The 56,539-nt window shown below is 44.9% G+C and overlaps 4 protein-coding genes across 4 annotated transcripts; 1 reads left to right on the top strand and 3 right to left on the bottom strand.

Moving 5' to 3' along the window:
- Positions 1–616: 616 nt before the first annotated feature.
- On the bottom strand, positions 617–2,613 carry PSMB6 (proteasome 20S subunit beta 6). The gene is made up of 6 exons (XM_036268728.1): positions 2,481–2,613; positions 1,982–2,049; positions 1,522–1,653; positions 1,282–1,411; positions 954–1,098; positions 617–833 (listed from the first exon to the last, which is right to left on the bottom strand). Exons 1-6 carry the CDS (start codon positions 2,580–2,582, stop codon positions 676–678), a joined length of 735 nt encoding a protein of 244 aa, XP_036124621.1. The 5' UTR covers positions 2,583–2,613; the 3' UTR covers positions 617–675.
- A 7,192-nt stretch (positions 2,614–9,805) lies between these two features.
- Positions 9,806–11,153, bottom strand: GLTPD2 (glycolipid transfer protein domain containing 2). Its single transcript, XM_036269702.1, has 4 exons — positions 11,048–11,153; positions 10,875–10,939; positions 10,438–10,604; positions 9,806–10,343 (listed from the first exon to the last, which is right to left on the bottom strand). The coding sequence occupies exons 1-4, from the start codon at positions 11,151–11,153 to the stop codon at positions 9,806–9,808; spliced, it is 876 nt and encodes a 291-aa protein (XP_036125595.1).
- Positions 11,154–12,199: 1,046 nt separating this feature from the next.
- Positions 12,200–14,121, top strand: VMO1 (vitelline membrane outer layer 1 homolog). Its single transcript, XM_036269954.1, has 3 exons — positions 12,200–13,098; positions 13,369–13,484; positions 13,751–14,121. The coding sequence occupies exons 1-3, from the start codon at positions 12,916–12,918 to the stop codon at positions 14,046–14,048; spliced, it is 597 nt and encodes a 198-aa protein (XP_036125847.1). The 5' UTR covers positions 12,200–12,915; the 3' UTR covers positions 14,049–14,121.
- A 2,559-nt stretch (positions 14,122–16,680) lies between these two features.
- TM4SF5 (transmembrane 4 L six family member 5) lies at positions 16,681–24,070 on the bottom strand. Its single transcript, XM_036269955.1, has 5 exons — positions 23,751–24,070; positions 17,756–17,836; positions 17,244–17,380; positions 16,845–17,025; positions 16,681–16,769 (listed from the first exon to the last, which is right to left on the bottom strand). The coding sequence occupies exons 1-5, from the start codon at positions 23,925–23,927 to the stop codon at positions 16,755–16,757; spliced, it is 591 nt and encodes a 196-aa protein (XP_036125848.1). The 5' UTR covers positions 23,928–24,070; the 3' UTR covers positions 16,681–16,754.
- Positions 24,071–56,539: the final 32,469 nt, after the last annotated feature.

Consider the following 56,539-nt stretch of genomic DNA (forward strand, 5'->3'; position numbering starts at 1 on the left):
GCCAGAGTTCTCTGTGCCTCCCATCCAAGGGGCTGAAAACTCACTTCTTACACTCCCCATGGGAATGGTGGCTTCCAGAGCCGACCCACAGCACTCCCAGTGGCTGCCCTCTCCCACCCAATGTCCATCTTAAGCTCCAGTTGCAAACAAGGTCCACCTTTCTCCCAAAAGCCAAGGAAGTCATACTGCTGCTCCTGACAAGATGTGCCAGAGGTGAGGGGGGAGAGAGAGAGAGAGAACCATGAGCCTGAGTCAGAGGAGATCTGGAGTCCTTCTGGCTTTAGGGCCAGTAGCTACCCATGATGACAGGCAGGAGGCAGGCTAAGGGAAGGAGACCTCAGTCTCAGTCTGAGTTCAGGCTTGAACAGAGGTGGGGATAGAGTCATTTGTTGGTAGTTCCCATATCAACCACACTCTGGTGTCACAAGGAGCTGGACATAGTAAAGGAAAGGGAATGTGGAGGAAGGAGGCCTGAAGAAAGAGGTTTGAAAACCACCCTTATAAAGGCTCTTCTCCAATGCCCTTAGAGCTCAGAGTAGTGGTCTGTATAAACAGCAGTGGGCCAGACAAGTTTGGGCTTGAAATAAAAAAAAAACAAAACCCAAAGCACATAGACTCTCTTTGACAAACTGTTTATTAAATTCTGTATCACTATGGGATGTCTCTTATTGTATCCTAGAATCCCAAGATGCAGGGAGGTGGTAAAGTGGCAATAGTGAATTTGGGGATCTGGTCTCCCAAAAGTACCTGCCGCTCAACCCCTGATTCTGCTATGGATGCCAGGCGGATCACCCCGCCACTGGAGCCGTCCCTCTCCATGGCCAAAGCGAGAGCTGTGGATAAAAGAAAGTTGGGGGTCAGAGTCAGATGCTGGGATCACAAGGAATGATGAAATTTGGCCTGGCTTGGGTTAGGGGGTTGAAACTCAGAGGCCCAGAAGCCCAAGTTCTCACCATTAGCAGTGAATTGCAGACACTCTTCCTTGGTCATGCCTTCCCGGTAGGTAGCATCGACATAGCCATAGATATAAGAGCTCCCAGAGCCTCCAATGGCAAAGGACTGTCTTACCATCATACCCCCCATGGGCACTGAGTACACCTGCCAGGTGGAGGGAGAAGAGTCATCAGTTGTACCCTCCTCACAACACATGTATATTCACCTGTTCATTGTGGGTTTGATCTGGGAAGAGCTAATAGTGAGGTAGAGGTTAAAAACAGAAAATGGCTGGGGTGGGAAGAATCAAAGGCATTGCTCCAGTGCTCGGAGGGTGGAGTGTCTGACCTGCCCTCCTTCTTGGGAGTCCCAGCCTGCAATGATGATTCCTGCCATCAGGTCTTCCCGGTATCGGTAACACATCTCCTTAAAGAGACTGGCTGCAGTGTGTACCAGAGGAGGCTCATTCAGCTCAATGCTAGAGGGTAAGGGGTCATAGGGAAGGCATCATCAGAACCTAAGAGTCAGACCATTTAGCTCCTTGGGTCCCAACCTTCAAATATGTGTTTCTTTCCAGCCCACAAGCACCTGTGGAAACCAAGCTGATAGGTAACAGCATCAGCTACTGCCTGGGTATCAGCAGCAGAGCCTGAGCGGCAGCAGAAGATACGATCGTGAATAGGGGTAAGCTTGTCAGTCACTCGATTGGCGATGTAGGACCTGCAGAACGGCAGAACAGTGAGGGAAAGGACCTTGCTTATCTCCCACCTCCATCCTATTACTATCCACTCCTTCGGGGCTCAGGACTAGGTGCTCCTCTATTTCCTGTTCTCATCCAAACTGAAGCAGGCTGGAGAACAGACTTCTGCAAGAATTTCACCTAAGGGTGAGGGGAACAGCTAGGTTGTAGAAGCTGGAACAAATCCTTAACTCAAGGGAGAGGAGAAACCTCCCTTCCACAGCTGTCTGTGGAGAGTAAGGGCGGGCTGGCCGGCAAGGAGGGAGGAGAAAGATGGGCAGACCTTTCACATGTGTGTCGTGAGCTCACCCAGTGGTTGTTCTGGAATCGGCCCCCAGAACCACGCCCCCGTCAAACTGCACGGCCATGATTGTGGTCTGGGAAAAAGGAAAAAGGAGTGAATCTGGGCTTGTTCACATTCCCCAGCACACACAAAACTCAATGATCCCTCTATCCAGTCCCTAGAGTACTAAAGTCATGCAGCACTGACCCATTTTCAAATCTCATAGGGGCCTCAACACCCCCGCAAAATACCAAAATTCAGAATTCCAATCCTCAAATCCCCAAAGGCCCATTCCAGCCGTAAGCCTGCGTTTCTCAAGATTCCAGAATTCCACGCTTCTGCCTACTTTCCACATCCGATCACGAAAGCACCACACTGCACCCTGAGGATACCTCTCCACCAGCCTTCACCACATTGCAAACCACCTCCTACCCCCGACCCTCCGTTCTCCCAACGTACTCTGGCCTATTCTTCCATTGCATTAAGACTTGCGCACATCCCCTGAACCCCGAGTCCCTTCCTCACCCCTGTGGAGACTTCCCGGTTTTCCCAGTCGGGGGTAATGGCCTCTGGCCCCCAGGCTGGGGCTGGCCCCGTTCCTCTAGCAGCAACTAAGGTGGACGCCATCTTTCTCCTCCGGCACTGCCACAAAGCAACTGTCGTAAAGCGCACTGTCACACTCTTTAGTCGTGTTCTGAGGCCTTCTCGGGGCAACGCTCGGGCACGGTTGACGGCAGAAGGGAAAAGATGCTGTGTAAGGAAGGATTTTTTTGCGACAGTGAATGCTTGTTGGCAGCGTGGCCGGCAAATAAGCAAACAAAAATACCCTAATCTGCAATTGCTATACGTATTTCCGTTTGGACTGTGCAGTACTGATATATCTATCTGAGTTGCAATTCAAAAAGTTTTCAAGACAGACTTGAGCCTCTGACTTACAGTGCGCACACTGCTTTCATTTCTCTTAGGTATAGACCTAGTACTATATACAGTATCAGGGGTGAAATGGCTGGGTCATACAGTAACTGTTCAGCGTTCTGAAGAACTGACAGCTGTTTTCTACAACAGCTGCCCCATTTTACATCCCTACCCGTTTAGTATGAGAATTCCAATTTCCCCTCATCCTCACTAATTGTTATTGTGTATTTTTACTTTAGCCATCCTAGCGGGTATCTTGTGGGTTTTTTTCTTTTCTTTTATATTTCTCTAATAATTAGTGATGTTGAGCCTATTTGCATATGCTAATTGTTCATTTGTATATCTTTTCTTTTTTAATCCTCACGCTAGGATTTTTTTTTTTTTTTTTTTTGGTATGTGCCCCTAGCGGGAACCGAACCCAGGACTGTCTGGTCCACAGGCCAACGCTCCAAACGCTGAGCCAAAGGGGCCAGGGCTAGGATTTTTTTTTTTACATTTATCTTCAGACAGAGTAGGAGGGAGAGAGAAACATCAATGTGAGAGAGACACATGATTGGTTGCCAGCCACACAACCCCAACCAGGGCCAGGGACAAACTGCAACAGAGGTACCGGTGCTTGGCTGGAATCAAACCTGGGACTCTCTGGTTCGCAGGCCAATGCTCTAACCGCTGAGCCAAACCGGCCAGGGCCCATTTGTATATTTTATTTGGAGAAACATCGGTTAAAGTCCTTTGCCCATTTTAAAATTAGGTTATCTTTTGTTGAGTTTGTAAGAGTTATTTTTTATATCCTAGATACTAGACCTTTATCAGATACATAATTTGCAGGTATTTACTCCCATTCTGTGGATTATCTTTTCACTTTCTTCTTTGGTGTTCTTTGAAGCACAAAGTTTAAAATTTTGATGAAGTCCAATTTGTCTGTTTTTCCTTTGGTTGCTTGTGCTTTTGATGTCCAATAAACTGTTACCTAACCCCAGGCTACAAAGATTTACAGCTATGTTTTCATCTAAGTGTTATAATTTTAATTCTTATATTTTTAGGTCTATAATTCATTTTGAGTTAATTTTTGTGTATAATGTGAGGTAGAGGCCCAATATTCACTCTTTTGAATGTGGATATTAATTTGTTTCAGCATCATTTGTTGAAAAGACTGTTCTGACCCCTTTGAATAGTCTTGGCACCTTTGTTGAAAATCAATTTACTATGTGTGTAATACTTTTTATATATGGTTTGCTAGTATTTTGCTGCAGATATTTTGCACCTCTGTTCTTGCATTAAATCAATATATTGGTCTGTGTTGTTTTTATTTTTTATATCTTTGGTATCTGGGTAATACAGGCCTCATAGAATAAGTAGGAAAGAGTTTCCTCCTCATCTATCTTTGTAAGAGTTGGAAGGATTGGCATGAATTTTATTTGAACATTTAGTAGAGTTTATCAGTGAAAATGTCTGGACCTGGGTTTTTCTTTGTGGAAATGTTTTTGTTGTTGTTGTTAATCTTCACCTGAAGATATTTTTCCAATGATTTATTAGATAGAGTGGAAAGGCGAGAGAAACATCGCTGTAAGAGAGACACATAGATTGGTTGCCTCCTGCACAACCTCAACTGGGGTGGGGGATCAATCTTGCAACTCAGATACATGCCCTTGACTGGGAATCAAACCTGCGATCTTTTGATTTGAAGGTCAATGCTATAAGTGCTGAGCTACACCGGCCACGGCTGTGGGAAATTTTTTTTATTATCAATCAAAAAAATCTCTTTCTAGAGAATTTAACTCAAATTCAAAGTCTAGTCAGATTTTCTCTTTATTCTTGAGTCAGTTCTGGTAGTTTATGTCTTTCTAGGAATTTGTCCATTTCTTTTAGGTTATTTAATTTGTTAGTCTACAATTGTTTATAGTATTCCCTTATAATTCCTTCTATTTCTGTAAGATTCGTAGTGATTTCCCCTTTCATTCTTTTTTAAAATATGTTTTTATTGATTTTATTTTTATGTTGTTTTAAATATGTGTTATTGCCCTGGCTGGTTTGGCTCAGCGGTTGGAGTGTCCACCTGTGGACCAGAGAGTCCCGGGTTCGGTTCCTGCTAAGGGCACATACCAAAAAAAAAAAAAAAAGAAACTTAAATATGTGTTATTGCCATGGCTGGTTTGACTCAGTGGTTAGAGCATCGGCCCACAGATCAAAGAGTTATGGGTTTGATTCCGGTCATGGGCACATACCACAGTGGCAGTTTGGCACCTGGCCCTGGTTGAGGTCATGTGGGTACCAGCCAGTTGATGTGTCTCTCTCACTTTGATGTTTCTCTCTCTCTTTCCCCCTCTCTCCCTCCGATTTATCTGAAGATAAATGCAAAAAAATGTCCTTGGGTCAAGCTGGTGTGGCTAGTGGTTGAGTGTCGACCCATGTACCAAGAGGTCACTGGTTCGATTCCCAGTCAGGACACATACCTAGGTTGTGAGCCCGATCCCCAGTGGGGGGCATGAAGGAGGCAGCCAGTCGATGTTCTCTCTCATCGATGTTTCTATCTCTCTCTCCCTCTCCCTTCCTCTCTCTCTAAAATCAATAAAGGAAAAAAAAAGTTAAAAAAAGTGTCCTCAGGTGAAGATAACAAAAATTATTTTAAAATTTTTTTTTCTTTGTTGATTTTAGAGAGAGAGAAAGGTAGAGGGAGAGAGAGATAGAAACAGCGATGAGAGAGAACATTGATTAGTTGCCTCCTGCATGACCCCCACTGGGGATTTGGCCCACAACCTGGGCATTTGCCTTGACCGGAATCGAACTAGCAACCTCTTGGTGCATGGTTCGACACTCAACCACTAAGCCACACCAGCCAGACTGATTTGCTTTTCTTTTTCCAGTTTTTTAAAATTGTATTTTGTTTTTATTTTTTCATATTTTTATCCTCACCCGAGGACATTTTTTGTATTTATCTTGAGGGAGGGGGGCGGAGGAGAGAGAGAGAGAGAGGAGAGAGATATCAAATGGTTGCCACCCACACGACCCCAACCAGGGCCGGGGACAAACTGCAACCCAGGTATGTGCCCTTATCGGGAACCGAACCCAGGCCTCTCTGGTCTGCCGGCCAATGCTCTAACCGCTGAGCCAAACCAGCCAGGGCTTTCCAGTTCTTTTTTAAAATATGCTTTTATTGATTCTTTCTTTCTTTCTTTCTTTCTTTCTTTCTTTCTTTCTTTCTTTCTTTCTTTCTTTCTTTCTTTTTTAGAGAGAGATAGGAGGGGAGAGAGAGACATATCAATGTGAGAAACATCGATTGGCTGTCTCCCACATGCCTGCTACTGGGGATCAAGCCCAAAACCCAGGCATGTGCCCTAACAGGGAATTGAACTAGGACATCTCAGTCCATGGGAGGACACTCAGTCCACTGAGCCACACTGACTGGCCAGGTTCTTTTTCTAGTTTCTTGAGGTGGAAGGTTAACATGAAATTGTTTATTTATATATTAATTTTATCCTCACCCAAGGACATTTTTGCATTTATCTTCAGATAGAGCAGGAGGGGGGGGGAGAGAGGGAGAGAAACATCAATGTGAGAGAGACACATCGAGTGATTGCCACCCACACAACCCCAACCAGGGCTGGGGACAAAATGCCCTCAGTGGGAACCGAACACGGGTGGATGCTCTAACCACTTAGCAAACTGGCCAGAGCTGTTTATTTATTTTTAATATAAACATTTACCGCTAAAAATTTCCCTCTAAACCCTGCCTTTACTGCATCCCTAAGTTTTGGTGTATGTTGTTTTCACTTTCACTAATCTCAAAATATTTTCCCTGTGAATTTTTCTTTGATACTTTGTTGAGGGTTATTTTTTGTTGTTGTTAATTCTTGCCTTAGGATATTTTTCCCATTGGTGTTTAGAGAGAGTGAAAGGGGGGGTAGAGAGAGAAAGAGAAACATTAATGTGAGAGAGACACATCAATTGGTTGCCTCCCGCATTTACCCCGATTAGAGCCGGGCATTGAACCTGCAATCCAGGTATGTGCCCTTGACTGGCAATCAAACCCATGATTCTTCCATGTGTGGGCTGACGCTCTAACCACTGAACACACCAGCCAGGGCAGGAGTGTGTTATTTAATATTTACATATTTGTAGCTTTCCCAAATTCCCTTATATTATTGATCTCTAATTTCATTTCATTTTAGTTGGAGAATATTTTGTGACTTTGGTCTTTTTAAAGTTATTGAAACTTCTTTTGTGGCCTGGCATATGGTTTATCTTGGAGAATGTCACATGTGCAGTTGAGAAGAATGTGCATTTTGCTGTTATTGTGTGGAGTGGTCCTCCTATGAATCTGCCATACTCTTCCTCCATACTCCATCCAGCTGGAGCTGATTTTTTAAATTGAAACTATGATCTAGACAATCCCTTGCTTAAAATTAATGCTTGAGGCCAAGTCCCATCTCTGTAACATGGTTCATAAGGCACTTCATAAACTCGCTCCTGTTCACTTGTCCAGAATCACACCTCTTCTTTATTATTTCATTTTTTAATGTAGTAAAATATAAATAACATAAAATTTAGCATTTTTACCATCTTTGGTGTACAATCTAGTAACATCAGGTACATTTCCATTGCTGTGCAATCCCCTTCCTTTCTATTTGATTCTCTTGGATCCAGCAATCTGAACTAGTTTTAGTGTTCATACATTCATTCAACAAGAAACTATTAAATGTCTAGTAGGTACCAGGCACTGTTTGAGGCACCAATGGTACATCAGATAACAAAATAGAGAGTAATTTCAAGCCCCATGGAGCTTACATATATCGGGGGAGACAATAAAATAAAACAAATAATTACAATATATAGTATGTTAGAGCATCATCTGTATAAGAAGAAAAATAAAGTAGGGAAGGGAGATAGTGTGAGTGCGTTGACATTTTAAAAAGAATAATCAGGAGCCCTGGTCGGTTTGGCTCAGCGGTTAGAGCATCAACCTGCGGTCCTGAGAGACCTGGGTTCGGTTCCCGCTAAGGGCACGTACCTCGGTTGTAGTTTGTCCCCGGCCCTGGTTGGTCGTGTGGGTGGCAGCCACTCGATGTGTCCCTTTCACGTCGATGTTTCTCTCCCTCTCTCGGTTCCTCTCTCTCCCTCCCACTCTACCTGAACAAAAAAATGGGAAAATGTCCTCGGGTGAGGATAAAAAAAAAAAAAAAAGAATAATCAGGAAAGGTCTTACTGAGAAGATATTTGAATAAAGACCAGACGGAAGTAAGGAAGGAAATCATTTATCTGTTTGGGGAAAAAGCATTATGGACAGAGGGGAGAGCAAGTGCAAAGGTTCTGAGGCAGGATAAAATCTGATGCATTCAATGAATATTGAGGACATTAATTTAGCTAGTGCAAAGTCAGAGCAGGTAAGACCTTTTGAAGCTTTTCATCATTCTCAACTGAAAACATGATCCAGAAAATTTCCTGCTTAAATAAAATAATTTTTTTTTCATCTGAGTGCAATAGGAAACCATCGGAAGGTTTTGAGCAGGGAAGTGACATGCTATGAACTACATTTTAAAGAATAATTTTGGCTGCTCTATTGAACATACACTACAGGGAGGTGAAGTATGAGACAGAAAGACAATTAGAAAGCTATTGCAATAATATAAGTGATAAAGTTGGCTTCAGAAGTGTGGAAGCAGTGGAGATAGTGGGAAATGGTCAGATTCTGGCAGATTGGATGTGGGTACAATGAAAGAGAAGCAGAAGAGTCAGGATGACTATAAGGTTTTTGGCTTAAGGACCTGGAGGAATGGAATTGTCATTTATTGAGATAGCAAAGACTGTAAAGGGAGTATTTTGGGAAGAGAGGGTATTAGAAGCTTAGTTTGGGGCATGTTAAGTTTGCTATATCTTAGTTGAAATCCAAGTGGAGATATCGAATAAGGAGGTATATAGATAAGATTCTGGAGTCTAGGGCAAAGTGGGTTGAAGTTATAATTTGGGAGTTATCAGTGTATGAAATGACTAAGCTCTTTCATGTTAACTCTCATTGTGGGAGTGGCCAAAAAGTCATTTAATAAAGATAAATTATTGAGCTGAGATTCTGCTTGGCTTGGGTGGGTGACAGAAGAGGGTGCCATTTATTCTTAAAGACAAGGAACACAAGGGTGTAATTTTGGGAGGAGGCGATTGGATCCCAGTTGGACGTGTTGCATTTGCGACATCTATGGTGTTCAGCAAATATTTGGCTTTATGGGGGCTGGAGCTCAGGGGACAGATCTGGGCTGGAGACTTGGCATATAGTCGACAAGAGTAGCCATAGAAGTGGTTGAGATAGCCAAGGGGAACGTGAGTCTCTGGGCTGCTGGGAACAGGGATGACACATCTTCCCACATCCATTTCATTCTATTTCTTTCTTTTTTTTTTTTTATCCTCACCCAAGGACATTTTTCCATTTTTTGTACAGATAGAGTGGGAAGGAGAGAGAGGAAGGGAGAGAGAGAAACATCGACGTGAAGGGACACATCGAGTGGCTGCCACCCGCACGACCAACCAGGGCCGGGGACAAACTGCAACCAAAGCACGTGCCCTTAGCGGGAACCGAACCCGGGTCTCTCCGGACCGCAGGCCGACGCTCTAACCGCTGAGCCAAACTGGCCAGGGCTCATTCTATTTCTTTAAGTGCCTGCTGGCATTACAAACACACCCTAAATCGACGGCTACCAAAGAATACTTTTTATTTCTCTGCATCTACAGCTTTTGTCTTCTTCCGGGGACTTTGGATATTGGGAGGACCTAAAACCTCACCCCGACCGGGGGCGTGCCTACAAGGTAGTGACGCCAAAGAGGCGGGATATCAGGTGACCCGCACCCTGGCGCTGGAAGCGAGCGCCCCGGCTGGACCCTGATCTTTGTACTTCGCCGACCCCGCCGCAGGGCGCTCTCTTCCTAGTGGGTCCCGGCCGCTGCTGGCCTTAGGCCAGCTGGAGCAGGCCACGCTCGGCCAGCAAGCCCTGGGTCCGGTTGTAGACATCCTCCAGGGTGCCCGCGGCGTGGGCCAGGACGGCCCGCGCCTCCGACTCTGTGGTTCCGGGACACGCCAGCTCCAGCAAGCGGCCGCGACCCGGGAACGAAAGGAATGCGAGGCGGGCGGCCTGACGGATCAGCCACGGGTGGTGCGGGCCCAGGACTGTGCCGTAAGCGTCACTGCACTGCTCGCCGGGCTCTGGGCCTCCGACCGTCCCGGTCGCCACCCGGTGGAGGCAGAGCTGGGACCAGCGTAGCGCACGGTGCAGCAGGAGCGCTGTTTTTGAGCCGGAGGACCTGGCCGGGTTTCGAGGGGCGACCCCAGGCAGCTCCAGCAGCCCCTTCCGCCGCTCCCACGCCACCATGGCTGCCAGCGACTTGTAGTGCGCCGCATCTGGGCCGTGCACCCGAGCCTCGAGGGCTGTCACTTTGTCGAAGGCCTCGCTTGTGGCGAAGGTGAAAATGGAACCGAAGGGAGTTAAGAACCTGCGTGTTTGGTGGTGGGAAGAGTGGGAGGGTAAAGAGAGGGCGATGGAACCACTGGAGGCGGGGGCTGGATTAGGGGAGGGAGACCACTTACTTGATTAGCTCCCTCCATCCTGCCAAGTACGGCGACAACTCCACATCCCCCTCCAGGTTCAGACTGGCGCGGAACGGCCTCACCATGCGGCCCAGCATCCCATGGGGGCCCAGACACTGAGGCTCTTCCCAGTCCGGGGCCTCCAGGGATTGCGACTGTTGCTGGGCCTAGGGAAGTAGATATGAGCGGGGGTGGGGAGCGGGGTGGGAGCAGAACCCCAGGCCTCTTGGGCCTCCTTCTCCAAGCAGCCCAGTCGGGCTCTGAAAAAATTATTCCTAAGGTCTAGCTGGTGTCCCTCCTGCTGTACTCGCAGCTTCTTTCAGGAGAGGAGACACAGGAAGGAAGAACCGCTCTTCACCAGAGGGTCAGCCTTGCTCCTCTTCCCCCTGTTCAGGGTCCCACCCGGAGCTCCCCGCCCAGCCCTGCCCCGAGCTTACCTGAAAAGGCGGCGGTCCCTCAGTAATGCAGGACTGTGCTCCGGGTCGGCAGCCTGAGAGGGCGCCTGGGGAGAGGCAAGGCGAAGCGGTCAGAGCTCAAAGAGGGAGCTTAGATCCCAAGGAACTGGATTCCTGGGTTCCTCCCAGAGGAGGTGAGGGAAGAGGCCACTCACGTAGGCTCCGAGTACAAAGATAAAAAAGTAGCAGCGCGAAGATGACGAGAGAAGTAGTATGACGGAACCAGCGCCGGGAGACTTGTAGAGGCAGCGCGACCCCCATGGCTGCTGTTGGGACCACACCCCCTCACCAGCTCCTACCCTGTCCTTGTCCCTGCACCACCCCTCCGCCTCCGAAAGGAAGAGAAGCCCGCGGTGCAGTGAGGTGCAAGGGTTAATAGTTAATCTGAGGCCCCTTACCCTGAGCTCTTTGCCCCAGAGGGCAGCATCCCACAGGTGAGAAATCAGATTAAGAGCATCTGGGAAGTTCGGTGGCAATGACACCTCTCTATGTCCCTAATCCTGTAGGGTCAGGCTGTAGGAAGAGGCAGCCTGGGTATTGATTGGGAAGGGAGACTGGGGGTCAGAACCAACTCCCTCAGTAGGCAATGGTGTGGGCCCTAAATTAACTCTGGGCTTGAGTTCCTTCCACTGTAAATTGAGGATAATAATAGGTACTTTCCAAGAATTAAATGATAATGTATGTGTAAACACTGTAAGTGGAAAACCTTGCCACAATTGTTCCATAAATCTTACCTATAAAGTTCAAGCATGGGTCACCTGAGATCCAGGGAACACCCACTTCTAAATTCTCTAGCCTATCCACAGGGGACCTTGTGTTGATCTGATGAATCATCTTATGATTATATACTTTAGGTTTTATCCTTTTACATTTTTGTAGTTTAATTTTTTTAAACTCCAGGTTGGTTCCTCAATTATTTATCAAACTAAACTTTATTAACTACTTTCACATGGCAGGCCCCGATCAGGCCTCAAGAAGAAAAAAAAAATAAGTGACCTCATAGAACTCATGGTCCATTGGAGAATTTATTTATAATTTGTTTCCCCCACTGGAATGACAGGGGTCTTTTTTTTGTTAGTTGCAGCTCTATTTACAGCACTTAGTGTATTGCCTAAGCCAAAATACATTGTTGCTAAATAAATATATGTTGAATAAACAAAAGAATGTGTATGAAGGGCAGGCAAATCAAGGGTGGTGCCCCCAGGACAAATTTGAGCCAGTTTTTTGTTGTTTGGTTTTGGTTTTTGCAAATTAGGAGTCCACCAAGTGGCCCTGGGAGGTAGGTGGGGGAGGGGAGGCACATTTAGGGAAAGGATACAGAATGCAATCAAAGAAACAGCATCTTCTGTTCTTAGTCTCTGTCCATAAACTTCTTAGAATTGTTCCTGTCTCTGTGTATATTTTCTTGTTAGGGTGAGAAGGAGTATCCCATATTCTCAAGGAGTCAGGGCCCCAATTGTTAAGAAGACCCTTCCTAGCTCCCATAGTTCATGGATTCTTGCCCCATTTCTCACTCCAATGCTCCCTCACATCTTGAAGGTCCCTGAGTTTGCTCCTGATCAATGCTGTTCAATGTGCTTCTGGAGCCTTCACTTCCATCCTTGGACTCCTGATTTCCCAGTGTTGGAATGTTTCCCAGCTTGCTGACTGTGACCTTAGGCAAATTGCTTGCCATTTCTAAGCCTCAATTCCCTAATCTGCACAACAGGAAGAGTAATTCCCACCTCCTAAAATTGTGAGGATTAACTAGAACACCTCTGCAAAACACTAACCACAATTCGTGGCCTACAGTAAAAGTTCAGTAGGTGATGGTTATTTCAACTTGTCAGTGCCTGTTGCCCATCCTCCTCTGGTGCTGGGAGCAAAGGTCTCTCTGAGCAGAGAATCAGGTGTGCAGGATTCAGGAAGAGGATTAGTTTTTGGTGTCACTTAATCCTTGTGGCTCTTCCGCAATTGGAGCTCACATAGGGGCAGAAGAGGTATAAAACCTGCTTAAGTAGCCCCAGCTCACAAAGGCTGCAGGATGGAGCTCAGCTTTGGAGCTAAACTGCTGCTGCTGTGGGTGACATGCTGTGGACATGCCCTAGCAGATGATTCCAGTGGCCACAATAAAGTCATCGAGGTGACCAACGGGGGCCCCTGGGGTGACTGGGCCTGGCCAGAGATGTGTCCTGATGGATTCTTCACCAGCGGGTTCTCAGTCAAGGTGAGTGCCCAGACTTAGGTCTAAAGGGGACAGAGAAGTGCTAGACCCCAGAAAAGAGAATGGTAGTCGTCTTCTTTTTTTCATTGTTTAAAGGAATTATTTAATATTTTAAATGTGTTCATTAAAAGTATACAGTTCCATATCCTAGAGGCTTTAACCTCCCAATTTTATTTTTAAACAACTAATTCCAGTAATAATAAAGAAAAAAAAAAACTAAAATAGAGAATGGTAGTCTTCTGACTCGTCTTTACCCGTCTTCTCGCCGCCCAGGTGGAGCCCCCTCAAGGTATTCCTGGAGATGACACAGCAATGAACGGGATTCGGCTGCACTGCTCCCGTGGGAAAGTGGAGCGCGACTCTCACGTAGTGGAGTCCCAATCTGGAAGGTGAGGGGCAGGGGCTAATAATCCTCTAGAGCGGGGGTATGCCCCTGTCCTATTACAAATACCCCCTCCCAGCTGGCAGTTTCCTCCAGAGCTGTGGGGCACTTTAGACCTGGAGGTGGTAGACCTCCCCTCCACACCTCAGAGGATGTCGGATCCAGCACACCAGGTCACATGTAACACCTGGCTGGGAAGTCCCAAGGGCTAGGTTGGATTGGAGGTAGGTGGGGGATGTCTGCAGAGTCAATGAGTCTCCCCTTCCCTCGTAGGTGGGGCTCGTGGAGCGAGCCGCTGTGGTGTCCCCATGGCAGCTTCCTCATGGCTTTCTCACTTCGCGTGGAGGCACCCAATACCCTTGGGGACAACACGGCTGCGAACAACGTGCGCTTCCGCTGCTCTGACGGCACGGAGCTGGAGGGACCTGGCCTGAGCTGGGGAGACTTTGGAAACTGGAGTAAACCATGTCTTAAAGGCATATGCGGCTTGCAGATCAAGATCGAGTCGCCTAGAGGCCTCCGCGATGACACCGCGGTTAACGACGTGCGTTTTTACTGCTGCAGCAGTTAACATCTTTGCCTCCCTCTCCCTGGCCCCACCTCCAGCTTGGCCCACCTCCCGCTATTAAAGTTTCCCCATCTTGGCTTTGGTCTCACTAGTTTTAGGAATAGGAAACTGCGTCTCCTTGTCTTCTTCCTAACCCAGCAATGGGCCAGGCTGAAATTCAGGTTTGGTCTCGGGAGTCCGTGGCTGGCTACTGAAGGTTATGGACCGCAGAAAAACGCACTTAAACACAATTGTGCGTACAAGTTAAGGATGTCCCTGACTTTCTGCAGATAAAACATGCCCATTAAAAGCTCAGGTTGTGCCCTGGCCAGTTTGGCTCAGCGGTTAGAGCGTCGACCTGCGGTCCGGAGAGACCTGGGTTCGGTTCCCGCTAAGGGCACGTACTTCGGTTGCAGTTTGTCCCCGGCCCTGGTTGGTCGTGCGGGTGGTCCCCGGCCCTGGTTGGTCGTGCGGGTGGCAGCCACTCGATGTGTCCCTTCACGTCGATGTTTCTCACTCTCTCTCCCTCCCATTCTATCTGTACAAAAAATGGAAAAATATCCTCGGGTGAGGATAAAAAAAAAAAAAAAAAAAGCTCAGGTTGTTTCTTTTCCGAAATACCAGTGGCCTCAGATTAAGAAGTTTCTACCAAATTGGGAGGTAACATGTTACAACACTTTCAGGCTTCATTTTCTAGAGTTTAATTGGTTAATGTATTTTCCATAGTTGCCCCCCCCCTACAAAACTCAAACAGTGGCTTTTCTATCTTTCCTTTTTTAAAAAAAAAATATAATATATATATATTTTTTTGTCCAGAGAGAGGAAGGGATAGAAACATCGATGTAAGAGAGACACATCCTTCAGCTGCCTCCTGCACGCCCCCTACTGGGGATGAAGCCCGCAACTCGGGCTTTTGCCCTGACTGACCGGAATCCAACTGAGGTTTCTCAGGTCAAGGGAGGACTCTCTATCCACTGAGCCCCTCCTGCGGGGCAAACAGTGGCTTTTCTATATACTAATTCCTGTTTAGGATCTTTGTCCTTACTATCCTCTCAGCTTGGAGTGCCCCAGCTATCCAGATGGTTGTCCATCACCAGATTTCAGCTCCAATTTCACTTCCTCGGCTTTTATTTTAAAAAGACCTTCTATCAGTCAATATCTAACCCATTATCAACGTGTTTTTTTTTTTTTTTTTAATCCTCATCTAAGGATATGTTTTACTGATTTTATTTGTTTTTGTTTTTTAAATCCTCACCCGAGGACATTTTTCCATTTTTTGCACAGAGAGAGTGGGAGGGAGAGAGAGGAAGAGAGAGAGAGAGGGAAACATCGATGTGAAAGGGACACATCGAGTGGCTGCCACCCGCACGACCAACCAGGGCCGGGGACAAACTGAAACCGAGGTACATGCCCTTAGCGGGAACCGAACCGAGGTCTCTCCGGACGCAGGCGGATGCTCTAACCACTGAGCAAAACCGGCCAGGGCTGTTTTTCTGATTGTAGAGTGCAGGTGGGGGAGACAGAGAGATTGGTTGGTTGCCTGCCTCCCTCCTGCTTGCGCAGGGGGGATCAAACCTGCCACCTAGGTGTGTGTTCTGACCAGAAATCCAGCGGAGAACCCTCCAACTAACTGAGCCACACGAGCCAGGGCTCAGTGTGTTTTTTAGAAGTGCGGATCGCCCTGGCCTGTTTGGCTCAGCGGTTAGAGCGCTGGCCGGCAGACCGAAGAGTCCGGGGTTGGGTCCCTGCTAAGGGCACCTACCTCGGTTTGGGGTTTCTCCAAACCGGCCCAGGTTCGGGTCGTGTGGGTGGCAACCAGTCGATGTGTCTCTCTTGCATCAACGTTTCTCTCTTTCTCCCTCCCGCCCTTTCTGAAGATAAATACAAAAATGTCCTTGGGTGAGGATTAAAAAAAAAAGTGCTTATCACTGCCGGGCAGGTGTGGTTCAGTGGCTGAGGGTGGACCCATGCACCAAGAGGTTACCCGTTCCATTCCTGGTCAGGGCACATGCCCAGGTGGGGGCCAGATCCCCAGTGAGGGGCATGGAGGAGGCGGGGCAGGCAGGAGGCGGCCAATGGACGTTTCTATCTCCCTGTCCTTTCTCTAAAAAATCAATAAAGAAAATAAATTTTTTTAATTGATTAAAAAATAAATAAAAGTGCTTTATCACCAGGTGATCTTTTTCCTCTTTTAAAAACTGCCCATCTTCCACCCTGGAATGTTAAATTATTTGAGAGCACAGAACTTGTCTGTCTTGTTAACTACAGTATCTCCAGCGCACACTAATAGCTCAATAACTATTTGCTGCCCCGGCCGATGTGGCTCAGTTGGAGCGTCCTCCTATACACCAAAAAGTGGCGGCTGGATTCCTGGTTGGGCAGCATACCCAGGTTGTGGATTGACCCCCAGTTAGGGCTCGCGGGAGGGCAAGGGATGTTTCTCATATCAATGCTTTTTTCTTTCTCTCTCCCCCTTCCTTTCTCTAAAATCAATTTTTAAAAGATAAATAAAATTAAACCCATGCTTTAAAAAAATAACCATTTCCCAAGAAAATAAGCCGGGTGCAAGGGCCCCACACAGGAGAGCCCCAAGCCCCTCGTATCGAGTCTTTCGAACACTCCTCGCATACAGAACAATACGAGACACGCAAGAGAGCTCAAAACGGTTTATTCCAGGGCGGGGACGGGTTCCGTGGGCATCCAGCAGCGAGCACAGCGGTCGGTGGAGCCTCATTGAGGAGTGCCCTGAGGAAAAGAGAACGTGAGAACGCAGCTAGGGAGCAAGGATGTTCCCTCTAGCTCCTCCGCCCACCATCTCACCTTCTTCCTGCAGTCGCCACAGAGGACCCCAATGGTTGCGTTCACCAGCTGCACCCCACACAGCAGGAGCTCCAGGCACGAGGCGGCCAGCAGCAGCGAGAAGAGCGTCACATTCCAGCAGACCACATTAGGCGGCTGCTCGCACAAACTCCACTGGGTACGGTTGAGCAAGTAAGAGCCTCTGGGGACCCGACAAGGTCACGTGAGAGACGGAGGTCAGCGCGGAGAGCCACCTCTGGATTCCCTGTCCTGAGCACGTGCCAAGAGGGATTTGCAAAGGGCTCATTTGGCCCACGTGGGGAAGCTCTCTGGAAGGTGAGTCCTGCCCAGGTTTCTGGGTCCACATGGGGAGAGGCACAGAATGGGATGGGGACGGCGCGAAAACAGGCTAAGTCTTACGAAGTGTCTTTGAAGTGGTAGTCCCATGTGCCGTCCTTCAAGCATTTGGGTCCATTTTGGAGCCCGACTCCCGATACTGAGACACAGTAGATAGCACCAAGCATCCCGAAGGCCGAGCAGAAGACTGAGCGCAGCATCTGCACGCGGAGTGGAAGGACAGGTGAGGAGGGCCGCCCTTTCCCATTTCGTGGGCTGGCCGCGCCTAGCTCCTACCCCCTTCCCCTCCATTGCCACGCTCTTCCAGAGTCACGTTAAAAGACTAAACTCCGCTTCTTGGAGTTAAGCTAACCCTAAGAACCAGCGGCTGCGGAGATTCATGGGGGTTGTAGTCCCTTCTGGTCAGGCCGGTTGAGGCCTAAGATTGGCGGAGCAGGGTGGGTAGAGGGGAGAGGTGGAACCGGGACTCTGCAGGGGAGCTAGTGCAGCTGGGAAGAGAGGGCGTGGCTTTAGGTTGGCTCTTCACGGACCTGTTCAAAGATGGGTCCTGAATCCCATCCTAATATGGATCTTACCCTACAGCGGTTTCCACAGCAGCCTGCACCGCAACAGCCTTTGCCCCCTGCCCGAACGGCTGCAATTCCTGGACACAGTACCTATGGAACAAAATTCAATGTGACGTAGAGTCCCTCCAGATCCTCAAGCCCTTACTTGCATCAGTGCTTACCTCCTCCTGGGACCTGCCTGTGATGGCCTTAGCCCTTTGGACTGTAGGAAGACCGTACCCATACTTCTCCTGGAGCATTTTCAGGCTCCATCTTAATTTATCATCATTTATGTGCCTACTTATCTCTGTCCAGATTGTAGCCTCCAGGAGGGTAGGGCCTAATATCATTATGTTCCCAATAAATCTTGGCACATGTTAGGTGCCCAACTGAATGGGAGTCAGGAGGCCTGGGTTTAATGTTAACCCATGTGTATTCCATGAATCGATTCATCTTTCAGGGTCTCTGTTTTGTCCTCTGAAAAATGGGTCTACAAGACCTACCTCACAGGGCTGATCTCATGATTTAATGAAATAACAGGTTGATTTGATGTCAAGACTAGCTCAGAGTAAATGCTCAATAGCTATAAATTCCCTCAACAGCAGGAAGGAATAGTGGTGTTGGAGTGTCTGGGATTATGGTGAAGGTTGGAGGAGAATATTAGTGGAGGCTCTGATGGGAAGTGTAAGAATCCCCAAGATATAGCCCTGGTCCTCTTTATCTTTCTCCCTGTGGCCTTCCTCACAGAACTCATTCCCTCCAGGGCATCAGCTTCTTCCTCTACCACTAGTCACCTCCTAAATCATGCCTCCACATTCTAATCTAACTGCCTGAAGGATATGTTCACTTGAATGTCTTGGTTTTAGCTCAAATTTAGCCAGCCTCATTCTGACCTCACAATTTATTCCCCAAATTCATCTCCTGGAGACTTCCTTGTCTCCATCAGTGGAGATACTCTCTAGGTCACCCAGGCTAGAAAACTTGAATCCTTTACACCCAGCCAGATCTCAAGTCCTCTAGACTTTTCCTTCAACAGCTCTTGAATCTGTCAATTCTTTCTTTTTCTTTGCAGTCAATCCCTAATCACCTCCCTCAAGGATGATGTTTCCAGCCTATCTCTTGCCCCAGGCCACCCCACACTCCATCCTAGATTAATCTTAACTTTCACTAGTCTTTTGTATTCTCATATCCTTTAGAGTCTCCTCAAAGAGTAACCCATCAAAATTCAACTCTAGCAAGGCATTGGACGCTCCTCACTTTGGTTACAGTCATGCCAGGTTCTTTGCCTATCTCTCATGTCCAGAACTCCACAGCTGTCTTGATCTTTGCCTTCCTATAAACCTTATCTGGCCCACATTATACAAAGCAGCATTTTGTTCTTCGCTAGGGGAGAGACTGAGAGTTTTAGTCCTGTTATATCCACCACAAAAACCTCACAGAAACACCTGCAAAGTTTAATGGACTTTTCACCAGATACCCCTCTCCCTCCATGTTTCATGGCAGGTCTAGGGCAAGTTTTTTATTTATTTTTATTTTTTATCCTCAGACAGAGCAGGAGGGAGAGAGGAAGGAAGAGAGAGAGAGAGAGAGAGAGAGAGAGAGAGAGAGAGAGAAACATCGATGTGAGAGAGACACATTGACTGGTTGCCACCTACATAACCCAAACAGGGGCCGGGGACCAACTGCAACCGAAGTATGTGCCCTTAGCAGGAACTGAACCCGGACTCTCTAACCACGGAGCAGGCCGACTGAGCAAAACCGGTCAGGGCTTAGGGCCAGTTTTGACCCTCTGACAGCCTCTCTGGTAGGTCACTTACTGGGAAGCTCCTGGATCCAAAGACACCTAGAATTGCCTTTTGGATTTACCAATTTTGAATGACCTATCTATTTCAGATTTTACTTTTTCAGAGTGTTTTTCTTTGTTTTTGTTATCTGAGCTTCTCTGTCTCATTCCCTGTCTACTCATCTTTTTTGTTGTTGTTGTTACTCCTCAACAGAGGATATTTTTTCCATTGATACTTAGAAAGAGTAGATGGGAGGAAGGGAGGGAGGGAGGGAGGGAGAGAAATACTGATGTGAAAGCGACACATTGATTGATTGCCTCCCACACTCACCCTGATGAGGCCCCAGGAATCAAATCTGCAACCCAGGTATGTGCCCTTGACCAGGAATCAAACCTGAGACCCTTAAGTGCATGAGCCGATGCTCTAACCACTGAGCCACATTGGTCAGGGCTCTATCTACTCATCTTAAAGAAAAGAGACCGGTTATTGTAAATGCAGGAGAAAACACTGAGTTTATAGCTCAAATCTGCTTACTTTTCTTCATCTCCATTGCCACTGGCTTAGTTCAAGCCACTATCATCTCTCCTGAACAACTGTAGTGACCTTCATCTGGTCTTTCTGCATCCACTGTTGACCTCCTACTTCCATTCTCCACATAGCTGCCAGAGGGATCTTAAGTCCTATACGGTATCGAGCAACTAGAACTCTAATACTTTGTAAATGGAAATGGATTTGGTATAAAAGTTTCAGAAAACTCTTTGCTGATATCCAGTAGCACTGAATATTTGCACACCTTAAGAACAAGCAGTTTTACCTCTAGGTATAAATCCAACAGAAATGCAAACATTTATTCATCTAAAGACATTTATAGGTATGTTTACGGCAGCATTATTTGTAATAAACCCAAGTTGGGAATTATCCAAATGTCCATCAACAGTAGAATGTTTAAATCAATTGTGTTATGATTTACACAATGAGATGCATAAGAAATGATAAACTATAAACTACAACTACACATACATAATAATAGGGATGAAACTCACAAACATAATGTTGAACTCAAGAATCCAGATACAAAAGTGTCTGTACTATATTCCATTTATATAAAGTGCCAAACAGGCAAAACTAATCTACAGGGTAGAAGTTAGGATAGTTGGGACTCTTGTCAGTAGCAGGTAGTGCCTGCTGGGAAGCACCCCTGGTATTCTGGTATTCAGAGCTGTGCCCTGGCCAGTGTGGCTGGGTTGGTTGGGCATCGTCCTGTACAATGAAGGGTTGCTGGTTTGATTCCCAGTCAGGGCACCTGCCTGGGTTGCAGGCTTAATTCCCAGTTAGGGGGCATTTGGGAGTCAGTCAATCCATGTTTCTCTCTCACATTGGTGTTTCTCTCTCTCCCTCCCTCTCTCTAAAAATCAATAAAATATTTATTTATTTATTTATTTTTATTTATTTATTTTTATCCTCACCCGAGGACACTTTTCCATATTTTGTTCACATAGAGTGGGAGGAAACATCGACATGAAAGGGACACATCGAGCGGTTGCCACCCGCATGACCCAACCAGGGCCGGGGACAAACTGCAACCGAGGTAGGTGCCCTTAGCGGGAACCGAACCCTGTCTCTCTAGACTGCAGGCCAACGCTCTAACCGCTGAGCCAAACTGGCCAGGGCTAAAAATCAATAAAATGTTTTAAAAAAATAATTCACTGAGCTGTATACTAAGGATCTGGGCACTTGTCTGCATGATTTAAATACAAGTTTAAAAACATGTTTAAAAGGTAATAAAGTAATGAACCCTTCAATAGTTTTCTGTTGTACTTAAAATAAAATTCAGATTTCTCCTGTGGCTTTCAAGAGTTTACATGCTCTGGCCTCTGCCTACCCAAGATCTCATCTTATTGAACCTCAGCTGTACTGGCCACCTATCTGGTCTTCAGATATGTGAGCTTGTTCCTACCTCAGGCTTTATAATAGTCAGTCACTCTTTCTGCAATGATAATTCTTTTTTCTTTTTTTGCAGGGGTGGGGGTGTCTCAGTTCAGACATCACCTCATTGAGACCTTCCTTGAAAACACTATAAGAAGTGGTCCTTGCCCAGCCAGTGTGGCTCAGTGGTTGAGCATTGACCCATGTACCAAGAGGTCACCGGTTCAATTCCCAGTCAGGGCACATGCCAAATCCCCAGTGGGGGGCATGCAGGAGGCGGCCAATCAATGTTCTCTCTCATTGATGTTTTTATCTCTCTCCCTCTTCCTTCTTTTTTCTCTAAACAATAAAGAAAAGGAAAAAAAAAAAAAAAAAGAAGAAGAAGAAATGGCCCCCAATATTGCCCTAGGAGCTCTCTATTGAGAGCACCCCGTTTTGTTTTCTGGATGATACCTACTCCTATCTGAAATCATCTTGCTCATTTACTTTGTTTGAGTGTCTCTTAAGTGCATGGCACTGGTCTAGGTACCTGGCACACAGCAGCCAGGGTAATATAATGTACCTAATGTAATGAGGCTTATATTTTTGATTCTGTGATTCTCCCCAATGGGAACACCAGCTTCAGGGAGAGCAGGGACTTCACCTGTGTTCTCATGGCATAGCAGAGACTCTGTGACTATATTTGAAAAACTTTCTCAAGAGTGGCTCAGGGCATGGAGGTGGGAAGAAGGCAGCTGGGAATGAACATGCTGAGAGGGCATCCTCAGGGATCTCCCCTGAAGCAGGCTGGTTAGACCGTGGAGAGGGGGGGTGGTTTAAACTGGAGAAGAGCATGCTGTGATGCTGAGAGAGTATGTAGGTCTGGGAGGAGTGTGACATTTCAAGAAAAGTTGAGGCCAGGGGGATGGAGTAGAGCCCAACAGCCATGAATCCATGTGGGTGGGGGAGTAGGGGAAAAGACCCTAGAGGGAAAGAGGAGATTGTTGGATAAAGGAGAAGAGGTGGGATCTATGAAAGAGATGAAGGAGTTACCTCTCCCAGATAATTTTATCAGTCAACTATCTTGAGAAGTATGGAACTATGGTGGGTAGATCTTTTGTCTTCATCCCATGAAGATGTTAAACTAGCTTGACTTTCCAAAAGTTTCTATAAATGGGGAGGGAGTTGGAGGATGGGAGTTAGGAAATCCAGGGAATCTGTGTCTCCCAGTCTCCCACTTTTTTTTTTTATCCTCACCAGAGGACATTTTTCCATTTTTTATTCAGATAGAGTAGGAGGGAGAGAGAGGGAGAGAGAGAGAGAAACATCGACGTGAAAGGGACACATCGAGTGGCTGCCACCCGCACGACCCAGACGGGACCGGGGACAAACTGCAACCGAGGTACATGCCCTTAGCGGGAACCGATGCTCTTATTGCTGAACCAAACTGGCCAAAACCCACTTTTTTTTTTTTAAATCCTCACTTGAGGACAAGTTTGCATTTATCTTCAGATAGAGCAGGAGGGAGAGATGGAGGAAGAGAGAGAGAGAACATCGATGTGAGAGAGACACATCGACTGGTTGCCACCCACATGACCCCAACCAGGGCTGGGGACAAACTGCAACCGAGGTAAGTGCCCTTAGCGGGAACCAAACCCGGGACTCTCTGGTCCCTGGGCTGATGCTCTAAACGCTGAGCCAAACCGGCCAAGGCCCAGTCTCCTACTTTTCTTGACAGATTCTAGTCTCCAGGAAGACATGGAGGCATCTTCTCCATCACCCTGACCTAGGTTTGAGTTTACCCTTAGTTCTGAGCACAGAGGGTCATCTAGAAGTGTGAGCTGAGAGTGAAGAGACATGGAGGCTGGGGACATCAAGCTGAGTCGAATGACTGATCCATGACACTGCTCCCTGGCTCCAGGAATTGTCAAAGCATTCCACCCCCATTCCCGTTATCATCTTGCCCTGATAACCTCCCACACAACCAGCTGTTCCTGCCTCAACCTTTGCAGTGAGGTGTTCCCAGAATCTGCTCACTGATGGGGAGGGGCAGGTAGGACATAATGTCTTCCCAGAATGGAAGCTGCTTAGAGCAGCGAGGCTCCCTTCTTTCTTGTTCCCCTCAGACATTCAGCTCAAGGCTCTGGGCTCCTCCCAGACCTCTACACAGTGCTTAGCATTTGGGAGCAGAGTCAGAGCTCTCCAGGTCTTCACCACACCATTGCCATGCCTTCCCAGGCAGCCGTCCTTGCCCCCTTCTCCCTCTCCCTCCTGTTCAGAAACCCCTAGAGTGACGCCCATCCCCCTGCCCTGTGCTAACTCAATAGCCTTCTCACCATCAGGCCCCCACCGATGAAACCAGCCATGTACCAGACGTGCTTGCTGATTAGGTCCATCTTGGTCCAAGAGGTCTTCCCATTAGGCACCAGCAGGAGGGCATTGGCCACAATGCAGATCAAGGAGAGGGGAATGAGGGAGAGCCCCACAAAGCGGGCACACTTTCCCGTGCACATGATGAGATGGTTGAGAAGGACAGGCAGTGAGTGAAAGTAAGCCTGAGGCTGGTGGAGAGGAAAACAAGCCTGGAGCAAGGAGCAAAGGTCAGGGAAGAGGTGTGGCAGAAACCAGAGAGTCAAGATCAATGATAAGGGAGAGAAGCAGGAGACACAGGCAAAGAGCAGGTGGAGGTGGAGGGGCTGCTGTTCGTGAGGGGAAGGGAAGGATGTGGTGGAGAAGGTGCGGGGAGACTGACACAGAGGAAGTTGCCTGGGGTCAGTATGTTCTTCCTCTTTTTTTTCTTCAGGCACCTCTCCTCAGGCCCTCTGTTGGCTGCTTAACCTGTTTCGTGATTTGGTCAAGCCCCTTAATTTCTCTAAGTTTCAGTTGCCTCATCTATATCAAGGGTATAGTTGGGCACTTGGCTCTTGGGCTGGTTGTGAAGATTAAATGAGACAATGTGAGAAGCACTTTGTAAACTAGGATGTACTAAGCAGATGTATGGTGGCCTTATCATTCCTATTAGTTCCACAGGGAGGTTTCCTTCTGGAAACAAATTTCTTCCTCATATTTGTTTATTAAACCCTCCTCCTGTTGAAGCCACCACCTGTCAGGCTGGGCTCTCTATTAAAGCCTGAGTCATGAGAACATTCCATCCCCCGCCTCAGTGTTTGACTCAGCCATGGCCACATGGTCCACACCAGTCCCCTGGAGTTACTTTCTGGCTTTTGTTGTTGGAAATCTGAGGTCAAATAAGTTCTGTTTTTTTTTTTTTTTATCCTCACCCGAGAGCATTTTTTCCATTTTTTGTTCAGATAGAGTGGGAGGGAGAGAGAGGAAGAGAGAGAGAGAGAGAGAGAGAGAGAGAGAGAGAGAGAGAGAGAGAGAGAGAGAGAAAGAAAGAGAAAGAGAAACATCGATGTGAAAGGGACACATCGAGTGGCTGCCTCCTACGTGACCCAACCAGGGCTGGGACAAACTGCAACTGAGGTACGTGCCCTTAGCGGGAACCGAACCCGTGTCTCTCTGGACCGCAGGCCAACACTCTAACCACTGAGCCAAACCAGCCAGGGCAAGAAGGTCTGTTTTTGTTGGTATGCTGAAGTTGTTGGTGGCATATTGCCTGTTGGAAAGTGAAGTCAAGCCAGAGGAAAGAATTCAAAGGATGGAAAGACACTGTCTTTTTTTTCTTTTATTAAAATTTTCTTTATCAATTTTAGAGAAAGAGGAAGGAAGAGGAAGAGAGAGATAGAAACATCGATGAGAGAGAACATCGATTGGCTGCCTCCTGCATGCCCCCTACTGGGAATTTGGCCCACAACCTGGGCATGCGACCTGACTGGGAATTGAACTGGCGACCTCTTGGTGCATGGGTTGAAGTTCAATCAATGGAGCCACACCAGCTAGACAACACTAAGTCTTGATGACATCATTTGAACATACTGATTAAGCTATGCCTGGAGCCTGATCATTCCTTAGGAAGTTTTGAATATGTGCTCCAGTTTGAGTTGTTTCTGTCAGCTACTACCTAGAGTCTTTTTTGATACAGAGATTAATTCATTAAGCCCTTGCTGTGGACAGGGCTTTGCTCTGGAGACTGTGGGGATTCAAAGTTATATGTATGAGACCCACATATGGGCCTTGGGAGCAAAAAGGAGAGTGAAGGCCAAATATGATGTGGTAGTGCCGTGGAAGAGACGAGGGCGGCAGGAAGTGCTGAGGGACTTCAGAAAGCATGCGATGAGAATGTCCCACAGGAAATGGTGTCCATCCAGCGGTCTCTGCTGTAGCTTGTCCCAGCCACCCACTCAAACCACTACAGATATGAAAAATGGGAAAAACTTACCCCTCAAAATGAATGCCAGGATCTGAGGAGCTACTATTTATGAATCAGAGGATACCTGATTAAAATACTTTCTTGTGTGTGTGTGTCTTTTTGAGAGTATGCACCCTTAGTGGGAACTGAACCCCGGTCTCTCTGGTTCATGGACCAATGCTCTAACCACTTAGCAAACCGGCCTGGGCTGATTAAAATACTTTGAACCTTTCCCAACTGTCTGCCTCTGATTCATAGGCAGTTATTTTTTTAAAATATGTTTTTAGCCCTGGCCAGTTTTCTCAGTGGTTAGAGTGTTGGCCTGAGGAATAGAGAGTCTTGGGTTCGGTTCCCGCTAAGGGCAGTACCTCGGTTGCAGTTTGTCTCCACCCCAGTTGGGATTGGGTGGGTGGCACCAGTCGATGTGTCTTTCTCACATCATGTCTGTCTGTGTCTCTTCCTCCCTCTCTGCCTCCCGCTCTATCTGAAGATAAATGCAAAAATGTCCTTGGGTGAGGATTTATAAGAAAATTTTTTATTGATATTTTAGAGAGCAAAGAAGGAAGAGAGAGAGACAGAAACATCAATGTGAGAGAGAAACATTAATTGGCTGCCTCTTGCACACCTCCTACTGGGGATCAAGTCTGCAACTGGGCATGTGGGCTGACCAGAACCGGGACCTCTCAGTCCATGGGATGACAATTCACTGAGCTACACTGGCTGGGCCATAGACAGTTATTGTCCCCTGGCTGATTTGGCTCAGTGGTGAGAGCATTGGCCTGTGGTCTGGAGAGACCCAGGTTCGGTTCCCACTAAGGGCACGTGCCTCGGTTGCAGTTTGTCCCCGGCCCTGATTGGGTCGTGTGGGTGGCAGCCACTCGATGTGTCCCTTTTGCGTCGATATTTCTTTTTCTCTCTCTCCCTCTCACTCTATCTGAACAAAATATCCAAAAAAAAAAAATGTACTCAGGTGAGGATAAAACAAAACAAAGCAAAAAAAATGTTATTGTAATAACTGATATTTTGCTTTGCTTTTCTTGTATTGTGTAATGCTTTTTAAAAATAATTCCATGTTATTTTTGATGTCTCTTTTCATTAAATCTTCCGTCTCTTATCATGAGTTGTTTGTTTGTTTGTTTATTTATTTATTACATTATCTCGTGTTTTAGAGGCGTCTTTTAAATCCTGGTAGTGGTTACCTATGAATGTTAAAAATGCATCCTTTAACTTATTACCCTGCCTTTCACCGAGAAGACTCAGACTGTCATTATCCCTGCAACCTCCTTTGAGGGGCTCTGTACAGATGGTTTACCGTGCTTATTAGCTTTATAGCTTATGACTATAACCATGTGATCCTGTGGTAAAAATTGAACTAATTGCTTCAGTTCTTCAATCCTCTATGCTCTTTGCTTTGACATTTTGTTGTTCCTCCCAGAAAAGATAGACTGTACCTCCTAACATATGGACACAATGGAATGCGGGCAGAAGCGACAATATCCCAGTTCTGAGCTTAGGCCTTAGGAGGCATTGTATGTTGCTACTTGACCTCTTTTTTTTTTATCCTCACCCGAGGACATTTTTCCATTTTTTGTTCTGATAGAGCAGGAGGGAGAGAGAGGAAGATAGAGAGAGAGAAACATCGACGTGAAGGGACACATCGAGTGGCTGCCACTCGCACGACCAACCAGGGCCGGGGACAAACTGCAACCGAGGTATGTGCCCTTAGCGGGAACCGAACCTGGGTCTCTCTGTACCGCAGGCCGACGCTCCAACCGCTGAGACAAACCGGCCAGGGTGCTACTTGACCTCTTGTGACTCATCACTGCCATGGGAAGAACGTGCCCAAGTGAACCCACTGGCGAAAGGAAGGTGTAAGATAGAAGGAAAAGGCCGGAATCAGATCCCTGCCTATATCAGCTGACCTCCAACCAACCTGTACATGTATGAGTGAAATAAATGCTCATATTTGTATGTCACTAAGACTTTGTGGAGCTTTTTGTTCCACAGCAATAGCTGACTGACACAAACCCCATTGTCTAGGCCATAGCTCATTGATCCAGGAACGAGTAACTGACCCATAGCTAGAGACCGAGGAGGTAGCTTGAGGCAAGAGCTCTGCCCAGCAGAAGTACCTCACCTAATGATGACTGATCAATGAACTGGACCTTTATTCTTGGGAAACTTGACAGTGAGACAACCTGATAGAATCATCAGAGGGACAGGTGGCCCCACACAGAGAAATATGAAGGCAGGGAGTGAGCAAAAGCCACAGGCAATTAAAACCACAAATAAACAGAAGCCATAGAGGAGAGAAGTGTGTAGAGAGCAGTGAAACTGTGCAGGAGAAAGACGTACAAGGACTGAGGAGTACAAGTGGAGAATCTGGATGCTGGGTGAAGCAGATGATGAGGTGCTGATTTAGCACAAGTAATGTTGAACGTGGAGAAGGGTTTCAGCTATTGTCCCAAGTGGGGCCAAAACAAACCACATATTTGTCTACAAGTTTATCAATACTGAGTCTGAGGAATGGTACTGATTTTCAGAATAAGTAAAGAGAAAAAAAAATGTTGTATGTGTGGAGTGGTCCACAGGTATTCGTGATATTACATTTTATACAGTTCTGCATGCATGAAATAATGTTAATAATGTTAAAAACATTTTCTTCAAAACAAGGGAAGGGATACATCATCCTGAAGATGGAAAGAAAGAAACAGAACTCTTGAGAAATATTTACTGTAGGATTTAAAGGAAATTTTCAGGAAGGTTTTCACTAGAATTCTCTTGGAAGTAGGAGCAGAGTACTTTTAAGAAAGAAAAGGCTGGCCCTGGTCGATTTGGCTCAGCAGTTAGAGCGTCGGCCTGCAGTCCAGAGAGACCTGGGTTCGGTTCCCCCTAAGGGCGCGTACCTTGGTTGCAGTTTGTCCCCGGCCCTGGTTGGGTCGTGTGGGTGGCGACCATTTAATGTGTCCCTTTCGCGTGGATGTTTCTCTCTCTCTCTCTTCCACTCTATCTGAACAAAATATCGAAAAATGTCCTCGGGTGAGGATAAAAAAATGAAAGAAAGAAAGAAAGAAAGAAAGAAAGAAAGAAAGAAAGAAAAGGCTGGATTTTCGTCTTTTAAGATGAAAAGGAGCCAGCATGTATTTGGGGAGGAAAAAGAGAATTACACGGAAATTTAAAATACACAAAGGGTATTAAAGTCTATATTAGAAGCACTAAAGAAGAGAACAGAAGGTGGGACAAAGTGAATGAAGGATACAAAGGACAAACTTGGGAAAACTTGCATTCACAGGAAAAGGACCAAAAGATTAGGAAAGAAAAGACCAGCAATTAAAACAGTGGAAGGGAAGATAATAGAGAGAACAGAACAGGTAAGGAAACCAACTACTGCCAAAGACAAGAATGGAGCCAGTGGAAGTGATGCTACAGTTAACATCTCTGTGCTAGGAGAAAGCTTCCTTGGGTGTAGATCCACTTGAGTTAGCAGGTTGGTCTTCTATTCAGGTAAAATAGTAAAAGTGGACTGAACCTAGATTCATTCTGACAAAAATACATGACTTAAAGGATACAGTTCAGCACAATTAAAAGGCTAAGTTGGTCTGGCCTGAGTCTTCTCTGCAGTGGCAGAAGACAAAGGAACAACTATATAGTTAGGACAGGGAAAAAAAGCTGTGATTCAATTATTGTATATACATTTAAGTTGCTTTTTGTATGTGAAGGGCAACAGAATTGCATTTCTGAGAATGCTTGGGTTTGGAAATATCACTGCCCCCTCCCCCCTCGCAACCCCCTCCCTCCTCTTCATCCTTCCCCCTTCCCCTTCTCCTCTTCCTTCTTCCTTCTTCTTCTTTTTTTATGTGGTATGTGCCTCTAGTGGGAACTGAACCCGGGACTCTCCGGTCCGCAGGTCAATGCTCAACCACTGCGCCAAACTGGGCAGGGCTTCCTTCTTCTTTTATTTTATTATTTTTTATTTTTTAATTTTTTAAATCTTTATTGTTGAATGTAGAATGTGTTACAGATGTTCCACATTTTTCCCCCATTGATCCCCTCCTCCCCACTCCCTCCCCCCTCCCGCCTTTTCCCACACTGTTGTCTGTATCCATTGGTTATGCATATAAGTTCTTTGGTTTATTTCTTTCCACTCCCCAACCCCTTTCCCTTTGAGGTTTGTCAGTCTAGCAATGAATTTGTACTTCTTGATCCCTTCATCTTTTTCACCCATTCCTCCAACTCCCCTCCCATCTGGCAACCAACAAAATGTTCTCTGTATCTATGAGAATGTTTCTGTTCTACCTGTTCATTTTGTTTGTAGATTCCATTGTCGATAGATATGTATTCATTGCTATTTTGTTTGTTCATATATTTTATCTTTTTCTTCAATAAGACCCTTCATCATTTCATATAATACTGGTTTGGTGGTGATGAACTCCTTTAACTTTTTCTTGTCTGGGAAACTCTTTATATGGCCATCGATTCTAAATGACAGCTTTGCAGGATAGAGTAATCTTGGTTGTAGGCTCTTGGTTTTCATCACTCTGAATATTTCTTGCCACTCCCTTCTGGCCTGCAAAGTTTCTTTAGAGAAATCAGCTGACAGCCTAATGGGAACTCCCTTGTAGGTAACTAGCTGCCTTTCTCTTGCTGCTTGTAAGATTCTCCTTTGTCTTGAACCTTTTGCATTTTGATGATGATGCGTCTTGGTGTGGGCCTCTTGGGGTTCATCTTGTTTGGGACTCTCTGTGCTCCCTGGACTTGTATGTCTGTTTCCTTCAACAAGTTAGGAAAGTTTTCTGCCATTATTGTTTCAAACAAGTTTTCAATTTCTTGTTCTCTCTCTTCTCCTTCTGGCATCCCCAAGATGCGAATGTTGGCATGCTTGAAGTTGTCCCAGAGGCTCCTTATACTATCCTCATTTTTTTTTTTATTCCTTTTTCTTTTTTTTTTTTAAATCCTCACCCGAGGACATTTTTCCATTTTTTGTTCAGATAGAGTGGGAGGGAGAGAGAGGAAGAGAGAGAGAGAGAAACATCGACGTGAAGGGACACATTGAGTGGCTGCCACCCGCACGGCCAACCAGGGCCGGGGACAAACTGCAACCGAGGTACGTGCCCTTAGCGGGAACCGAACCCGGGTCTCTCTGTACCGCAGGTCGATGCTCCAACCGCTGAGCCAAACCGGCCAGGGCTATTCCTTTTTCTTTTTGCTGTTCTGATTGGGCGTTTTTTGCTTCCTTATATTCCAAATCAATGGTTTGCTTCTTGGATTTATGTACTCTACTATTGAATCTGTGTAAATTATTCTTTATTTCAGTTAAAGCCTCCTTCGTTTCTAACTGTGCATTGATCATTTCTGACATGTCCTTTTTTATGCTCTTGAGTTCATTGAGCATCCTTATAAGCAGTATTTTGAACTCAGCATCTGTTAGGTTACTTATCTCCACTTCGCTTAGTTTTTCTTGGGGTTTTGTTCTGTTCTTTCATTTGGGATCTGTTTCTTTGCCTCCTCATTTTGGCTGCCTCCCTGTATTTGTTTCTGTGTATTACTTAACGAGTGGTATGGGGCTAGCTGAGACCAGATGCTGCTTGTTTGAAAGAATTTAGGAAAAACCTGAAGCAGGATCCAAGACAGGCCAATCCTATGGTAAAGCAACTGGCAACAGCTTGGGTGGGCCTGAAAGTTGGGTGGGGCGGGGCCTCAGGGAGTCACCAGGGCGGGGCTACCAGTGAGCCAGGTTGCTGGAGTCCCAGATATGGCAGCTGTCTGCTGCCCCAGGGAAGGGCTCACCAAAGGAACAAAGGTCTCTGACAGCACATTTGTCACGGAGAAAGCCCCCTCTCCAGTCCTTGCTCCAGTGCCAAACAGCTTACTTCTTCCCTGTATGTCTCTGGTGCCCCTCAAGCTGCCTCCCTCCAAGCTTAGAGGGAGAGAGTCCGATAAGTCCGTGCTCGGGCCCTTTAAGGAGCTGCCTGGGGCTCCAGCTGCATCAGCCTCCCTGAGCCTCAGTTCCCGCTGGTTTTTCCAGCCAGAAGTGATGGGGATTCTCTTCCTGGCACTGGAACCCTGAGCGGGGCACCTGGTGTGGGACGGGGACCCCTCAGTCCTCAGGAAGGACCTTCCCAGCCGAGGTGTCCTCCTGATTTTTTCCGTCACACGTGGGTGTGGGACCAGCCCGTCTCACCACCGTCTTGCCACGGCCCCTCGCGCCTCCGCCCCTCCGCCCCTCCTACCAGTCTGGATGTGGCTGCTGCTTTAATTCCGTAGTTGTAGGACTTCCATTCAGCTTGATTTCAGGTGGTTTTGAATGATGGTTGTTCTGTAGTTTAGTTGTAATTTGGATGTGGTTGTGGGAGGACGCGATACTGCGTTTACCTACACCGCCACCTTGACCGGAAGTCTTCCTTCTTCTTTTAAAAGTATTTTAACTTACCAAGAAATAAAATAAGAATTCCAAAATGTGGACGTCCTGGCATAACTAAATAATTTTTATAAATCTAGTTATGAAACTGAGTTTCAAAAAAAATCCTTTTATTTTATTAAAAAAATTTTTTTTTATCATCACCTGAGGACATTTTTCCATTTTTGTTCAGATAGAGTGGGAGAGAGAGAAATATCGATGTGAAAGGGACACATCGAGTGGCTGCCTCCCACACAACCCCAACCAGGGCCGCGCACAAATCGCAACTGAGGTATGTGCCCTTGACCAGAATTGAACCCACAACTAACTGGTCCGCAGGCTGATGCTCTAACCAGTGAACCAAACCAGCTAGGGCTCAAAAAATACTTTTAAAGAGAAAATGTATAATATAAATGCTAAAAATTATATTAACAGTAGTAAATATATCAGTCATTTATTGTCTGCCATGTCCAGAGTCTATTTTAAGGAACTATTTCAGGAAAACCCAACTGTACCAGAACAAAAAGGATATTTATTGGTTTAGGTAATCAAAATGTCCAAAAGAGGAATTAACTTTCAGGTATGATTTGTGAAAGAAATAACTGGTAAGCTGGACTTCATGAAAACTAAAAACTCCTACTTTGTGAAAGACATTGTCAAGAGAGTGAGACAAGTCACAGAATGGGAGAAAATATGTACAAAAGACATGCCTGATAAAGGATTATTATCTAAAACATACAAAGAGCCCGGCCAGTGTGGCTCAGTGGTTGATTGTCAACCACTGCACAATGAGGTCGCTTGTTTGAGTCCCAGTCAGGTCATATGCCCAGGATGTGGGCCAAATCCCCAGTTGGGGGCATGCAGGAGGCATTCTCTCTCATCGATGTTTCTCTCTCTCTCTCCTCCTCTCCCTTCTTCTCTCTCTAAAATCAATAAGGAAAATTAAAAACTAAAACATACAAAGAATTCTTAAAATTCAACAATAAGAAAAAAAGCATATCCTGATTAAAGTATTGGGCAAAAGACCTGAATAGACACTTCACCAAAGAAGATATAAAGATGGCAAATAAACATCTGAAAAGATGTTCAAAATCATATGTTATTAGGGAAATGCAAATTTCCCTACAACAATGAGGTAGATACCACTACACACCTATAAGAATTACCAAAATTCGAAACACTGACAACATTAAATGCTGATGAAGATGTAGAACAACAATTCCTTGCTGGTGGGAATACCAAATGGTACAGCAACTTTGGAAGAAGATTTGGCAGTTTCTTACAAAACTAAACATAGTCTTACCATATGATCTAGCAATTGTGTTTCTAGGTATTTACCCAAATAAGTTGAAACCATGTCCACACCAAAACCTGTACATAGATGTTTATAACCGCTTTATTCTTGATTACCAAAACTTGGAAGCAACCAAGATGTCAGCAGGCGAAGGGTAAATCAACTGTAGTACAGAACAGTTTATTTCTGATATAGAATATATTGTTCTCTCTCTCTCTCCCTCTCCTTTCCTCTCTCTAAAATCAATAAGAAAAAAAATCTTTAAATAAAAAGCTATGACTCAATTATTGCATATACTTTTTTTTTATCCTCACCTGAGGACATTTTTCCATTTTTTGTTCAGATAGAGCGGGGGTGGGGGGGGAGAGAAACATCAATGTGAAAGGGACACATCGAGTGGCCGCCACCCACACGACCAACCAGGGCCAGGGCCAGACTGCAACCGAGGTACATGCCCTCAGCGGGGACCGAACCCAGGTCTCTCTGGACCGCAGGCCAACGCTCTAACAGCTGAGCCAAACCAGCCAGGGCTTATTGCATATACTTTTAAGTTGCTTTTTGTATGTGAAGGGCAACAGAATTGCATTTCTGAGAATGCTTGGGTTTGGAAATATCACTGTTTCCTCCTCCTCCTTCTCCTCCTAGAAAGAAACAAGCTCTTAAGTTATAGAAACATAGTGGAAACTTAAATGCCCATTACTATGTGAAAAGGTTACACTTTGTGATTCCAGCTATATGACATTCTGGAAAAGACAAAACTCTGGATACAGTAAAAGGTCAGTGAGTGCTAGGGATGGGAGGGGGGAGGGGGATGGAGAAGGGGTGAATAGGCAGAGCACACAGTCATTATACATTTGTCAAAACCTATTGAATTTACAACAGCAAGAGTGAACCCTATGTAAACTATAGACTTTGGGTGATAATGATATGTTAGTGTAGGTTCATTGATTGTAACAAACGTACCACTCTGGTGGGAGACGTTCATAGTGGGGGAGTCTGTGTGTGGGGTGGGGCAGAGGGTATATGGAACTCTCTGTACTTTCTTCTCAATTTTGCTTGAGCCTAAAACTGCTCTAAAAATAGTCTGTTAAAGAAAGTCTCCAAGGTAAGAGAGTAGATCTTAAATGTTCTCATCACAAGAAAAAAAAATTGTAGCTATGTGAGGTGATGGTTGTTATCTAAACTTATTGTGATAATTGTGAGAGTTTGGGCCTGTGATGCGGGCTGTGATTCACAAAGAAACAGAAGATAGGCAGGGAGGACATTAATTTACTTTCCAAGGGAGAAAAGGACCAGGTGTTAATAGAACAATACAGGGCAGTGAAGAGTGGCTTGCACTTTTATTTTTTATTTTATTTATTTATTTATTATTATTATTTTTTATCCTCACTCGAGGACTTTTTTTTGTTTTTTCTTCAGATAGAGTGGGAGGGAGAGAGAGGAAGAGAGAGAGAGAGAGAAACCGACATGAAAGGGACACATCGAGTGGTTGTCACTCGCACGATCCAATCAGGGCTGGGGACAAACTGCAACTGAGGTACATGACCTTAGTGGGAACCGAACCCGGGTCTCTCTGGACCACAGGCCAATGTTCTAACCGCTGAGCCAAACTGGCCAGGGCTATTTTTATTTTTTTTATTTAATTAATTAATTTACTTTTGTTACAGATGTTTTTCCTTTTCCCCCCACTGATTCCCTCCTCCCCCTCCCTCCCCACCCTGTCCCCAGCTTTATTGTCCATGTCCATTGTTCATGCATACGTGCATATAAGTTCTGTGGTTTATCTCTCCCCCACGACCCCCTCTTCTGGGGATTGTCAGTCTGTACCCCACTTCCATGTCTCTGGGACTACCCCATTCCTCAGACTGTTATGCTCATTATCTTCCACAAATAAGTGAGATCATATGATACTTGTCTTTCTCTGTTTGGCTTGCACTTTTAAAGAGCAAGCAGTTGCTGTTGCTAAGTGACAAGCAAGGGAGAGGGTTGTGTTAAGTTAGTCAGATCCTGGAAGTCGTCTTGAAAAGTTACAGTTTGTTTGCTTTCCAGGAGGCAGCCAGGCAGATGTGCTGTGGACCTCTCTGCCTTATCAGCATTTTCCCTATGTCTGTAAAACAAGCTTAGAACAAAAGTGATAAAGGGTTCAAAACGGAGAGGCCTGTCGGAAGGTGGGGGAAGCCCAGTTCGACTTCCTACTAATCAGAAATTCCTTAGTTCACATCCTGGAACTGTTAAAACAGCAAGGAGGCCTGGCCAGTGTGACTTAGTGGACTGAGCGTCCTCCTGTGGACTGAGAAGTCCCAGTTCCATTCCCTGTCAGGGCACTCGATCCCTAGTAGGGGGAGTGCAAGAGGCAGCTTATTGAAGTTTCATATTGATGTTTCTCTCTCCCTTCCTCTCTAAAAAAATCAATAAAAATATATTAAAAAACAAACAAACAGGGAGGACGATGTGGGGGGAGGGGAACACTGCAGCTTTATCTCATCCAGCTGTTCTATTTGAACAGAGGAACCAACAATCTTGGGGTTTAATTACCAGGTGCTTCTCATAATTGTGGAAAAGCCACAACAAAGAAAAGGAGAGGCCTGTTTTCTGACCTTACAGTGATCATTTGCAATATATCAAATCATTATGTTGTACACTTAAAACCTATACAATGTATGTGTCTATTGTAACTCAATATTTTTAAAGCCTCCAAAAAGGACACTGTGTTTGAATAGGAAGACAAAAAGCCAATGACATATTTAAGAAGTCATGGAAACACAGTAGTGGGGCAAAATTTGACATGAGTGAAGGTGTCAATTCTGTTTATACCATCTGGTAAAACAAGAAAGTGCCAGTGATTTGGGAGAAAATCTCGGAGACAATAGCAGACTGCTCTTGAGAAGGGCTGCCCTGTGGTGCCCACTATGGCCCAGAGGACAGTACTGTGTGGAAAACACAGGCATTGAGAACAGCCAGAAAGTGATTCAGAAGAGTAAGATTCTAAGGAACTTTTGGAATATTATATTTTATTTCTTAGGTAGAGTGGAAGGGAGGGAGGGAGAGAGAGAGAGAGAAAAAGAGAGAGGGAAAGAGAGAGAGAGAAATATTGATGTGAGAGAGACACATCATTGGTTGCCTCCTGTTTGACTCTGATTGGGGGGGAATCAAACCTGCAATACAGGTTCGTGCCCTTGACCAGAATTGAACCCGAGATCCTTCAGTTGGTGGGCCATTGCTCTAACTGCTGAGCCAAACCAGTGAGAGCACTTTTGGAATATTTTAACCAATTTGTTTTACTTACAGTTTTCTTTTCATGTATACATCAGAGTAATTTTTTTTTTTAATCCTCACCCAAGGACATTTTTCCATTTTTTTGTTCAGGTAGAGTGGGAGGGAGAGAGAGGAAGAGAGAGAGAGAGAGAGAGAGAGAGAGAGAGAGAGAGAGAGAGAGAGAGAGAAACATCAACGTGAAAGGGACACATCGAATGGCTGCCTCCCGCACAACCAACCAGGGCCGGGGACAAACTGCAACGGAGTTACGCGCCCTTAGCGGGAACCAAACCCAGGTCTCTCTGGACCGCAGGCCGACGCTCCAACCGCTGAGCCAAACCAGCCAGGGCTACATCAGAATAAATTTTTAAAAGGTTGTAAAAGAGCTTTAATTAACATAAAATGAAAATTTTAAGTATTTTTTATTTTTTTTTGTCCTTACCCGAGGGCACTTTTGCATTCATCTTCAGATAGAGTGAGAGGGAGGGAAGGAGGAAGAGAGAGAGAGAAACATTGATGTGATTAAGACACATGGATTTGCTGCCACCCACACGACCCCAGTTGGGGCCAGGGACAAACTGCAACGGAGGTACGTGCCCTTAGCAGGAACTGAACCCGAGTTTCTCTAGACCATGGGCTGATTCTCTAACCACTGAGCGAAACCGGCCAGGGAGAAATTTTTAAGTATTAAGAAAGCATTTTGTTGGCTCTGGCCAGGTAGCTCAGTTGGTTAGCATGTTGTCCCAATATGCCAAGGTTGGGGGTTGGATCCCTGATCAGGGCACATACAAAAATCAACCAATTAATGCATAAATAAGTGGAACAACAAATGGATGTTTCTCTGTCTCTGTCTCTCTTTCAAACCAATTAAAAAAAAAAAAAAAAAAAAGCCAAAGCCAAAAAAAAACACCTTGTGTTATAATTTAACTGGCAGCATTTTTTCTTAGTGGTATCACTGCAGTGGGACAGGCCTCGACCCGGTCTGTTTCAGGATGATCTGTAGTGTGTGGGTTCTTGAATTTGTCTACAAAAGATTTCACAACATGAGTCCATCTGATTGTGTATGTTTATCAAAGCTGGGACAGTAAAACAGAAAAAGGACTTAGGGTAGAGGGGGCAACCGGAGACACCCTAGGCGGTGCTCTGCTCGGGCTCTCTGGAAACATCACAGGGAAGAGCTGAGCCAGGCAGGGTTTCTGTTAGCTCCCTGGGAAGGGAAAGTCACAGTGACGGGAGTGAGGCAAGGTGGGGCTGCTGTTAGCTCCCTGGGAAGTCGGAGAAAAGGGGCCTTGGAAACAGGGTCAGAGTGGGTAAGCCTGGGACAAGCTGCCACTGCCCACTGCTCCCTGGTTGCAAGTCTCCTGGGGACCCTTACAGTTTAGGAGGAAGTAAAAGTTCATGCCCAAGAAGGGGCATGGGCATGTTGTAGAGCGAGCCCGCGCTGGTATCCTGTGTCTTGGGGGTTTTATCTCTCGTCTGCAGGCAACAATATTTGGGGAGGATTTCAGCAAAATATTCATCAGCTTTCAAGGTGCATTTCCAATATGTTGATGCACCAAAATGAGCATATAGGGGAGTTTGGAGTTATTCTTTGGTCTGCTTTACTGTTTTACTTTTTTCATCCTCACCCGAGGACACTTTTGCATTTATCTTAGATAGAGCGGGAAGGAGAGAGGAGAAAGAGAGAGAGAGAAACATCGATGTGAGAGAGATACATTGACTGGCTGCCACTCACATGACCCCAACCGGGGCCAGGGACAAATTGCAACCGAGGTACGTGCCCTTAGCGGCAACTGAACCCAGGACTCTCTGGTCCGCAGGCCAATGCTCCAACTGCTGAGCCAAACTGGCCAGGGCTACTGTTTTACTTTTATGTTGAGTCTGTCTGGCTCTAGTTGGATTTTGTTATATGTTCCCCTGACTTCATCTGTCCTTGTGTTTAGCTGGCACAAATGGCATTAGTTGGGCCTCTGTCTTCTGTCTCTCTGACCAGGGTGATTTAAGCTATGTATTGTCTGGCTAGGGAGGAGAGGTATGAACCATTTGCTCTCAAGTGTCCTTGGTAAAGGAAGATAAGGTCTTGGGATTCACTAGCTGGCTGTGAGTTGTTCAAATTGTTTGGCCTTGTTTAGTTATCTTATCTCAGTTTCCCCATTCCACTTGTCCAAGAATTTTTTAACTTCTTACTATTCTGCCTCATTGGTACATGAATAACAGTGTGTGTTGTAACGAAGATGCCTTAGAGTCCGTGAATTCAGTATTGAGTACCTTCTCTGCATAGGCTCAGTTCTGGACCCAGTTGATACAGTACTAAACTGGACAGACAAGGTGTTTCCTAGTTTGGGGAGATAGGCAATAAACTAGAAATTAAAGATTATGCTAAATTTTATAAGAAAATAAACAGAGTGATTGGGGCAGTGGCTACTCTAGACTCTAGGTTAGGGAATCAGAATCACACTGAGACGTGGGCAAGAGGGGCTCCTACCTGGCTCTCTGCTTAGTTCAGTGCTTCTCCAACTTTACCTTCATACAAATCTCATGGAGATCTTGTTAAAACTCAGATTCAGATTCAGTAGGGCTGGTATGCAACCAGAGAGGCTACATTTATATATATTTTAATCCTCACCCGAGGACATTTTTGCATTTATCTTCAGGAGGGAGAAAGGGAGGAAGAGAGACAGAGAGAGAAACATCGATGTGAGAGAGACACATCGAGTGGTTGCCACCCACCCAACCCCAACTGGGGCTGGGGACAAACTGCAACTGAGGTATGTGCCCTTAGCGGGAACTGAACCTGGTTCTCTCTGGTCCATGGGCCGACGCTCTATCTGCTGAGCAAAACCAGCCAGGGCGAGGCTACATTTCTAACATGCTCCCAGATGATGCTGATGCTGCTGTTCCAAGATCCACACTATGGGTAGCAAAGCTGTGGGAGACCCTGCATATCACAAATACTAAAACACAAAGCCCCTTCCCCACTTCTGGCTTTGTGAGAAAGTTTTCAACAGTTTGGTAATGAGAAAATAGGAGTTATGAGAGAGCAGTGTGCCAGTTACAGGGGAGGGGAAACTGAGACTCTGCAGATGTGTGTGTGTGTGTGTGTGTGTGTGTGTGAGAGAGAGAGAGAGAGAGAGAGAGGGAGGGAGGGAGGGAGGGAGGGGGCATGTCTTGTCAACACCATGGGCGTCTGGGCAGCATCTGCTCACCCTGCCCCAGCTGTTCTGGGCAACTCTTAGGCTTGCAGGCCCTGGTCCAGGGAAGACTTTGGGTCCTTTAGCCTTTGGATTGCAAGAAGGTGAGCAGACTAAGTTCACAAATGTGGGCCAGGCCTTGGACATAGCTTGATTTATACATTAAAACACTTAGACTTAAGATATGTGGGCCTTCATTTGTACTACTGTCCTGGCCCTACAAATGTTAGCAGTGGGCCTGTAGGATATAGTAATAATAACTATCATGATAACATTGGCTAACCTGTATTCCAGGCTCTGTTCTAAGTATTTAACATATATTAACTCCTATAATTCTCATAACGAGCCTGCAAGGAATTGGAATGATTATCATTGGATAAGGAAACTGAAAGTCCCTGGATTTTAATCAGTTTGCCCTGGCCAGTTTGGCTTAGCGGTTAGAGTGGTCAGCCCGAGGACCAATGAGTCACTGGTTCAATTCCGGTCAAGGGCACATATCTTGGTTACAGTTCATTCCCAGCCCTGGTTGGGTAGGCAACCAGTCGATGTGTCTCTATCACATCGATGTTTCTCTCTGTCTCTTTCTCTCTCTCCCTCCCTCCCACTCTATCTAATGATAAATAGAAAAATATCCTTGGGTGAGGAATTAAAAAAATGAAAAAAAAAATCCAGGATGTTCAGCTCCAGGGTCTATGCTGTTGACCATAATGCACTGTTGCCTCCACTCAGAGAGGGGAGCCTCTTGGAGGAGGCCTGAAGGACAGACCGGAGGAGACAGCTACATGATGACTTGGAGGCAGAGCATGTTCTGAGATGAGAGAAGAGGCAAAGACTCTAGGAGAGAAGAGTTGCTTTAAGGAACCAAAAGGCGGCCAGTATGACTAGGATGGGGGAGAGGAATCCAAGATGAGGGCAGAGGGGGAGGCAGGGATTAGATCATATAGGGCCTTGTGAGGCATTCAGAAGCCTTTAGGAAGTTTAAGCAAAAGAGTGACATAATTTTATTTATTTATTAAAAGACTGTTTTTGTAGTGTCCAGGGAGTGGATTTTAGAGGGGAATAGTGGAGGCAGGTGTTGGGGGCTATCGCAGTGGTACGGGTGAGAAATGGTGCAGGTGTGGAGCAGGGGGATGCGTCTGCAGGACAGTGGGTTACTGATAGACTGACTGAATGTGGAGGTAATGAAAAGAAAGAAGGAAACCAAAGATGGTTTCTAAATCTTGGGCAAGCAAATAGATAAATAGATAGTGGTTTTGTTTCCTGAAGGGGGAACATCAAAACCATGGAAGTGAAAGGTATGAAGGAAGATGCAGGAATAAGAGTGATGTTTTTCAGGGTCCCCTTTGAGCATGTTTTATAATGTCATCTGGGGTGGGGGTTGAATGCTCTCTCAGCATAGTAAACCCAGAGTTATCAGCTCCTGAGAAGTAAGTTCCAAATGAGGACCAGATAGAGTCATTAGAAAGGAAACTCTTCAGATAGTGAAGAATGTTTGAATTCAGAATTTCCAGAAAGCTGGTAAATATAGCCTCTTAGCATTTCTCTCCTCTTCCTTCTCACTGCTGCGACATCTGGAGACCATGAGACCAGAGCTCACTGTCCCCTCACCCTCCCACTATGTCTGTGGTGAGCAGATACTGAGGTACCAGGGGGAGAAATGTCTTTGACTGTAATATTTGCAAGACCCAAGAAGGTATTGAATAGCTATTTCCATAGGCAGGAAGGGTACCAACTCAGCAGAAAGGAGGAGAGACTTCTAGAAAGAGGCAGAGTATCAGGAATGAGGAATATCTGTGAGTGAGGGGCAAGGATCGAAGTTGTTAGAGCTGGAGCAGCAGGAGCTCCATGCCCCGTGGCTGTCTTCTCGTGCAGGAGGAGATGTGTAGACATTGCAGTCAATAGTGCTTCACTCCTGCCCAGCACTCCTGCCCAGTGGCTCAGTGGATGGAGCACTGTCCGACGGACTGAGAGGTCCAGGTTTGATTCCCAGTCAGGGCACATGCCTGGGTTGTGGGCTCGATCCCCAGTGTGGGGAGTGCAGGACTCAGCCCATTGATGTTTCTTTCTCATATCAATGTTTCTATCTCTCTCTCCTTTCCTCTCCAAAATATCAATAAAAACATGTATTTTTTTTAAAGAGTGCTTAACTCCTTACTAATGTGGTGTCTATTCATTTCAGGGGAGCGAGCAAGGAAGGAGGGATCCTGAGCAGGGGAGGACACTAGTCCTTGCTAAATGTCATCTAAGAGGTGTCAGTCACCATATCCTCATTAGGCAGGGAAGAGCTGCTAGCAGATGGCAGCCCAGCAGGGAACACATGACGTGGTGTCCTATCTATTGGTTCCTCTTTTTATTATTATTCTTATTCTTCTTTATTTATTTTATTTTTTTATCCTCACCTGAGGACATTTTTTCCATTTTTTGTTCAGATAGAATGGGAGGGAGAGAGAGGAAGAGAGAGAAAGAGAGAAACATCGATGTGAAAGGGACACATCGAGTGGCTGCCACCCACACGACCAACCAGGGCCGGGGACAAACTGCAACTGAGGTACACGCCCTTAGTGGGAACCGAACCCGGGTCTCTCTGGACCGCAGGCCGACGCTCTAACCGCTGAGCCAAACCGGCCAGGGCTGTTATTCTTATTCTTATTAAAATTCTCACCCAAGGATATTTTTACATTTATCTTCAGACAGAGTGGGGTGGGGGAGAGAGAGAAACATTGATGTGACAGAGACACATTGATTGTTTGCCACCCTTATGGGGATGAACTGCAACTGAGGTGTGTGCTCTTGGCTAGAAATCAAACCTGGGACTCTTTGGTCTGCAGGCTGACGCTCCAACTGCTGAATCAAACCAGCCAGGGCTCTACTGGTTCCTCTTGAGAGGGTGATTAGAGACACCTGATGGAAAAATGAGAGGAGGACTTGCCACAAGATCCCCTTTTCTTTGAGTTATTTTGGGTAATGTATTAATTCGCTAGGGCTGCTGTAACAAAGTACCGCACACTGGGTACAGCAAGAATGGATTCTCACGGTTCTGGAGGGCAGAAGACCAAGATTAGTCAGGATGTCAGCAGGATTGGTTTCTTTGTCTTATAGATAGCATTCTTCTTCCTGTGTTTTCATGTGATCTTCCCTCTGTATGTATCTGTGTCCAAATTTCCTCTTTTTATAAGGACACCAGTCATTTTGGATGAGGGCCCACTGCAATGACCTCACTTCAACTTATTTAAAGAACCTATCTCCAAATACAGTCACAGTGGGGGTTAGGACTTCAAAGTATGAATTTTGGAGAGTTGCATGAGCCGATAACAGGTGGGTAGATCTCCCTTACAACCACAGGGCCAGATTAGAACTATGATCATCTGTATCTGTAACCCTCGATGTAATCAACATTATCTGAGGAGAGAAGGAAAGGGATATGCTCAACTTCTTGATTTAATTGGGGAGAGTCATAGCATGTTATTTTACTCTTGATCCTCAAGTCAAGAAATACAAGTTAAGGATACTTTTGAAAATGTTAAAGAAAAACATTCGTGAAATAAAAAATAAGGCGTATGCCTTCCAAAGCCCCAGAGAAGATAAAATGGAAGAAAACTTAATCCCCATATCAGAAGATAAAGCATCAAGGAAGCATAAAATAAGATGACTATAACCAACATACAGGTTGAAACAATTCATGTAAATATTTTAAACTGCTCTGGAAGAAAAATTAATGTTTTCCAAATTGAGTTAATCAGCAAAATTCTATTAACAATGGTTGTCTCAGAGGAGGGGAACGGGGTTATGGGAAACAAGAAAGGAAGGGGAATTACTTTTCACTTTTGTGAAAAGGTGTTTTTGTACCTTTCAAATTTTCTTATTACGTGTTGCTTATCCAAACAAAACAAATGCATAATAAAATTAAATTATATTGTTTGTTTTTATCCTCACTCGAGGTCATTTTTTGTTCAGATAGAGTGGGAGGGAGAGAGAGGAAGAGAGAGAGAAACATCGACGTGAAAGGGACACATCGAGTGGCTGCCACCCGCACGACCCAACCAGGGCTGGGGACAAACTGCAACTGAGATACGTGCCCTTAGCAGGAACCAAACCCTGGTCTCTCTGAACTGCAGGCCGACGCTCTAACTGCTGAGCCAAAACGGCCAGGGCAAAATTAAATCATATTGTATAGTGTTTTGTTCAATGGTTACTTTATATTGATATGGAGTATATATATATATATATATATATATATATATATATATATATATTTTAGCAGGAGGGAGAGAGGGGGGAAGAGAGAGAGAGAAACATCGACGTGAGAGAGACACATTGAGTGGTACATGCCTTTAGCGGGAACCGAACCCGGGACTCTCTGTTCCACAGGCCGATGCTCTAATCGCTGAGCCAAACCGGCCAGGGCAGATATGGAGAATCTTTACAATGGTTATATAATAGCCATAATACCTTCAGGCACTAACTCTTAGTGTATTGCAATATATAAAACCAAAATAGTTAGAACTACACTGGAAAACTTTCAGAAATACAATAATAGTGTGAAACTGGAACATAATTCACCTCTTTGACAGACAAAGTAAGAAAAAATATACAAAGGTATAAAAAATCTGAATAATAGCCCTGACCAGTGTGGCTCAGTGGATTGGACATTGTTTCATGAACAGAGAGGTTGCTAGTTCAATTCCCAGTCAGGGCACATGCCAGGGTTGCGGGCTTGATCCCCAGTAGGGGGTGTACAGGGAGGCAGCTGATGGATGTTTCTCTCTCATCAATGATCCTCTCTATCTCCCTTCCTCTCTCTTTAAAAATCAATGAACAATCTTTTTAAAAAATCTAAACAATAATAAGGTTGATTGATTAATTAGCCAATCATTCAACAAATATTTATTGAATGTCTGTGAGGTGTGCCAGGCCTTTTGCCGGATACCAGGGATACAGCAATGAACATAGTTTCCATCCTAGAAGTTGCATTCAAATTGTGTTTATTGACCTTTGTATCTCCAGACCGCAGGCCAACGCTCTAACCGCTGAGCCAAACCGGCCCGGGGTGACCTTTGTATCTCATAGATGGAGAACACACTGTTTTTCAATGCTAATAAAACATTTACAAATATGGGTCCAATATTAGACTCTAAAAGAAATACCAAATTCCCCAAACCTGCAATTATACTGGCCACATTCTCTGTATACCACAACAAACCAGAAATTTACAAATACTTAAGCAACCTCTTAAAAACCCCCAAATAGTCCTAAATAATTCTTTGATCAATGAGAACATCCAAATTGAAAACACAGATTATTATAAACAGACAATGAGAATGTATCCTGGTAAAACTTGAAGAACGGGCATAAACAACACCAGATTATTAAGTACTTATGATTAGCCAGGTTTGGTGTTAGAGACTCATCATACATTACCTTTTATAATTCTCACAACGGCCATAGCATACTGCGCCGTTGTAAAGCAGTAAATATCTGCTGAATGAGTGTTTGAGGCCCAGAGAGTTTAAATAGCTTGCCCAAGACCAGCTAGTTGAAACTGGTCAAGCTGGGACTTGTAATCAGGCCTGTCAGACTCATGCTTGTGCTTGTAAAATGCTATGCTGGGTGATCAACACAATTGATCAATTATGAACAGGGGAAGAGCTAATGATTTGAACTAGATTAAGCAAAACAAGTTTTCTGAGGTTTTTGCATATCTGCTTGTTATTTCTCTCTTTCTTCCCTCTCTTCTTTTCTTTTTTTCATACCACAAAGATTTATTGAATTATACCAGGCATTGTTCAACACTCTGGGGATTCAGTTGGGAGAGGGAGACAATAAACAAGTAAACAAATAAATGTACAACTTTAGATTGTGATAAGTGTTATGAATAAAAATAAAACAAGTTAAGGAAATAGACTAGCAGATATTGAGGACTATTTTAGTTAGGGAGGCCAGGGAAGGTCTCTCTGAGGCAGTGATGTTCAGGAAGAAAGAAAGATTTGAGAGAAGACCGGAATGAACTTGGCCTGCTGTAGGCACGCAAAGAATGGCTGAGTGGTGGGCTTGGTGAGTGAGAGGAGAGCTGGAGAAGTGATGTAGGACTCTAACCCATGCTGTTCATAGTAAGAGTTGAGTGCATCATAGGTGTCATGGGGAAGCCACTGGAGAGTTCGGAACAGTGGCTGACATGATCTGATTTAGGTTCTACTGTTACCCTTTGTTATGAGAAGATTGGATTGTAGAAGGGACAAGACTGGATCTTTTTTTTTTTTTAATCCTCACCCGAGGACATTTTTCTATTTTTTGTTCAGATAGAGTAGGAGGGAGAGAGATGAAGAGAGAGAGAGAGAGAGAAACATTGATGTGAAAGGGACACATCGAGTGGCTGCCACCGCATGACCAACCAGGGTTCAGGGACAATCTGCAACCTAAGTATGCAGCCTTAGAGGGAACCAAAACCAGGTCTCTCCGGACCGCAGGCTGACGCTCTAACCACTGAGACAAACCAGCCAGGGCAAGACTGGATCTTGAGAGATCATTAAGAAGGTTATTGAATGCCCTGACCTGGTAGCTCAGTTGGATAGAGCACCATCCCAATACACTAAGGTTGTGGGTTCGATCCCTGGTCAGGGCACATCAACCAATAAATACATAAATAAATGGAACAAATTGGTACCTATTTTTTCTCTCTCTCCCTTCTTCTCTCTCTCTCTCTCTCAAAAAGAAATGTTATTGCAGCAGCCCAGGTGAGAGATAGAGATGGCCTGGACTAGTGTGGTAACGGTAGAGATGATAAAAAGTACCCAGATTTGGGATACAGTTTGAGGATACAGCTGTTGGGACCTGCTGAGGTTTTGCATGCATGGATGAACCCTAAGATTTGTACCCAGTGATGGGATGGTTGGTGCCATTAATAAACACAAGGAAGCACAGGGAAAGACGGGTTGTGGGTAGAAGTGGGAAAGTGAGTGTAGTCAGAGAACAGAGGATAGAGGAAACTCGCAAGAGGAGGTGGAGCTAGTAAAAGGTTCTCCTGGCAAGGTGGAAGGCAAATCAGGAGAGTGTGATGTCCTGGAGGCCCCTACGGTGTTTCAAGGAGGGAGTGACAACTCCATTAAATGCTGCTAAGAGGGTGAATACTGCCCATGGATTTGGCATTATCTCACCAAGGGTGCTTTCACTGGAGTGGTAGGGATATGAATGGGGAAGAAAGAATGACTAGACATTTGAGGAACATATTCAACATAAAAGACCCATAAACAAATAGAAAAAAGGAATTTGCAAGGAATGGACACCATAAGAAGCACTGGTGGAAAGATGAGTCAGTTCTTTTCTGGTTGCTTCCCTTTTCTCTATAAAATAAAAATTAGATTACAGCCTGGCCGAGTAGCTTAGTTGGTTAGAGTGTCATCCTGATACACCAAGGTTGTGTGTTCAATCCCCAATCAGGGCACATAAAAAAAAAGAATCAACCAATGAATGCATAAATATGTGGAACAACAGATTATTGTTTCTCTCTTGCTCTCTCTCTCTCTCTAAAAATCAATGCAAAAAATTAAGATCACTAGCTGAGCTGAGGATGGGGAGTGCCATTTGAGGAGAGAAGGGATATAAAGTCATAATTTTAGAAAGCAGGAAAAGAATTGATTAGGAAAAGCATAAGATTGGGCAGTACTAAGAGCCTACTTGTGACTTGTGATTATAAAAGTGAGATTTGTCAGCACAGTTGTTTATCACCAGCTATGCTTAGTAGCTCAGGAATGTCTCATTGTAGATGAGTTTGGTTTAATCACACTTGCAGTTTTGCAAGTAAGAAGGAGGGAGAAGGACAAGAGAATTAGAAGTATATGCAAAGGAATGAGTATAGAAATGAACAATCAGATCTAAACCGAGTGAGGTGGAATGTGAAGACATGAAGAGGGTGGTGGCAGTGAAAATGTGGACTGGTCAACTGACTAAAAAGCCCCAAGCATTGAAGGATTGTTGAACTGAGGGTGCCAGAGAAGGGACTGGAAAGGTGGATGCTTGAAATCAGGAGATTGGTAGTGGTACAGTTACTGATAGTGACAGAATTCTAGGGTTTGGACATTGGAGTGTATTATTGAGGTGGGGTGGAGCAGAAGGTTGTACTAGGTTGCAGACGACAAAGAACTGAGAGGTTGGAGTGTTGGATGGGTACTCTTGGTGTATGTCTTAGTCTACTTGAATAAAATCATGATTTGTGGTAAGTAAACATAAGCTAAATGTTTAAACTTTCAGTGAAGGTAGATGGTAGAAGATGATTGCAACAAGAATGGGTAATGAGCCCTGGCCAGGTAGCTCAGTTAGTTAGAGCACTGTCCTGCTATGCCAAGGTTGTGGGCACATCTCCAGTAATGACAGGTATATAGTCTGTTGCATATGCTTCAAAGAGTCTGGAGTTTTGAAGGGAAGAGAAAGTTTTTGAAAGCAACAATGGGAGTAAGAAAGACACCTGCCTCAGCTCAGGGTATGTGGAATGTGGCAGAAAAAACAAATACCTCTTCAAAGGGCTGCCAGAGAGCAGTGATTTCAGAGGAGAGCCACATTGCTGTGAGAGCAAGAAGGCAAAGGGAACCTGAAGGAAGAGGTTGATGACTTGAGGATTTGGTTGACCTTAAGTTCCAGAGGGTCTAGTGAAAGGATTTGGGGCAGGGTGAGAGGAGGTAGAAGACTGAACCCAAGAGTGGGTAAACAGAGTCATTTAGGGATAAGTCAAGGTGACAATAGCTACCCAGGCAAGTGTACACTTCTGGCATGCCTGCTATTAACAGGGATGTAAGGCATGATCTTCTCTTTGTGAAAGGCAGGAAGTTAGTATTAGTTGTAGTTTCTGTTTTGGGATTGGTCTCTGAGGCAGTTTGCAATAACAACAACAACAACAACAACAACAACAACAACAACAACAACATCTATTGAACTATGCCGAGGACTCTGTGAAGCATTTACATTTGTTTTCATTGCCTTCTTCTTTATGACAATCCTATTACTATCTGATACTGTTTATAGGTGGGGAACAGTCAGAGAGGTTGGGTAACTTTCCCAAGGTTACAAAGCTAGTAAGTGGGGAGCCTGGATTTAAAGTCAGGCTGTCTGACCCCCTAAGCCTTATCTTTTTATTTTTTTTAATTTTAAGAGTATATTTTATTTCATCTATCTCAAAATGTTATAATTTCAACATGTAATCAATATAAAAAGTTATTAGTGAGACATTTTACATTCTTTTCTTCATACTTGGTCTTCAAAATTCAGTTTGCATTTTATACTTGAGGCACATCTCAAGTCAGATTTGCCACAGTTCTTGTGTTCAATAGCCACAAGTGGGAGTGACACTGTGTTCATTCATTAGCCTTGATTTTCATTCTATTGCATTCTATCTCCCACGGTGGTGGTGAGGTGAACAGTGTTGGGATGGGGAAGTAGTGATCTTATCAGGAACTCATGGATCTATCTTTGTGGGTTTCCCTTAAATCCCTCCATGTATTCAAAGAAAACATGATAAAAGTGTTTTTGATTCTTTGGCCAATCATCATAGAAAGCCTTTCTTATCTGTCCTGAGAAATTGTGTCATTTTCCAAGAAGCAGTATGGTTAAAAGCACATATTCAGGATCCAGATTGCTGGGTTTATTTCCAGGCTACTCTACTTGATCTTGGTTAAGTTACTTAACCTCCCTGAGCCTCAGTTTCCTCATCTATAAAAGAATAATAATAACAATAGTAGTAATAATAATAATGATAATACTTGACTTGTAAGTTTGTTGTGAGGATTAGAGTAATATATATACAGTGCCTAGGACACAGTCTGGCACAGAGTAAGCATTGTGTGCATATTTGCTCTTTGTACTTTCCATGCTAGGCCAAATGAGTGAATTTCAGAAGGGATTCTCCTGGGTTCTGGATCTGAATTGGCCTGCATTCAAACCAAGTTTGTCTAAATCCATAACCCATGGCCTACCTCTCAGCAACTAACTGAACAATTAGACAGAAAACTGCAAGCATACAGAAGAACTCAACAACATCAACTAACAGGACGTAATCCATACTTATGCATCACTCTACCCAACAACAGCAGAATATATATTCTTTTTAAGCACTCACAGAACATGTACCAAGATAGACCATATCCTGGGCTATAAAACAAACCTCTATACACTTAAAGGAATTGAAATCATACAGAGTGTGTTCCTGACCACAATGGACTTAAACTAGAAACCAGTAACAGAAAGTTAACAGGAAAATCTCCAAACACTTGTAAACTAAACAAAACCCATGGGGTATTGGGGCCATTAATGGTAATAGCCTGTAGCTTGCTGGCCCTTGTCTCACCTGTGTAATGCTCCCAATACAAAAGTGACAACTCCCAAACCTGCTACTTATCCATGTGCCAGGGCCATTGCTTTGGGTTCTTTGGAATTCTCAGTGCCCCCCCCTCCCCCAAGTGCCCAATTACTGCCTTCAATTCACCTCCCTCTCACTTATTTACCTTCCCAGGAAGTGGGAGGAGCCCCTTCTGTGTGTGGCTTTGTATTCTGGGATCCAGGAGTTGTGCTCATTGTGTCCTGTGGCTTTACTACAGTGGCTCCTTTGGCCTCTGCCTATTGTTTCTGTCTTGTAGGCCTCAGACCTGAGTCCACAAGGTTGAGTTGGGACTACTAGCACACCACATAGACCTATGTTGCCCTCCTCATCCCATGCTTCTACCCAAATACATACAACTACCTTTCTCCTTCCAGAAACTTCATGAAAAACATCTGAAGCAAATCAACTCCCCACCTACCAGGCAAGCCCAGACTATCTTGGGTCCCTATTTGGTTCCAAATGGGACATGTTCTACTTCCTTCTTCATTTATAATAGAGAAAAATTAGGAACTGCCTAAATGTCCCACTAGGTTATGTTATATTCATAAAGTAAACTAATATACAGCCACCCATGAAAAGAGACTGTCTAATGACATGAAAAGCAGTTCATAACATATTGTTTTATTTTTAAAAACAAGCTAGTTAGCATTATGTACAATATGATTAAAGTTCTTTAAAAATATGTACATTCTTACGAAAGAGATTGTAAACACACCAAAACAGTGATCAGGGTTATCTCTGGGTATTGGGATTGAGGGTCATTTGAATTTTCTTATTAGTGTTTTCTGTATTTTCTATATTGCCTCATTATTGCCTCCCTCTCACTAATCTACTCTCTCAAGTCTGCTACCACCACTCTTTTGAATACTGTTGTGTTCTTGTTGTGAAGTACCTCTTCACCTTGATCTTACCTGACCCAAGCAGCATCTGACACAGCTGACCACCCTTGCTTTGTTTCTAAACTCTCCTGGATTTTCCTGCTACCCTCAGGACTTCTCCCTCTGCTTGCTGGATCCTCTTCCTCTGATGCTCCTGACATTTTGATCTTCACCAGGATTCTCTTTTTGAAGGCCTCTTCTCATTCTATGTGCTCTCATCCACTCTCCTAGTTATGTGAGTTCCATCTCGAATATCGACTGCCTACCAGAATCTTCACCAGGGGGTCCCACAAACATCTCAAACTTAACAAGTCCTACACTGAATTAATTATCTTTCTCTCCCACCTCCTTCCAACTACTCTAACTCCACTCCTCCTCCTCCTGTATTCCCACTGTGAGCAGATGGCACTTCTTCTGTCTAGTTGCCCTAACTAGGAAGTAGGAAGTCATCATTCATCCCTTCAGCTCCTTCTCTGCTCTTACCTTGCCCCAGTATCTATTCACTGACCACCACCTGTTATTTCTATATCCTCATTATCTCTAGGATCCACCCATTTCTCTCCAATATCAAGGCACCATCAGCTCTTGCCTGTATTGTAACCAAAACTCCTAGCTGATCTGTCTCCTTAAGTCTTACCCTCTTATGGTCCATCTATCCCCCAGTGTAGTAGGAACATCTTTCTAAAATTATTTTAGTAAATGCTGAGCAGCTATTATATCTTAGGCACTGTACTAGGACATAGTTATAAACAAGGCAGACAAGGGGTCCCCTTTCATTGAATTTACTTTTTAGTGTGGTAGAAGAGAGGAGGTATAAACACAGATAAATGAATGAGATAAAATAACTGTTAAGAGCTCAAAGAAAATAATGGTGATAGTGATTGGGCTGAGGGAGCCTCATTTCATCCTAAACTTCAACCACCCTGAACTTCTTATGGTCTCTCCCCAGGGTCTTTGCGCATGCAATTTTTTTTCTTTTCTTCTTTACCTGGCTAAGTTGTCTTTCAGGTCATTGCTTAGATGTCATTTCTTCCAGGAAGCCCTCCTTGACATCATGAAGCTGTCTTAACTGCCTCCTCTATACCTGTAAGAGTCTGTAACTTTCATCATCACACCAATCACATCGTATTACAATTTTTCTGTTACTTCTCTGTTTTTTTCCCAGGCCTCCTTTCCAAAGTGATGACTTTTATATGTTTTGACCATGGTCTACAGTAAGAAATATATTATACATATGATGCAGCACAGACACACACATATAACATATATTCTATATATAAGTAACAGATATTTCATAATATAATATTCACTCTCACTACATGTGCTACAACTAATATTTTATTCTAGTTTATTTCATTAAAAAAAAAGAGAGCAACTTCCGGTCAAGCTGGCGACGTAGGTAAATGCACTACTCGCTTTCTCCCACAACCACATCAAAATTACAACTAAACTACAGAACAACAATCATTCAGAGCCACCTGAAACCAAGTTGAATGGAAGTCCTACAACTATGAAGTTAAAGAAGCCACACCAAGTTTTATTGAAAAGATGGCAGCGAGCAGGACCAGAGGGAGGGTGAGTGTGTGAGTGAGCTAGTGTGTGAGAGTGTGAGTGGACGTGAAGGTGGACGACCAAACCCCTGTAGTGCAGAGACCCGGAGCAGAAGGTTCGTGTGCTGTGGACAGAGCAGTCGGCTACTGCGGTAAGCAGCCCTTCAGGGCGCTTCTCCCTGTGCCTCGGGGAGGTCCCACTATTTTGGAAGATCCTGGGTCTTCCCTGGGAGGACGCAGTGGGAGTGGCTAGGGCCCAGCAACCTGAGCCCACCAGCACACCTGGCACCATCGGACCAGTGGACACTCTGTGTCAACACAGACCAGTGCACAGTAATGGAGCTCCTGAGGTGCCGGTCGCGGAAGCCATGGACAGCCAGGAGCCCAGCACCATCCTTCATAGTAGCAGCCCAATCAGAGTCGAGATACACCCTCAGCAACAGAGGTTGGGGAGCAGACATCCATCCTCAGACAGAAGCACAGACCAGCAGCTGAGACCCATCCCCAAAAACTACAGCAAAAGCTGAGCAGGAGTTGAGCCCCAAGGGGCAGCAGCACTCCCCAACCCCCAGAGGCGGGACCTGGGGCTCCACAGAGGCCTGTGCAACCCAGTAGCCCATAAGAGCAGTGGGGAACTGGAGCCCGAGAGGGACTGGTGTGATCCAGCTGCCTGCCCACGGGACCTGCAGGGTGCAGGGGCACCAGAGAGGCCTGTGCGACCCGGCAGGGACTGTGTGATCCAGTTACCCATGGGACCTGTGGGGTGCTGAAGCACCAGAGAGGCCTGTGCAACCCAGCAACCCATAAGATAGGCATAGAGCTGGGTCCCCAAAGGGACTATGTGATCCACTTACCCGCAGGACCTGCAGAGTGTGGGGGCACCAGAGAGGCCTGTGCAACCCAGCACGGACTGTGCGATCTAGTTACCTGTGGGACCTGTGGGGTGCTGAAACACCAGAGGCCTGTGTGACCCAGCAGGGACTGTGCCATCCAGTTACCCGTGGGACCTGCAGGGTGCTGAAGCACCAGAGAGGCCTGTGCAATCCAGCTGCTTACAAGATAGGCCTAGAGGATGTGAAAATGGAGGTGGAGTGAATGGAAGTTACACAGACGATCTCCCAGGACCAAATGGGAATTACAACTAAAATAAAGACAAATCCTTGGAAAAAAGCAACAGAAAAGCAGCAGGACAGGACCATATAACCGGGACACTGGTAGGATCTGAAGAGGCGCAAGAGGGTGGTGGGCTGGGAGCCCATGGACAGCAGCAGTCTTAGCTGTGAGCAGTGCCCTTGGGGAATAAAGACCAAGCCCTCTCTGCAGCCCAGAGAGCCAGGACAGAGTGCTAAAATAGCCACAGCTACTCATCTGGCAGAGGGAAAGCAGACAGGGCTGGAACTCTGTGGGGACAACTGGGATTTAGAGGGCACTCACAGTTTTTGCTGAGTTGCAGCCACAAAGGACAGTGGCCAGTGTACTCCTTCCCAGAGCTGAGGGGAAAAGCAGCAGCCCCACCCACCTCGGAGATTCAGCCTTTCCCAGGTGAGGCAAAGAAATGCAAATTGAGGCTCATTAACAACCAGCATTTATCCCAACCTCTGGAAATCCTCTTACTCAGAACACCAGGGCTACATCCCAAGGCACTGAGTAACTGAGACTACTAGCCTCCAGGAAAAAGCTAGAGGATAACTGAACCTTTCCTGGGCTTGCAAATCTACCCAGGAAAGTAAGACTTGACAGTAGTGTTTAACGTGAGCCCACCCAGGCTCATCCAAACCCAGTGCAGGGAGCCACAAACAGCAGAACACCAATACTCATAGGGAAAATTTGGCAGGCTCCAAAACCCACTGATATAGTCAAAATGGTGAAAAAAAAAAATCCTAAATGAAAGAACAAGAGAACTCTATCAAAGATGAGATCAATGAAATGCAGCTAAGCAAATTATTAGAGGTAGAGTTCAGAGCCATGATCTTGAGGAAGCTCAAGAGCATAAGTAAGAAAAATTCCTAATAGATTATCTAACCTCACAACTTAAAGATCTAGGAAGCAAACAGAAAGAAAACCACAGAGCAAGTAGAAGGAAGCAAACAGTAAAGATCAGAGCAGAAATAAATGATATGGAGACCAAAACAAACAAACAAACAAACAAACAAACAAACAAAAAACAATTCAAAGAATCAATAAAACAAAGAGCTGGTTCCTTGAAAAGATAAACATGATTGATGGACCCTTAGCTAGACTCACCAAGAAACAAAGAGAGAGAACCCAAGTACACAAAATCAGAAATGAATGAGGAGAAATAATAACTGACACCACAGAAATACAAAGGATTGTTAACAAATATTATGAACAATTATATGGCACCAAATTTGACAGTCTAAGTGAAATGGACAAATTTCTAGAAACACAGAGACTCCCAAAACTTAACTGGGAAGAGATAGAAAACTTGAACAGACCAATAACAACAAAAGAAATTGAAGGGGTAATCAAGACTCTCCCAGCAAACAAAAGCCCAGGCCCAGGCGGCTTCATGGGGGAATTTTACCAAACATTCAAAGAACTAACACCCATTTTCCTCAAACTATTTTTTAAAAATTCAAGAAGAGGAAGACTTCCAAACTCGTTTTATGAGGCCAGCATAATTCTAATCCCAAAACCCAAAAAAGACACTACAAATAAATAAAACTACAGGCCAATATCCCTGATGAACATAGACGCCAAAATCCTGAACAAAATACTAGCAAATCGAATTCAGCAATACATCAAAAAAATTGCTCACCATGACCAAGTGGGATTTATCCCAGGGATGCAAGGCTGGTATAATATTCACAAATCAATAAATGTGATACACCACATAAACAAAATGAAAGATAAAAATCATATAATCATATCAATAGATGCTAAAAAAGCATTCGACAAAATCTAGCACCCATTTCTGATAAAAATGCTCAGCAATGTGGGAATAGAGGGATCATATCTCGACATAATAAAGGCCATGTATGAAAGACTTACAGCCAACATCATACTCAATGGGCAAAAACTAAAAGCATTTCCATTAAGAACAGGAACAAGACAAGGATGCCCACTTTTGCCACTCTTATTTAACATAGTACTGGAAGTCTTAGCCACAGCAATCAGACATGAAGAAAAAATAAAAGGGATCCAAATTGGAAAGGAGGTAGTGAAACGATCATTATTCGCAGATGACATGATATTATATGTAGAAAACCCCAAAGACTTCATCAAAAATTTACTAAACTTAATAAATGAATTTGACAAAGTAGCAAGATACAAAATTAACATCAAGAAATCAATGGCATTCGTATACACCAATGATGAACTCACAGAAAGAGAAACGAAAAACACAATCCCATTTACCATTGCAGCAAAAAATTAAGATGCCTAGGAATAAACTTAACCAAAGAAATAAAGAATCTATTCGCAGAAAACTACAGGTCATTGAAAAAAGAAATAGAGGAAGATATAAAAAAGTGGAAACACATACCTTGTTCATGGATTGGAAGAATTAACATCATTAAAATGTCCATACTACCCAAAGCAATCTATAGATTTAATGCAATCCCCATCAAAATACCAATGACATACTTCACAGAACTAGAATAAATGCTTCAAAAGTTTATATGGAACCAAAAAAGACCCCGAATAGCCACAGTAATCTTGAAAAAGAAGAACAAAGTAGGAGAGATCACATTACCAGATTTCAGGTTATACTACAAAGCCACTGTAATCAAAACAGCCTGGTACTCAAGAACAGGCTGATAGATCAATGGAACAGAATAGAGAACCCAGAGATGGACCTAAGACATTATGCTCATTTAATATCTTGACAAAGGTGACAAGAGCATACAGTGGAGTAAAGAAAGC

The sequence above is a fragment of the Molossus molossus genome, unplaced genomic scaffold, assembly GCF_014108415.1.
Source record: "Molossus molossus isolate mMolMol1 unplaced genomic scaffold, mMolMol1.p scaffold_m16_p_19, whole genome shotgun sequence".
NCBI classification, from domain to species: domain Eukaryota; kingdom Metazoa; phylum Chordata; class Mammalia; order Chiroptera; family Molossidae; genus Molossus; species Molossus molossus.

Excerpts from the sequence above, each read along its gene's own strand:
- PSMB6 (XM_036268728.1), bottom strand. The coding sequence starts at position 2,582 with ATGGCGTCCACCTTAGTTGCTGCTAGAGGAACGGGGCCAGCCCCAGCC. Across the intron at positions 1,099-1,281 it reads ACTCCCAAGAAGGAGGGCAG|GTGTACTCAGTGCCCATGGG; the intron begins GTCAGACACTCC and ends TCCACCTGGCAG. Across the intron at positions 834-953 it reads TCTGCAATTCACTGCTAATG|CTCTCGCTTTGGCCATGGAG; the intron begins GTGAGAACTTGG and ends TTTTATCCACAG.
- TM4SF5 (XM_036269955.1), bottom strand. The coding sequence starts at position 23,927 with ATGTGCACGGGAAAGTGTGCCCGCTTTGTGGGGCTCTCCCTCATTCCC. Across the intron at positions 17,837-23,750 it reads TCATCGGTGGGGGCCTGATG|GTACTGTGTCCAGGAATTGC; the intron begins GTGAGAAGGCTA and ends TTTGTTCCATAG. Across the intron at positions 17,026-17,243 it reads TACCACTTCAAAGACACTTC|AGGCTCTTACTTGCTCAACC; the intron begins GTAAGACTTAGC and ends TCGGGTCCCCAG.
- VMO1 (XM_036269954.1), top strand. The coding sequence starts at position 12,916 with ATGGAGCTCAGCTTTGGAGCTAAACTGCTGCTGCTGTGGGTGACATGC. Across the intron at positions 13,099-13,368 it reads CCAGCGGGTTCTCAGTCAAG|GTGGAGCCCCCTCAAGGTAT; the intron begins GTGAGTGCCCAG and ends CTCGCCGCCCAG. Across the intron at positions 13,485-13,750 it reads GTGGAGTCCCAATCTGGAAG|GTGGGGCTCGTGGAGCGAGC; the intron begins GTGAGGGGCAGG and ends CTTCCCTCGTAG.
- GLTPD2 (XM_036269702.1), bottom strand. The coding sequence starts at position 11,153 with ATGGGGGTCGCGCTGCCTCTACAAGTCTCCCGGCGCTGGTTCCGTCAT. Across the intron at positions 10,940-11,047 it reads TCTTTGTACTCGGAGCCTAC|GCGCCCTCTCAGGCTGCCGA; the intron begins GTGAGTGGCCTC and ends GCCTCTCCCCAG. Across the intron at positions 10,605-10,874 it reads AGGGACCGCCGCCTTTTCAG|GCCCAGCAACAGTCGCAATC; the intron begins GTAAGCTCGGGG and ends CTACTTCCCTAG.